This window comes from Pongo pygmaeus, chromosome 18, assembly GCF_028885625.2.
Source record: "Pongo pygmaeus isolate AG05252 chromosome 18, NHGRI_mPonPyg2-v2.0_pri, whole genome shotgun sequence".
Lineage (NCBI taxonomy): Eukaryota > Metazoa > Chordata > Mammalia > Primates > Hominidae > Pongo > Pongo pygmaeus.
This window is the reverse complement of record NC_072391.2, coordinates 41,773,419-41,845,507: the sequence shown is the minus strand read 5'-3', so window position 1 is coordinate 41,845,507 and position 72,089 is coordinate 41,773,419.

Sequence of the window (72,089 nt, the reverse complement as noted above, 5' to 3'; positions counted from 1 at the left end):
GATTTGGGGTATATTCTGGAAAAGGAAATATCCTCACTTGAAAACTAGATAGAAGAATTCCCAGAAACTTCCTTGTGATGTCTGCTTTCAACTCACAGTGTTGAACTTTCCTTTTCACAGAGCAGTTTGGAAACACTCTTTTTGTAGAATCTGCAAGTGGTTATTCGGGCAGCTTTGAGGACCATGCTGGAAATGGAAATACCTTCACATAAAAACTAGACAGAAGCGTTCTCAGAAATATCTCTGTGATGTGTGCATTAAACTCACAGAGTTGATCCTTCCTATTGATAGAGCATTTTCGTCACACTGTTTTAGTAGAATCTGCAAGTGGATAATTGGGGAGATCAGAGGCCTATGCTGGAAAACCAAATATCTTCACGTAGAAATTAGACGGAAGCATTATCAGAAACTTCTCTGTGATGTGTGCATTAAACTCACAGAGCGGAACATTCCTTTCGATGGAGCAGTTTTGAAACACTCTTTTCGTAGAATCTGCAAGTGGTTATTTAGAGCGCTTTGAGGCCTATGCTGGAAATGGAAATATCTTCACATAAAAATTAGACAGAAGCATTCTCAGAAATTCCTTTGTGATGTGTGCATTCAAGTCACAGGGATGAACCTTCCTTTTCACAGGGCACATTTGAAAAACTGTTTTTGTGGCAACTACAAGTGGATATTTGGAGTGATGGCGGCCTCTGGTGGAAAAGCAAATATCATCAAATGAAAACTACACATAGGCATTCTCAGAAACTTCTTTGTGTGTGTGCATTCCACTCACAGAGTTGAACAGTCCTTTCGGTGGAGGAATTTTGAAGCACTGTTTCTGTAGAATCTGCAAGTGGTTATTCGGATAGATTTGAGCCCCATGCTGGAAAAGGACATATCTTCACATAAAAACTGGACAGAAGCATTCTCAGAAAGTTCTCTAGAATGTGTGCATTCAACTCACAGAGTTGAACCTGCCTTTGCATACAGCATTTTTGTAACACTCTTTTAGTATAATCTGCTAGTGGGTATTTGGGGCGCTTTGTGGCCTAGGCTGGAAAATGAATTATCTTCACATGAAAATTAGATGGAAGCATTATCAGAATCTTCTCTGTGACGTGCGCATTCAATTCACAGGGTTGAACCTTCCTTTTGAGAGAGCAGTTTTCAAACACTCATTCTGTGGAATCTGCATTTGGGAATTAGGAGCGCATTGAGGCCTATACTGGAAAAGGAAATATGCTCACATAGAAACTAGACGGAAGCATTCTCAGAAACTTCTTTGTGATGTGTGCATTCAACTCACAGGGTTCGACCTTCCTTTTGATACAACAGTTTTGAAACACTCTTTTTGTAGAATCTGCAAGTGGTTATTTGGAGCGCTTTGAGGCCTATGAGTAAAAGGAAATATCTTCACAGAAAACTAGACAGAAGCATTCTCAGAAACTTCTTTGTGATGAGTGCATTCCACTCACAGAGTTGAACATTCAATTTCACCGAGCAGCTCTGAAACACTCTTTTTGTAGAATCTGCAAGTGGTTACTTAGAGCGCTTTGAGACCTATGCTGGAAAGTGAAATATCTTCACATAAAAACTAGACAGAAGCATAACCAGAAACTTCTGTGTGAAGTGTGCATTCAGTTCACAGAGCTGAATCTTTCTTTCGATAGAGAAGTTTTGAGACACTCTTTCTGTAGAATCTGCAAGTGAATATTTGGGGCGCTATGTGTCCTAGGCTGGAAAAGAAAGTATCTTCACATAGAAACTAGACAGAAGGATTCTCAAAAACTTCTCTGTAATGTGTGCATTCAACTCACAGAGTTGAAACTTCCTTTTGATTTGGCAGTTTTAAAACAATCTTTTTGTAGAATCTGCTAGTGGATATTTGGAGTATTTTCAGGCAAATGCAGGAAAGGATAAAATCTTCACTTGAAACTAGACAGAGGCATTCTCAGAAACTTCTTTCTGATGTGTGCATTGAACATCCAGAGTTGAACCTTCCTCTTCATAGAGCAGTTATATAATACTCTTTTAGTATAATCTGCAAGTGGATATGCGGAGACCTTTGAGGACTACGCTGGAAAAGGGAACATCTTCACATAGAAAGTAGACGGAAGCATTCTCAGAACCTTCTCTGTGATGTGTGCATTCAACTCACAGGGATGAACCTTGCTTTAGATAGAGCAGTAGTGAAACACACTTTTTGTGGATTCTACCATTGGTTATTTGGAGAGCTTTGAGGCCTGTACTGGAAAAGGAAATATCTTCAGATAAAAACTAGGCAGAAGCATTCTCAGAAACTTCGTTGTGATGTTAGGATTCAACCCACAGTGTTGAAACTTCTTCTTGATTACGCAGTTTTAAATCACTGTCTTTGCTGAATATCCAAGTGGATATTTGGAGCGATTAGGGGCATATTCTGGAAAAGGAAATATCCTCACTTAAAAACTAGATAGAAGTATTCCCAGAAACTTCCTTGTGATGTCTGCGTTCAACTCACAGAATTGAACCTTCCTTTTCACAGAGCAGTTTGGAAACACTCTTTTTGTAGAATATACAAGTGGTTATTCGGAGAGTTTCGGGGCCCATGCTGGAAATGGAAATATCTTCACATAAAAACTAGACAGAAGCGTCCTCAGAAATTTCTCTGTGATGTGTGCATTGAACTCACAGAGTTGATCTTTCCTATTGATAGAGCATATTCGTAACACTGTTTTAGTAGAATCTCCAAGTGGATAATTGGGGAGATTTGAGGCCTACGCTGGAAAACCAAATATCTTCACGTAGAAACTAGACGGAAGCATTATCAGAAACTTCTCTGTGATGTGTGCATTAAACTCACAGAGTGGAACATTCCTTTCGATGGAGCAGTTTTGAAACACTCTTTTCGTAGAATCTGCAAGTGGTTATTTAGAGCGCTTTGAGGCCTATGCTGGAAATGGAAATATCTTCACATAAAAAGTAGACAGAAGCATTCTCAAAAATTCCTTTGTGATGTGTGCATTCAACTCACAGAGATGAACCTTCCTTTTCAGAGGGCACTTTTGAAACACTGTTTTCGTGGGAACGACAAGTGGATATTCGGAGTGATGGCGGCCACTGGTGGAAAAGCAAATATCATCAAATGAAAACTACACATAGGCATTCTCAGAAACTTCTTTGTGTGTGTGCATTCCACTCACAGAGTTGAACAGTCCTTTCGATAGAGCAGTTTTGAAGCACTCTTTCTGTAGAATCTACAAGTGGTTATGCCGATAGCTTTGAGCCCCACGCTGGAAAAGGAAATATTTTCACATAAAAACTGGGCAGAAGCATTCTCAGAAAGTTCTCTGTGATGTGTGCATTCAAGTCGCAGAGTTGAACCTGCCTTTTCATACAGCACTTTTGTAACACTCTTTTAGTATAATCTGCAAGTGGGTATTTGGGGCGCTTTGTAGCCTAGGCTGGAAAACGAAATATCTTCACATGAAAATTAGATGGAAGCATTATCAGAATCTTCCCTGTGATGTGCGCATTCAATTCACAGGGTTGAACCTTCCTTTTGATACAGCCGGTTTCAAACACTCATTCTGTGGAATCTGCATTTGGGAATTTGGAGCGCTTTGAGGCCTATACTGGAAAAGGAAATATGCTCACATAGAAACTAGACGGAAGCATTCGCAGAAACTTCTTTGTGATGTGTGCATTCAACTCACAGGGTTCGACCTTCCTTTTGATACAACAGTTTTGAAACACTCTTTTTGTAGAATCTGCAAGTGTTTATTTGGAGCGCTTTGAGGCCTATGAGTAAAAGGAAATATCTTCACAGAAAACTAGACAGAAGCATTCTCAGAAACTTCTTTGTGATGAGTGCATTCCACTCACAGAGTTGAACATTCCCTTTCACCGAGCCGTTCTGAAACACTCTTTTTGTAGAATCTGCAAGTGGTTACTTAGAGCGCGTTGAGACCTAGGCTGGAAAGTGAAATATCTTCACATAAAAACTAGACAGAAGCATTCCCAGAAACTTCTGTGTGAAGTGTGCATTCAGTTCACAGAGCTGAATCTTTCTTTTGATAGAGAAGTTTTGAGACACTCTTTCTGTAGAGTCTGCAAGTGAATATTTGGAGCGCTATTTGTCCTAGGCTGGAAAAGAAAGTACCTACACATAGAAACTAGACAGAAGCATTCCCACAAACTTCTGTGTGAAGTATGCATTCAGTTCACAGAGCTGAATCTTTCTGTTGATAGAGAAGTTTTGAGACACTCTTTCTGTAGAATCTGCAAGTGAATATTTGGAGCGCTATGTGTCCTAGGCTGGAAAAGAAAGAATCTTCACATAGAAACTAGACAGAAGCATTCTCAAAAACTTCTCTGTAATGTGTGCATTCAACTCACAGAGTTGAAACTTCCTTTTGATTTGGCAGTTTTAAAACAATCTTTTTGTAGAATCTGCTTGTGGATATTTGGAGTATTTTGAGGCATATGCAGGAAATGGAAATATCTTCACTTGAAAACTAGACAGAGGCATTCTCAGAAACTTCTTTCTGATGTGTGCATGGAACATCCAGAGTTGAACCTTCCTCTTCATAGAGCAGTTATATAATACTCTTTTAGTGTAATCTGCAAGTGGATATGTGGAGACCTTTGAGGACTACGCTGGAAAAGGAAATATCTTCACATAGAAAGTAGACGGAAGCATTCTCAGAACCTTCTCTGTGATGTGTGCATTCAACTCACAGGGTTGAACCTTCCTTTAGATAGAGCAGTTGTGAAACACACTTTTTGTGGATTCTGCCATTGGTTATTTGGAGAGCTTTGCGGCCTGTACTGGAAAAGGAAATATCTTCAGATAAAAACTGGACAGAAGCATTCTCAGAAACTGCGTTGTGATGTTTGCATTCAACCCACAGAGTTGAACCTTCTTCTTGATAGCGCAGTTTTAAATCACTGTGTTTGTTGAATCTCCGAGTGCATATTTGGAGCGATTTGGGGCATATTCTGGAAAAGGAAATATCCTCACTTGAAAACTAGATAGAAGAATTCCCAGAAACTTCCTTGTGATGTCTGCTTTCAACTCACAGAGTCGAACCTTCCTTTTCACAGAGCAGTTTGGAAACACTCTTTTTGTAGAATCTGCAAGTGGTTATTCGGAGAGCTTCGAGGCCCATGCTGGAAATGGAAATATCTTCACATAAAAACTAGACAGAGGCGTCCTCAGAAATTTCTCTGTGATGTGTGCATTGAACTCACAGAGTTGATCCTTCCTATTGATAGAGCATTTTCGTAACACTGTTTTAGTAGAATCTGCAAGTGGATAATTGGGGAGATTTGAGGCCTATGCTGGAAAACGAAATATCTTCACGTAGAAACTAGACGGAAGCATTATCAGAAACTTCTCTGTGATGTGTGCATTAAACTCACAGAGTGGAACATTCCTTTCGATGGAGCAGTTTTGAAACACTCTTTTCGTAGAATCTGCAAGTGGTTATTTAGAGCGCTTTGAGGGCTATGTTTTAAATGGAAATATCTTCACATAAAAAGTAGACAGAAGCATTCTCAGAAATTCGTTTGTGATGTGTGCATTCAACTCACAGACATGAACCTTCCTTTTCACAGGGCACTTTTGAAACAGTGTTTTCGTGGGAACTACAAGTGGATATTTGGAGTGATGGCGGCCTCTGGTGGAAAAGCAAATATCACCAAATGAAAACTACACATAGGCATTCTCAGAAATTTCTTTGTGTGTGTGCATTCCACTCACATAGTTGAACAGTCCTTTCGGTAGAGGAGTTTTGAAGCACTCTTTCTGTAGAATCTGCAAGTGGTTATTCGGATAGCTTTGAGCCCCATGCTGGAAAAGGAAATATTTTCACATAAAAACTGGACAGAAGCATTCTCAGAAAGTTCTCTAGAATGTGTGCATTCAACTCACAGAGTTGAACCTGCCTTTTCATACAGCACTTTTGTTACACTCTTTTAGTGTAATCTGCAAGTGGGTATTTGGGGCGCTTTGTGGCCTAGGCTGGAAAATGTAATATCTTCACATGAAAATTGGATGGAAGCATTATCAGAATCTTCTCTGTGATGTGCGCATTCAATTCGCAAGGTTGAACCTTACTTTTGATAGAGCAGTTTTCATACACTCATTCTGTGGAATCTGCATTTGGGAATTTGGAGCGTATTGAGGCCTATACTGGAAAAGGAAATATGCTCACATAGAAACTAGACGGAAGCATTCTCAGAAACTTCTTTGTGATGTGTGCATTCAACTCACAGGGTTCGACCTTCCTTTTGATACAACAGTTTTGAAACACTCTTTTTGTAGAATCTGCAAGTGGTTATTTGGAGCGCTATGAGGCCTATGAGTAAAAGGAAATATCTTCACAGAAAACTAGACAGAAGCATTCTCAGAAACTTCTTTGTGATGAGTGCATTCCACTCACAGAGTTGAACATTCCCTTTCACCGATCCGTTCTGAAACACTCTTTTTGTAGAATCTGCAAGTGGTTACTTAGAGCGCTTTGAGACCTATTCTGGAATGTGAAATATCTTCACATAAAAACTAGACAGAAGCATTCCCAGAAACTTCTGTGTGAAGTGTGCATTCAGTTCACAGACCTGAATCTTTCTTTTGATAGAGAAGTTTTGAGACCCTCTTTCTGTAGAATCTGCAAGTGAATATTTGGAGCGCTATGTGTCCTAGGCTTGAAAAGAAAGTATCTTCACATAGAAACTAGACAGAAGCATTCTCAAAAACTTCTCTCTAATGTGTGCATTCAACTCACAGGGTGGAAACTTCCTTTTGATTTGGCAGTTTTAAAACAATCTTTTTGTAGAATCTGCTAGTGAATATTTGGAGTATTTTGAGGCATATGCAGGAAATGGAAATATCTTCACTTGAAAACTAGACAGAGGCATTCTCAGAAACTTCTTTCTGATGTGTGCATTGAACATCCAGAGTTGAACCTTCCTCTTCATAGAGCTGTTATATAATACTCCTTTAGTATAATCTGCAAGTGGATATGTGGAGACCTTTGAGGACTACGCTGGAAAAGGAAATATCTTCACATAGAAAGTAGACGGAAGCATTCTCAGAACCTTCTCTGTGATGTGTGCATTCAACTCACAGGGTTGAACCTTCCTTTAGATAGAGCAGTTGTGAAACACACTTTTTGTGGATTCTGCCATTGGTTATTTGGAGAGCTTTGAGGCCTGTACTGGAAAAGGAAATATCTTCAGATAAAAACTAGACAGAAGCATTCTCAGAAACTGCGTTGTGATGTTTGCATTCAACCCACAGAGTTGAACATTCTTCTTGATAGCGCAGTTTTAAATCACTGTCTTTGTTGAATCTCCAAGTGGATATTTGGAGCGATTTGGGGCATATTCTGGAAAAGGAAATATCCTCACTTGAAAACTAGATAGAAGAATTCCCAGAAACTTCCTTGTGATGTCTGCTTTCAACTCACAGAGTCGAACGTTCCTTTTCACAGAGCAGTTTGGAAACACTCTTTTTGTAGAATCTGCAAGTGGTTATTCGGAGAGCTTCGAGGCCCATGCTGGAAATGGAAATATCTTCACATAAAAACGAGACAGAGGCGTCCTCAGAAATTTCTCTGTGATGTGTGCATTGAACTCACAGAGTTGATCCTTCCTATTGATAGAGCACTTTCGTAACACTGTTTTAGTTCAATCTGCAAGTGGATAATTGGGGAGATTTGAGGCCTATGCTGGAAAACGAAATATCTTCACGTAGAAACTAGACGGAAGCATTATCAGAAACTTCTCTGTGATGTGTGCATTAAACTCACAGAGTGGAACACTCCTTTCGATGGAGCAGTATTGAAACACTCTTCTCGTACGATCTGCAAGTGGTTATTTAGAGCCCTTTGAGGCCTATGCTGGAAACGGAAATATCTTCACATAAAAAGTAGACAGAAGCATTCTCAGAAATTCCTTTGTGATGTGTGCATTCAACTCACAGAGATGAACCTTCCTTTTCGCAGGGTACTTTTGAAACACTGTTTTTGTGGGAACTACAAGTGGATATTTGGAGTGATGGCGGCCACTGATGGAAAAACAAATATCATCAAATGAAAACAACACATAGGCATTTTCAGAAACTTCTTTGTGTGTGTGCATTCCACTCACAGAGTTGAACAGTCCTTTCGGTAGAGGAGTTTTGAAGCACTCTTTCTGTCGAATCTGCAAGTGGTTATTCAGATAGCTTTGAGCCCCATGCTGGAAATGGAAATATCTTCACATAAAAACTGGAGAGAAGCATTCTCAGAAAGTTCTCAGAATGTGTGCATTCAACTCACAGAGTTGAACTTGCCTTTGCATACAGCATTATTGTACCACACTTTTAGAATAATCTGCAAGTGGGTATTTGGGGCGCTTTGTGGCCTAGGCTGGAAAATGAAATATCTTCACATGAAAATTAGACGGAAGCATTATCAGAATCTTCTCTGTGATGTGCGCATTCAATTCACAGGGTTGAACCTTCCTTTTGATACAGCCGGTTTCAAGCACTCATTCTGTGGAATCTGCATTTGGGAATTTGGAGCGCTTTGAGGCCTATACTGGAAAAGGAAATATGCTCACATAGAAACTAGACGGAAGCATTCTCAGAAACTTCTTTGTGATGTGTGCATTCAACTCACAGTGTTCGACCTTCCTTTTGATACAACAGTTTTGAAACACGCTTTTTGTAGAATCTGCAAGTGGTTATTTGGAGCGCTTTGAGGCCTGCGAGTAAAAGGAAATATCTTCACAGAAAACTAGACAGAAGCATTCTCAGAAACTTCTTTGTGATGAGTGCATTCCACTCACAGAGTTGAACATTCCCTTTCACCGAGCAGTTCTGAAACACTCTTTTTGTAGAATCTGCAAGTGGTTACTTAGAGCGCTTTGAGACCTATGCTGGAAAGTGAAATATCTTCACATAAAAACTAGACAGAAGCATTCCCAGAAACTTCTGTGTGAAGTGTGCATTCAGTTCACAGAGCTGAATCTTTCTTTTGATAGAGAAGTTTTGAGACACTCTTTCTGTAGAATCTGCAAGTGAATATTTGGAGCCCTATGTGTCCTATGCTGGAAAAGAAAGAATCTTCACATAGAAACTAGACAGAAGCATTCTCAAAAACTTCTCTGCAATGTGTGCATTCAACTTACAGAGTTGAAACTTCCTTTTGATTTGGCAGTTTTAAAACAATCTTTTTGTAGAATTTGCTTGTGGATATTTGGAGTATTTTGAGGCATATGCAGGAAATGGAAATATCTTCTCTTGAAAACTAGACAGAGGCATTCTCAGAAACTTCTTTCTGATGTGTGCATTGAACATCCAGAGTTGAACCTTCCTCTTCATAGAGCCATTATATAATATTCTTTTAGTATAATCTGCAAGTGGATATGTGGAGAACTTTGAGGACTATGCTGGAAAAGGAAATATCTTCACATAGAAAGTAGACGGAAGCATTCTCAGAACCTTCTCTGTGATGTGTGCATTCAACTCACAGGGTTGAACCTTCCTTTAGATAGAGCAGTTGTGAAACACACTTTTTGTGGATTCTGCCATTGGTTATTTGGAGAGCTTTGAGGCCCGTACTGGAAAAGGAAATATCTTCAGATAAAAACTAGACAGAAGCGTTCTCAGAAACTTCGTTGTGATGTTTGCATTCAACCCACAGAGTTGAACCTTCTTCTTGATAGCGCAGTTTTAAATCACTGTCTTTGTTGAATCTCCGAGTGGATATTTGGAGCGATTTGGGGCATATTCTGGAAAAGGAAATATCCTCACTTGAAAACTAGATAGAAGAATTCCAAGAAACTTCCTTGTGATGTCTGCTTTCAACTCACAGAGTCGAACCTTCCTTTTCACAGAGCAGTTTGGAAACACTCTTTTTGTAGAATCTGCAAGTGGTTATTCGGAGAGCTTCGAGGCCCATGCTGGAAATGGAAATATCTTCAGATAAAAACGAGACAGAGGCGTCCTCAGAAATTTCTCTGTGATGTGTGCATTGAACTCACAGAGTTGATCCTTCCTATTGATAGAGCACTTTCGTAACACTGTTTTAGTTCAATCTGCAAGTGGATAATTGGGGAGATTTGAGGCCTATGCTGGAAAACCAAATATCTTCACGTAGAAACTAGACGGAAGCATTATCAGAAACTTCTCTGTGATGTGTGCATTAAACTCACAGAGTGGAACATTCCTTTCGATGGAGCAGTTTTGAAACACTCTTTTCGTAGAATCTGCAAGTGGTTATTTAGAGCGCTTTGAGGCCTATGCTGGAAATGGAAATATCTTCACATAAAAAGTAGACAGAAGCATTCTCAAAAATTCCTTTGTGATGTGTGCATTCAACTCACAGAGATGAACCTTCCTTTTCAGAGGGCACTTTTGAAACACTGTTTTCGTGGGAACGACAAGTGGATATTCGGAGTGATGGCGGCCACTGGTGGAAAAGCAAATATCATCAAATGAAAACTACACATAGGCATTCTCAGAAACTTCTTTGTGTGTGTGCATTCCACTCACAGAGTTGAACAGTCCTTTCGATAGAGCAGTTTTGAAGCACTCTTTCTGTAGAATCTACAAGTGGTTATGCCGATAGCTTTGAGCCCCATGCTGGAAAAGGAAATATTTTCACATAAAAACTGGGCAGAAGCATTCTCAGAAAGTTCTCTGTGATGTGTGCATTCAAGTCGCAGAGTTGAACCTGCCTTTTCATACAGCACTTTTGTAACACTCTTTTAGTATAATCTGCAAGTGGGTATTTGGGGCGCTTTGTAGCCTAGGCTGGAAAACGAAATATCTTCACATGAAAATTAGATGGAAGCATTATCAGAATCTTCCCTGTGATGTGCGCATTCAATTCACAGGGTTGAACCTTCCTTTTGATACAGCCGGTTTCAAACACTCATTCTGTTGGATCTGCATTTGGGAATTTGGAGCGCTTTGAGGCCTATACTGGAAAAGGAAATATGCTCACATAGAAACTAGACGGAAGCATTCGCAGAAACTTCTTTGTGATGTGTGCATTCAACTCACAGGGTTCGACCTTCCTTTTGATACAACAGTTTTGAAACACTCTTTTTGTAGAATCTGCAAGTGTTTATTTGGAGCGCTTTGAGGCCTATGAGTAAAAGGAAATATCTTCACAGAAAACTAGACAGAAGCATTCTCAGAAACTTCTTTGTGATGAGTGCATTCCACTCACAGAGTTGAACATTCCCTTTCACCGAGCCGTTCTGAAACACTCTTTTTGTAGAATCTGCAAGTGGTTACTTAGAGCGCGTTGAGACCTAGGCTGGAAAGTGAAATATCTTCACATAAAAACTAGACAGAAGCATTCCCAGAAACTTCTGTGTGAAGTGTGCATTCAGTTCACAGAGCTGAATCTTTCTTTTGATAGAGAAGTTTTGAGACTCTCTTTCTGTAGAATCTGCAAGTGAATATTTGGAGCGCTATTTGTCCTAGGCTGGAAAAGAAAGTACCTACACATAGAAACTAGACAGAAGCATTCCCACAAACTTCTGTGTGAAGTATGCATTCAGTTCACAGAGCTGAATCTTTCTGTTGATAGAGAAGTTTTGAGACACTGTTTCTGTAGAATCTGCAAGTGAATATTTGGAGCGCTATGTGTCCTAGGCTGGAAAAGAAAGAATCTTCACATAGAAACTAGACAGAAGCATTCTCAAAAACTTCTCTGTAATGTGTGCATTCAACTCACAGAGTTGAAACTTCCTTTTGATTTGGCAGTTTTAAAACAATCTTTTTGTAGAATCTGCTTGTGGATATTTGGAGTATTTTGAGGCATATGCAGGAAATGGAAATATCTTCACTTGAAAACTAGACAGAGGCATTCTCAGAAACTTCTTTCTGATGTGTGCATGGAACATCCAGAGTTGAACCTTCCTCTTCATAGAGCAGTTACATAATACTCTTTTAGTGTAATCTGCAAGTGGATATGTGGAGACCTTTGAGGACTACGCTGGAAAAGGAAATATCTTCACATAGAAAGTAGACGGAAGCATTCTCAGAACCTTCTCTGTGATGTGTGCATTCAACTCACAGGGTTGAACCTTCCTTTAGATAGGGCAGTTGTGAAACACACTTTTTGTGGATTCTGCCATTGGTTATTTGGAGAGCTTTGCGGCCTGTACTGGAAAAGGAAATATCTTCAGATAAAAACTGGACAGAAGCATTCTCAGAAACTGCGTTGTGATGTTTGCATTCAACCCACAGAGTTGAACCTTCTTCTTGATAGCGCAGTTTTAAATCACTGTGTTTGTTGAATCTCCGAGTGCATATTTGGAGCGATTTGGGGCATATTCTGGAAAAGGAAATATCCTCACTTGAAAACTAGATAGAAGAATTCCCAGAAACTTCCTTGTGATGTCTGCTTTCAACTCACAGAGTCGAACCTTCCTTTTCACAGAGCAGTTTGGAAACACTCTTTTTGTAGAATCTGCAAGTGGTTATTCGGAGAGCTTCGAGGCCCATGCTGGAAATGGAAATATCTTCACATAAAAACTAGACAGAGGCGTCCTCAGAAATTTCTCTGTGATGTGTGCATTGAACTCACAGAGTTGATCCTTCCTATTGATAGAGCATTTTCGTAACACTGTTTTAGTAGAATCTGCAAGTGGATAATTGGGGAGATTTGAGGCCTATGCTGGAAAACGAAATATCTTCACGTAGAAACTAGACGGAAGCATTATCAGAAACTTCTCTGTGATGTGTGCATTAAACTCACAGAGTGGAACATTCCTTTCGATGGAGCAGTTTTGAAACACTCTTTTCGTAGAATCTGCAAGTGGTTATTTAGAGCGCTTTGAGGCCTATGCTGGAAATGGAAATATCTTCACATAAAAAGTAGACAGAAGCATTCTCAGAAATTCGTTTGTGATGTGTGCATTCAACTCACAGACATGAACCTTCCTTTTCACAGGGCACTTTTGAAACAGTGTTTTCGTGGGAACTACAAGTGGATATTTGGAGTGATGGTGGCCTCTGGTGGAAAAGCAAATATCACCAAATGAAAACTACACATAGGCATTCTCAGAAATTTCTTTGTGTGTGTGCATTCCACTCACATAGTTGAACAGTCCTTTCGGTAGAGGAGTTTTGAAGCACTCTTTCTGTAGAATCTGCAAGTGGTTATTCAGATAGCTTTGAGCCCCATGCTGGAAAAGGAAATATCTTCACATAAAAACTGGACAGAAGCATTCTCAGAAAGTTCTCTGGAATGTGTGCATTCAACTCACAGAGTTGAACCTGCCTTTGCATACAGCATTTTTGTAACACTCTTTTAGTATAATCTGCAAGTGGGTATTTGGGGCGCTTTGTGGCCTAGGCTGGAAAATGAAATATCTTCACATGAAAATTAGACGGAAGCATTATCAGAATCTCCTCTGTGATGTGCGCGTTGAATTAACAGGGTTGAACCTTCCTTTTGATACAGCCGGTTTCAAACACTCATTCTGTGGAATCTGCATTTGGGAATTTGGAGCGCTTTGAGGCCTATACTGGAAAAGGAAATATGCTCACATAGAAACTAGACGGAAGCATTCTCAGTAACCTCTTTGTGATGTGTGCATTCAACTCACAGGGTTCGACCTTCCTTTTGATACAACAGTTTTGAAACACTCTTTTTGTAGAATCTGCAAGTGGTTATTTGGAGCGCTTTGAGGCCTATGAGTAAAAGGAAATATCTTCACAGAAAACTAGACAGAAGCATTCTCAGAAACTTCTTTGTGATGTGTGCATTCCACTCACAGAGTTGAACATTCCCTTTCACGGAGCAGTTCTGAAAGACTCTTTTTGTAGAATCTGCAAGTGGTTACTTAGAGCGCTTTGAGACCTATGCTGGAAAGTGAAATATCTTCACATAAAAACTAGACAGAAGCATTCCCAGAAACTTCTGTGTGAAGTGTGCATTCAGTTCACAGAGCTGAATCTTTCTTTTGATAGAGAAGTTTTGAGACACTCTTTCTGTAGAATCTGCAAGTGAATATTTGGAGCGCTATGTGTCCTAGGCTGGAAAAGAAAGTATCTTCACATAGAAACTAGACAGAAGCATTCTCAAAAATTTCTCTGTAATGTGTGCATTCAACTCACAGAGTGGAAACTTCCTTTTGATTTGGCAGTTTTAAAACAATCTTTTTGTAGAATCTGCTAGTGGATATTTGGAGTATTTTGAGGCATATGCAGGAAATGGAAATATCTTCACTTGAAAACTAGACAGAGGCATTCTCAGAAACTTCTTTCTGATGTGTGCATTGAACATCCAGAGTTGAACCTTCCTCTTCATAGAGCAGTTATATAATACTCCTTTAGTATAATCTGCAAGTGGATATGTGGAGAACTTTGAGGACTACGCTGGAAAAGGAAATATCTTCACATAGAAAGTAGACGGAAGCATTCTCATAACCTTCTCTGTGATGTGTGCATTCAACTCACAGGGTTGAACCTTCCTTTAGATAGAGCAGTTGTGAAACACACTTTTTGTGGATTCTGCCATTGGTTATTTGGAGAGCTTTGAGGCCTGTACTGGAAAAGGAAATATCTTCAGATAAAAACTAGACAGAAGCATTCTCAGAAACTTCGTTGTGATGTTTGCATTCAACCCACAGAGTTGAATCTTCTTCTTGATAGCGCAGTTTTAAATCACTGTCTTTGTTGAATCTCCAAGTGGATATTTGGAGCGATTTGGGGCATATTCTGGAAAAGGAAATATCCTCACTTGAAAACTAGATAGAAGAATTCCCAGAAACTTCCTTGTGATGTCTGCTTTCAACTCGCAGAGTCGAACCTTCCTTTTCACAGAGCAGTTTGGAAACACTCTTTTTGTAGAATCTGTAAGTGGTTATTCAGAGAGCTTCGAGGCCCATGCTGGAAATGGAAATATCTTCACATAAAAACTAGACAGAGGCGTCCTCAGAAATTTCTCTGTGATGTGTGCATTGAACTCACAGAGTTGATCCTTCCTATTGATAGAGCATCTTCGTAACACTGTTTTAGTAGAATCTGCAAGTGGATAATTGGGGAGATTTGAGGCCTATGCTGGAAAACGAAATATCTTCACGTAGAAACTAGACGGAAGCATTATCAGAAACTTCTCTGTGATGTGTGCATTAAACACACAGAGTGGAACATTCCTTTGGATGGAGCAGTTTTGAAACACTCTTTTCGTAGAATCTGCAAGTGGTTATTTAGAGCGCTTTGACGCCTATGCTGGAAATGAAATATCTTCACATAAAAAGTAGACAGAAGCATTCTCAGAAATTCCTTTGTGATGTGTGCATTCAACTCACAGACATGAACCTGCCTTTTCACAGGGCACTTTTGAAACACTGTTTTTGTGGGAACTACAAGTGGATATTTGGAGTGATGGCGGCCTCTGGTGGAAAAGCAAATATCATCAAATGAAAACTACACATAGGCATTCTCAGAAACTTCTTTGTGTGTGTGCATTCCACTCACAGAGTTGAACAGCCCTTTCGGTAGAGGAGTTTCGAAGCACTCTTTCTGTAGAATCTGCAAGTGGTTATTCAGATAGCTTTGAGCCCCATGCTGGAAAAGGAGATATCTTCACATAAAAACTGGACAGAAGCATTCTCAGAAAGTTCTCTGGAATGTGTGCATTCAACTCACAGAGTTGAACCTGCCTTTGCATACAGCATTTAACTCACAGAGTTGAACCTGCCTTTGCATACAGCATTTTTGTAACACTCTTTTAGTATGATCTGCAAGTGGGTATTTGGGGTGCTTTGTGGCCTAGGCTGGAAAATGAAATATCTTCACATGAAAATTAGACGGAAGCATTATCAGCATCTTCCCTGTGATGTGCGCGTTGAATTCACAGGGTTGAACCTTCCTTTTGATACAGCCGGTTTCAAACACTCATTCTGTGGAATCTGCATTTGGGAATTTGGAGCGCTTTGAGGCCTATACTGGAAAAGGAAATATGCTCACATAGAAACTAGACGGAAGTATTCTCAGAAACTTCTTGGTGATGTGTGCATTCAACTCACAGGGTTCGACCTTCCTTTTGATACAACAGCTTTGAAACACTCTTTTTGTAGAATCTGCAAGTGGTTATTTGGAGCGCTTTGAGGCCTATGAGTAAAAGGAAATATCTTCACAGAAAACTAGACAGAAGCATTCTCAGAAACTTCTTTGTGATGAGTGCATTCCACTCACAGAGTTGAACATTCCCTTTCACCGAGCAGTTCTGAAACACTCTTTTTGTAGAATCTGCAAGTGGTTACTTAGAGCGCTTTGAGACCTGTGCTGGAAAGTGAAATATCTTCACATAAAAACTAGACAGAAGCATTCCCAGAAACTTCTGTGTGAAGTGTGCATTCAGTTCACAGAGCTGAATCTTTCTTTTGATAGAGAAGTTTTGAGACACTCTTTCTGTAGAATCTGCAAGTGAATATTTGGAGCGCAATGTGTCCTAGGCTGGAAAAGAAAGAATCTTCACATAGAAACTAGACAGAAGCATTCTCAAAAACTTCTCTGTCATGTGTGCATTCAACTCACAGAGGTGAAACTTCCTTTTCATTTGGCAGTTTTGAAACAATCTTTTTGTAGAATCTGCTTGTGGATATTTGGAGTATTTTGCGGCATATGCAGGAAATGGATATATCTTCACTTGAAAACTAGACAGACGCATTCTCAGAAACTTCTTTCTGATGTGTGCATGGAACATCCAGAGTTGAACCTTCCTCTTCATAGAGCAGCTATATAATACTCTTTTAGTATAATCTGCAAGTGGATATGTGGAGACCTTTGAGGACTACGCTGGAAAAGGAAATATCTTCACATAGAAAGTAGACGGAAGCATTCTCAGAACCTTCTCTGTGATGTGTGCATTCAACTCACAGGGTTGAACCTTCCTTTAGATAGAGCAGTTGTGAAACACACTTTTTGTGGGTTCTGCCATTGGTTATTTGGAGAGCTTTGAGGCCTGTACTGGAAAAGGAAATATCTTCAGATAAAAACTAGACAGATGCATTCTCAGAAACTGCGTTGCGATGTTTGCATTCAACCCACAGAGTTGAACCTTCTTCTTGATAGCGCAGTTTTAAATCACTGTCTTTGTTGAATCTCCAAGTGGATATTTGGAGCGATTTGGTGCATATTCTGGAAAAGGAAATATCCTCACTTGAAAACTAGATAGAAGAATTCCCAGAAACTTCCTTGTGATATCTGCTTTCAAATCACAGAGTCGAACCTTCCTTTTCACAGAGCAGTTTGGAAACACTCTTTTTGTAGAATCTTCAAGTGGTTATTCAGAGAGCTTCGAGGCCCATGCTGGAAATGGAAATATCTTCACATAAAAACTAGACAGAGGCGTCCTCAGAAATTTCTCTGTGATGTGTGCATTGAACTCACAGAGTTGATCCTTCCTATTGATAGAGCATTTTCGTAACACTGTTTTAGTAGAATCTGCAAGTGGATAATTGGGGAGATTTGAGGCCTGTGTTGGAAAACGAAATATCTTCACGTAGAAACTAGACGGAAGCATTATCAGAAACTTCTCTGTGGTGTGTGCATTAAACACACAGAGTGGAACATTCCTTTCGATGGAGCAGTTTTGAAACACTCTTTTCATAGAATCTGCAAGTGGTTATTTAGAGCGCTTTGAGGCCTATGCTGGAAATGGAAATATCTTCACATAAAAAGTAGACAGAAGCATTCTCAGAAATTCCTTTGTGATGTGCGCATTCAACTCACAGACATGAACCTGCCTTTTCACAGGGCACTTTTGAAACACTGTTTTTGTGGGAACTACAAGTGGATATTTGGAGTGATGGCGGCCTCTGGTGGAAAAGCAAATATCATCAAATGAAAACTACACATAGGCATTCTGAGAAACTTCTTTGTGTGTGTGCATTCCACTCACAGAGTTGAACAGTCCTTTCGGTAGAGGAGTTTCGAAGCACTCTTTCTGTAGAATCTGCAAGTGGTTATTCAGATAGCTTTGAGCCCCATGCTGGAAAAGGAGATATCTTCACATAAAAACTGGACAGAAGCATTCTCAGAAAGTTCTCTGGAATGTGTGCATTCAACTCACAGAGTTGAACCTGCCTTTGCATACAGGATTTTTGTAACACTCTTTTAGTATAATCTGCAAGTGGGTATTTGGGGCGCTTTGTCTCCTGGGCTGGAAAATGAAATATCTTCACATGAAAATTAGACGGAAGCATTATCAGAATCTTCCCTGTGATGTGCGCGTTGAATTCACAGGGTTGAACCTTCCTTTTGATACAGCCGGTTTCAAACACTCATTCTGTGGAATCTGCATTTGGGAATTTGGAGCGATTTGAGGCCTATACTGGAAAAGGAAATATGCTCACATAGAAACTAGACGGAAGCATTCTCAGAAACTTCTTGGTGATGTGTGCATTCAACTCACAGGGTTCCACGTTCCTTTTGATACAATAGTTTTGAAACACTCTTTTTGTAGAATCTGCAAGTGGTTATTTGGAGCGCTTTGAGGCCTATGAGTAAAAGGAAATATCTTCACAGAAAACTAGACAGAAGCATTCTCAGAAACTTCTTTGTGATGAGTGCATTCCACTCACAGAGTTGAACATTACCTTTCACCGATCCGTTCTGAAACACTCTTTTTGTAGAATCTGCAAGTGGTTACTTAGAGCGCATTGAGACCTATGCTGGAATGTGAAATAACTTCACATAAAAACTAGACAGAAGCATTCCCAGAAACTTCTGTGTGAAGTGTGCATCAGTTCACAGAGCTGAATCTTTCTTTTGATAGAGAAGTTTTGAGACACTCTTTCTGTAGAATCTGCAAGTGAATATTTGGAGCGCTATGTGTCCTAGGCTGGAAAAGAAAGTATCTTCACATAGAAACTAGACAGAAGCATTCTCAAAAACTTCGCTGTAATGTGTGCATTCAACTCACAGAGTGGAAACTTCCTTTTGATTTGGCAGTTTTAAAACAAGTTTTTTGTAGAATCTGCTTGTGGATATTTGGAGTATTTTGAGGCATATGCAGGAAATGGAAATATCTTCACTTGAAAACTAGACAGAGGCATTCTCAGAAACTTCTTTCTGATGTGTGCATTGAACATCCAGAGTTGAACCTTCCTCTTCATAGAGCAGTTATATAATACTCTTTTAGTATAATCTGCAAGTGGATATGTGGAGACCTTTGAGGACTACGCTGGAAAAGGAAATATCTTCACATAGAAAGTAGACGGAAGCATTCTCAGAACCTTCTCCGTGATGTGTGCATTCAACTCACAGGGTTGAACCTTCCTTTAGATAGAGCAGTTGTGAAACACACTTTTTGTGGGTTCTGCCATTGGTTATTTGGAGAGCTTTGATGCCTGTACTGGAAAAGGAAATATCTTCAGATAAAAACTAGACAGATGCATTCTCAGAAACTGCGTTGCGATGTTTGCATTCAACCCACAGAGTTGAACCTTCTTCTTGATAGCGCAGTTTTAAATCACTGTCTTTGTTGAATCTCCAAGTGGATATTTGGAGCGATTTGGTGCTTATTCTGGAAAAGGAAATATCCTCACTTGAAATCTAGATAGAAGAATTCCCAGAAACTTCCTTGTGATGTCTGCTTTCAACTCACAGAGTCGAACCTTCCTTTTCACAGAGCAGTTTGGAAACACTCTTTTTGTAGAATCTGCAAGTGGTTATTCAGAGAGCTTCGAGGCCCATTCTGGAAATGGAAATATCTTCACATAAAAACTAGACAGAGGCGTCCTCAGAAATTTCTCTGTGATGTGTGCATTGAACTCACAGAGTTGATCCTTCCTATTGATAGAGCATTTTCGTAACACTGTTTTAGTAGAATCTGCAAGTGGATAATTGGGGAGATATGAGGCCTGTGTTGGAAAACGAAATATCTTCACGTAGAAACTAGACGGAAGCATTATCAGAAACATCTCTGTGATGTGTGCATTAAACACACAGAGTGGAACATTCCTTTCGATGGAGCAGTTTTGAAACACTCTTTTCGTAGAATCTGCAAGTGGTTATTTAGAGCGCTTTGAGGCCTATGCTGGAAATGGAAATATCTTCACATAAAAAGTAGACAGAAGCATTCTCAGAAATTCCTTTGTGATGTGCGCATTCAACTCACAGACATGAACCTGCCTTTTCACAGGGCACTTTTGAAACACTGTTTTTGTGGGAACTACAAGTGGATATTTGGAGTGATGGCGGCCTCTTGTGGAAAAGCAAATATCATCAAATGAAAACTACACATAGGCATTCTAAGAAACTTCTTTGTGTGTGTGCATTCCACTCACAGAGTTGAACAGTCCTTTCGGTAGAGGAGTTTCGAAGCACTCTTTCTGTAGAATCTGCAAGTGGTTATTCAGATAGCTTTGAGCCCCATGCTGGAAAAGGAGATATCTTCACATAAAAACTGGACAGAAGCATTCTCAAAAAGTTCTCTGGAATGTGTGCATTCAACTCACAGAGTTGAACCTGCCTTTGCATACAGCATTTTTGTAACACTCTTTTAGTATAATCTGCAAGTGGGTATTTGGGGCGCTTTGTGGCCTAGGCTGGAAAATGAAATATCTTCACATGAAAATTAGACGGAAGCATTATCAGAATCTCCTGTGTGATGTGCGCGTTGAATTCACAGGTTTGAACCTTCCTTTTGATACAGCCGGTTTGAAACACTCATTCTGTGGAATCTGCATTTGGGAATTTGGAGCGCTTTGAGGCCTATACTGGAAAAGGAAATATGCTCACATAGAAACTAGACGGAAGCATTCTCAGAAACTTCTTTGTGATGTGTGCATTCAACTCACAGGGTTCGACCTTCCTTTTGATACAACAGTTTTGAAACACTCTTTTTGTAGAATCTGCAAGTGGTTATTTGGAGCGCTTTGAGGCCTATGAGTAAAAGGAAATATCTTCACAGAAAACTAGACAGAAGCATTCTCAGAAACTTCTTTGTGATGAGTGCATTCCACTCACAGAGTTGAACATTCCCTTTCACCGAACCGTTCTGAAACAATCTTTTTGTAGAATCTGCAAGTGGTTACTTGGAGCGCATTGAGACCTATGCTGGAATGTGAAATATCTTCACATAAAAACTAGACAGAAGCATTTCCAGAAACTTCTGTGTGAATTGTGCATTCAGTTCACAAATCTGAATCTTTCTTTTGATAGAGGAGTTTTGAGACACTCTTTCTGTAGAATCTGCAAGTGAATATTTGGAGCGCAATGTGTCCTAGGCTGGAAAAGAAAGTATCTTCACATAGAAACTAGACAGAAGCATTCTCAAAAATTTCTCTGTAATGTGTGCATTCAACTCACAGGGTGTAAACTTAATTTTGATTTGGCAGTTTTAAAACAATCTTTTTGTAGAATCTGCTAGTGGATATTTGGAGTATTTTGAGGCATATGCAGGAAATGGAAATATCTTCACTTGAAAATTAGACAGAGGCATTCTCAGAAACTTCTTTCTGATGTGTGCATTGAACATCCAGAGTTGAACCTTCCTCTTCATAGCGCAGTTATATAATACACCTTTAGTATAATCTGCAAGTGGATATGCGGAGAACTTTGAGGCCTATGCTGGAAAACGAAATATCTTCACATAGAAACTAGACGGAAGCATTATCAGAAACTTCTCTGTGATGTGTGCATTAAACTCACAGAGTTGAACATTGCTTTTGATGGAGCAGTTTTGAAACACTCTTTTCGTAGAATCTGCAAGTGGTTATTTAGAGCGCTTTGAGGCCTACGCTGCAAATGGAAATATCTTCACATAAAAACTAGACAGAAGCATTCTCAGAAATTCCTTTGTGATGTGTGCATTCAACTCACAGAGATGAAGCTTCCTTTTCACAGGGCGCTTTTGAAACACTGTGGTTGTGGAAACTACAAGTGGATATTTGGAGTGATTGCGGCCTCTGGTGGAAAAGCATATATCATCAAATGAAAATTACACATAGGCATTCTCAGAAACTTCTTTGTGTGTGTGCATTCAACTCACAGAGTTGAAGAGTCCTTTTGGTAGAGCAGTTTTGAAGCACTCTTTTTGTAGAATCTGCGAGTGGTTATTCGGAGAGCTTTGAGGCCCATGCTGGAAAAGGAAATATCTTCACATAAAAACTGGACAGAAGCATTCTCAGAAAAGTCTCTGTGATGTGTGCATTCAACTCACAGAGTTGAGCCTGCCTTTTCATACAGCATTTTTGTAACACTCTTTCAGTATAATCTGCAAGTGGATATTTGGGGCGCTTTGAGGCCTACGCTGGAAAACGAAATATCTTCACATAAAAATTAGACGGAAGCATTATCAGAAACTTCTCTGTGATGTGCGCATTCCACTCACAGGGTTGAACGTGCCTTTTGATACAGCCGTTTTCAAACGCTCGTTTTGTGGCATCTGCATTTCGGAATTTGGAGTGCTTTGAGGCCTATACTGGAAAAGGAAATATCCTCACATAGAAACTAGACAGAAGCATTCTCAGAAACTTCTTTGTGATGTGTGCATTCAACTCACAGAGTTCGACCTTCCTTTTGCTACAACAGTTTTGAAACACTCTTTTTGTAGAATCTGCAAGTGGTTATTTGGAGCGCTTCGAGGCCTATGAGTAAAAGGAAATATCTTCAGAGAAAACTAGCCAGAAGCATTCTCAGAAACTTCTGTGTGATGAGTACATTCCACTCACAGAGTTGAACGTTCCCTTTCACCGAGCAGTTCTGAAACACTCTTTTTGTAGAATCTGCAAGTGGCTACTTAGAGCGCTTTGAGACCTATGCTGGAAAGTGAAATATCTTCACATAAAAACTAGACAGAAGCATTCCCAGAAACTTCTCTGTGAAGTGTGCATTCAATCCACAGAGCTGAATCTTTCTTTTGATAGAGAAGTTTTGAGACACTCTTTCTGTAGAATCTGCAAGTGAATATCTGGAGCGCTTTGAGTCCTAGGCTGGAAAAGAAAGTATCTTCACATAGAAACTAGACAGAAGCATTCTCAAAGACTTCTCTGTGATGTGTGCATTCAACTCAGAGAGTTGAAACATCCTTTTGATTTGGCAGTTTTAAAACAATCATTTTGTAGAATCTGCTAGTGGATATTTGCAGTATTTTGAGGCATATGCAGGAAAAGGTAATATCTTCACTTGAAAACTAGACAGAGGCATTCTCAGAAACTTCTTTCTGATGTGTGCCTTGAACTTCCGGAGTTGAACCTTCCTCTTCATAGAGCAGTTATATAATAGTCTTTAAGTATAATCTGCAAGTGGATATGTGGAGAACTTTGAGGACTGTGCTGGAAAAGGAAATGTCTTCCCATAGAAAGGAGACGGAAGCATTCTCAGAAGCTTCTCTGTGATGTCGGCATTCAACTCACAGAGTTGAACCTTCCTTTTGATAGAGCAGTTTTCAAACACACTTTGTGGATTCTGCAATTGGTTATTTGGAGAGTTTTGAGGCCTGTACTGGAAAAGGAAATATCTTCAGGTAAAAACTAGACAGAAGCATTCTCAGAAACTTCGTTGTGATGTTTGCATTCAACTCACGGAGTTGAACCCTCTTTTTGATTGCGCAGTTTTAAATCACTGTCTTTGTTGAATCTCCAAGTGGATATTTGGAGCGATTTGGGGCATATTCTGGAAAAGGAAATATCCTCACTTGAAAACTAGATAGAAGAAGTCCCAGAAACTCCTTTGTGACGTCTGCTTTCGACTCACAGAGTTGAACCTTCCTTTTCACAGAGCAGTTTGGAAACACTCTTTTTGTAGAATCTGCGAGTGTTTATTCGGAGAGCTTCGAGGCCCATGCAGGAAATGGAAATACCTTCACATAAAAACTAGACAGAAGCGTTCTCAGAAATTTCTCTGTAATGTGTGCATTGAACTCACAGAGTTGATGCTTCCTATTGATAGAGCATTTTTGTAACACTGTTTTAGTAGAATCTGCAAGTGGATTCTTGGGGAGATTTGAGGCCTATGCTGGAAAACGAAATATCTTCACATAGAAACTAGACGGAAGCATTATCAGAAACTTCTCTGTGATGTGTGCATTAAACTCACAGAGTTGAACATTGCTTTTGATGGAGCAGTTTTGAAACACTCTTTTCGTAGAATCTGCAAGTGGTTATTTAGAGCGCTTTGAGGCCTACGCTGCAAATGGAAATATCTTCACATAAAAACTAGACAGAAGCATTCTCAGAAATTCCTTTGTGATGTGTGCATTCAACTCACAGAGATGAAGCTTCCTTTTCACAGGGCGCTTTTGAAACACTGTGGTTGTGGAAACTACAAGTGGATATTTGGAGTGATTGCGGCCTCTGGTGGAAAAGCAAATATCATCAAATGAAAATTACACATAGGCATTCTCAGAAACTTCTTTGTGTGTGTGCATTCAACTCACAGAGTTGAAGAGTCCTTTTGGTAGAGCAGTTTTGAAGCACTCTTTTTGTAGAATCTGCGAGTGGTTATTCGGAGAGCTTTGAGGCCCATGCTGGAAAAGGAAATATCTTCACATAAAAACTGGACAGAAGCATTCTCAGAAAAGTCTCTGTGATGTGTGCATTCAACTCACAGAGTTGAGCCTGCCTTTTCATACAGCATTTTTGTAACACTCTTTCAGTATAATCTGCAAGTGGATATTTGGGGCGCTTTGAGGCCTACGCTGGAAATCGAAATACCTTCACATAAAAATTAGACGGAAGCATTATCAGAAACTTCTCTGTGATGTGCGCATTCCACTCACAGGGTTGAACGTGCCTTTTGATACAGCCGTTTTCAAACGCTCGTTTTGTGGCATCTGCATTTCGGAATTTGGAGTGCTTTGAGGCCTATACTGGAAAAGGAAATATCCTCACATAGAAACTAGACAGAAGCATTCTCAGAAACTTCTTTGTGATGTGTGCATTCAACTCACAGAGTTCGACCTTCCTTTTGCTACAACAGTTTTGAAACACTCTTTTTGTAGAATCTGCAAGTGGTTATTTGGAGCGCTTCGAGGCCTATGAGTAAAAGGAAATATCTTCAGAGAAAACTAGCCAGAAGCATTCTCAGAAACTTCTGTGTGATGAGTACATTCCACTCACAGAGTTGAACGTTCCCTTTCACCGAGCAGTTCTGAAACACTCTTTTTGTAGAATCTGCAAGTGGCTACTTAGAGCGCTTTGAGACCTATGCTGGAAAGTGAAATATCTTCACATAAAAACTAGACAGAAGCATTCCCAGAAACTTCTCTGTGAAGTGTGCATTCAATCCACAGAGCTGAATCTTTCTTTTGATAGAGAAGTTTTGAGACACTCTTTCTGTAGAATCTGCAAGTGAATATCTGGAGCGCTTTGAGTCCTAGGCTGGAAAAGAAAGTATCTTCACATAGAAACTAGACAGAAGCATTCTCAAAGACTTCTCTGTGATGTGTGCATTCAACTCAGAGAGTTGAAACATCCTTTTGATTTGGCAGTTTTAAAACAATCATTTTGTAGAATCTGCTAGTGGATATTTGCAGTATTTTGAGGCATATGCAGGAAAAGGTAATATCTTCACTTGAAAACTAGACAGAGGCATTCTCAGAAACTTCTTTCTGATGTGTGCCTTGAACTTCCGGAGTTGAACCTTCCTCTTCATAGAGCAGTTATATAATAGTCTTTAAGTATAATCTGCAAGTGGATATGTGGAGAACTTTGAGGACTGTGCTGGAAAAGGAAATGTCTTCCCATAGAAAGGAGACGGAAGCATTCTCAGAAGCTTCTCTGTGATGTCGGCATTCAACTCACAGAGTTGAACCTTCCTTTTGATAGAGCAGTTTTCAAACACACTTTGTGGATTCTGCAATTGGTTATTTGGAGAGTTTTGAGGCCTGTACTGGAAAAGGAAATATCTTCAGGTAAAAACTAGACAGAAGCATTCTCAGAAACTTCGTTGTGATGTTTGCATTCAACTCACGGAGTTGAACCCTCTTTTTGATTGCGCAGTTTTAAATCACTGTCTTTGTTGAATCTCCAAGTGGATATTTGGAGCGATTTGGGGCATATTCTGGAAAAGGAAATATCCTCACTTGAAAACTAGATAGAAGAAGTCCCAGAAACTCCTTTGTGACGTCTGCTTTCGACTCACAGAGTTGAACCTTCCTTTTCACAGAGCAGTTTGGAAACACTCTTTTTGTAGAATCTGCGAGTGTTTATTCGGAGAGCTTCGAGGCCCATGCAGGAAATGGAAATACCTTCACATAAAAACTAGACAGAAGCGTTCTCAGAAATTTCTCTGTAATGTGTGCATTGAACTCACAGAGTTGATCCTTCCTATTGATAGAGCATTTTTGTAACACTGTTTTAGTAGAATCTGCAAGTGGATTCTTGGGGAGATTTGAGGCCTATGCTGGAAAACGAAATATCTTCACATAGAAACTAGACGGAAGCATTATCAGAAACTTCTCTGTGATGTGTGCATTAAACTCACAGAGTTGAACATTGCTTTTGATGGAGCAGTTTTGAAACACTCTTTTCGTAGAATCTGCAAGTGGTTATTTAGAGCGCTTTGAGGCCTACGCTGCAAATGGAAATATCTTCACATAAAAACTAGACAGAAGCATTCTCAGAAATTCCTTTGTGATGTGTGCATTCAACTCACAGAGATGAAGCTTCCTTTTCACAGGGCGCTTTTGAAACACTGTGGTTGTGGAAACTACAAGTGGATATTTGGAGTGATTGCGGCCTCTGGTGGAAAAGCAAATATCATCAAATGAAAATTACACATAGGCATTCTCAGAAACTTCTTTGTGTGTGTGCATTCAACTCACAGAGTTGAAGAGTCCTTTTGGTAGAGCAGTTTTGAAGCACTCTTTTTGTAGAATCTGCGAGTGGTTATTCGGAGAGCTTTGAGGCCCATGCTGGAAAAGGAAATATCTTCACATAAAAACTGGACAGAAGCATTCTCAGAAAAGTCTCTGTGATGTGTGCATTCAACTCACAGAGTTGAGCCTGCCTTTTCATACAGCATTTTTGTAACACTCTTTCAGTATAATCTGCAAGTGGATATTTGGGGCGCTTTGAGGCCTACGCTGGAAATCGAAATACCTTCACATAAAAATTAGACGGAAGCATTATCAGAAACTTCTCTGTGATGTGCGCATTCCACTCACAGGGTTGAACGTGCCTTTTGATACAGCCGTTTTCAAACGCTCGTTTTGTGGCATCTGCATTTCGGAATTTGGAGTGCTTTGAGGCCTATACTGGAAAAGGAAATATCCTCACATAGAAACTAGACAGAAGCATTCTCAGAAACTTCTTTGTGATGTGTGCATTCAACTCACAGAGTTCGACCTTCCTTTTGCTACAACAGTTTTGAAACACTCTTTTTGTAGAATCTGCAAGTGGTTATTTGGAGCGCTTCGAGGCCTATGAGTAAAAGGAAATATCTTCAGAGAAAACAAGCCAGAAGCATTCTCAGAAACTTCTGTGTGATGAGTACATTCCACTCACAGAGTTGAACGTTCCCTTTCACCGAGCAGTTCTGAAACACTCTTTTTGTAGAATCTGCAAGTGGCTACTTAGAGCGCTTTGAGACCTATGCTGGAAAGTGAAATATCTTCACATAAAAACTAGACAGAAGCATTCCCAGAAACTTCTCTGTGAAGTGTGCATTCAATCCACAGAGCTGAATCTTTCTTTTGATAGAGAAGTTTTGAGACACTCTTTCTGTAGAATCTGCAAGTGAATATCTGGAGCGCTTTGAGTCCTAGGCTGGAAAAGAAAGTATCTTCACATAGAAACTAGACAGAAGCATTCTCAAAGACTTCTCTGTGATGTGTGCATTCAACTCAGAGAGTTGAAACATCCTTTTGATTTGGCAGTTTTAAAACAATCATTTTGTAGAATCTGCTAGTGGATATTTGCAGTATTTTGAGGCATATGCAGGAAAAGGTAATATCTTCACTTGAAAACTAGACAGAGGCATTCTCAGAAACTTCTTTCTGATGTGTGCCTTGAACTTCCGGAGTTGAACCTTCCTCTTCATAGAGCAGTTATATAATAGTCTTTAAGTATAATCTGCAAGTGGATATGTGGAGAACTTTGAGGACTATGCTGGAAAAGGAAATGTCTTCCCATAGAAAGGAGACGGAAGCATTCTCAGAAGCTTCTCTGTGATGTCGGCATTCAACTCACAGAGTTGAACTTTCCTTTTGATAGAGCAGTTTTCAAACACACTTTGTGGATTCTGCAATTGGTTATTTGGAGAGTTTTGAGGCCTGTACTGGAAAAGGAAATATCTTCAGGTAAAAACTAGACAGAAGCATTCTCAGAAACTTCGTCGTGATGTTTGCATTCAACTCACGGAGTTGAACCCTCTTTTTGATTGCGCAGTTTTAAATCACTGTCTTTGTTGAATCTCCAAGTGGATATTTGGAGCGATTTGGGGCATATTCTGGAAAAGGAAATATCCTCACTTGAAAACTAGATAGAAGAAGTCCCAGAAACTCCTTTGTGACGTCTGCTTTCGACTCACAGAGTTGAACCTTCCTTTTCACAGAGCAGTTTGGAAACACTCTTTTTGTAGAATCTGCGAGTGGTTATTCGGAGAGCTTCGAGGCCCATGCTGGAAATGGAAATACCTTCACATAAAAACTAGACAGAAGCGTTCTCAGAAATTTCTCTGGGATGTGTGCATTGAACTCACAGAGTTGATCCTTCCTATTGATAGAGCATTTTTGTAACACTGTTTTAGTAGAATCTGCAAGTGGATTCTTGGGGAGATTTGAGGCCTATGCTGGAAAACGAAATATCTTCACATAGAAACTAGACGGAAGCATTATCAGAAAATTCTCTGTGATGTGTGCATTAAACTCACAGAGTTGAACATTGCTTTTGATGGAGCAGTTTTGAAACACTCTTTTCGTAGAATCTGCAAGTGGTTATTTAGAGCGCTTTGAGGCCTACGCTGGAAATGGAAATATCTTCACATAAAAACTAGACAGAAGCATTCCCAAAAACTTCTGTGTGAAGTGTGCATTCAACTCACAGAGCTGAATCTTTCTTTTGATAGAAAAGTTTTGAGACACTCTTTCTGTAGAATCTGCAAGTGAATACTTGGAGCGCTATGTGTCCTAGGCTGGAAAAGAAAGTATCTTCACATAGAAACTAGACAGAAGCATTCTCAAAAACTTCTCTGTAATATGTGCTTTCAACTCATAGAGTTGAAATTTCCTTTTGATTGGCAGTTTTAGAACAATCTTTTGTAGAATCTGCTAGTGGATATTTGGAGTATTTTGAGGCATATGCAGGAAATGGTAATATCTTCACTTGAAAACTAGACAGAGGCATTCTCAGAAACTTCTTTCTGATGTGGGCATTGAATATCGAGAGTTGAACCTTCCTCTTCATAGAGCAGTTCTATAATACTCTTTTAGTATAATCTGCAAGTGGATATGTGGAGAACTTGGAGGACTACGCTGGAAAAGGAAATATCTTCACATAGAAAGTAGACGGAAGCATTCTCAGAACCTTCTCTGTGATGTGTGCATTCAACTCACAGGGTTGAACCTTCCTTTAGATAGAGCAGTTGCGAAACACACTTTTTGTGGATTCTGCAATTGGTTATTTGGAGAGCTTTGAGGCCTGTACTGGAAAAGGAAATATCTTCAGATAAAAACTAGACAGAAGCATTCTGATAAACTTCGTTATGATGTTTGCATTCAACCCACAGAGTTGAACCTTCTTCTTGATAGCGCAGTTTTAAATCACTGTCTTTGTTGAATCTCCAAGTGGATACTTGGAGAGATTTGAGGCATATTCTGGAAAAGGAAATATCCTCACTTAAAAACTAGATAGAAGAATTCCCATAAACTTCCTTGTGATGTCTGCTTTCAACTCACAGAGTTGAACCTTCCTTTGCACAGAGCAGTTTGGAAACCCTCTTTTTGTAGAATCTGCAAGTGGTGATTCGGAGAGCTTCGAGGCCCATGCTGGAAATGGAAATATCTCCACATAAAAACTAGACAGAAGCGTCCTCAGAAATTTCTCTGTGATGTGTGCATTGAACTCACAGAGTTGCTCCTTCTTATTGATAGGGCATTTTCGTAACACTGTTTTAGTAGAATCTGCAAGTGGATAATTGGGGAGATTTGAGGCCTATGCTGGAAAACGAAATATCTTCACGTAGAAACTAGACGGAAGCATTATCAGAAACTTCTCTGTGATGTGTGCGTTAAACTCACAGAGTGGAACATTCCTTTCGATGGAGCAGTTTTGAAACACTCTTTTCGCAGAATCTGCAAGTGGTTATTTAGAGCGCTTTGAGGCCTATGCTGGAAATGGAAATATCTTCACATAAAAAGTAGACAGAAGCATTCTCAGACATTCCTTTGTGATGTGTGCATTCAACTCACGGAGATGAACCTTCCTTTTCACAGGGCACTTTTGAAACACTGTTTTTGTGGGAACGACAAGTGGATATTTGGAGTGATGGCGGCCTCTGGTGGAAAAGCAAATATCATCAAATGAAAACTGCACATAGGCATTCTCAGAAACTTCTTTGTGTGTGTGCATTCAACTCACAGAGTTGAACAGTCCTTTCGGTAGAGCAGTTTTGAAGCACTCTTTCTGTAGGATCTGCAAGTGGTTATTCGGAGAGCTTTGAGCCCCATGCTGGAAAAGGAAATATCTTCATATAAAACCTGGACAGAAGCATTCTGTGAAAGTTCTCTGTGATGTGTGCATTCAACTCACAGAGTTGAAGCTGCCTTTTCATACAGCATTTTTGTAACACTCTTTTAGTATAATCTGCAAGTGGGTATTTGGGGCGCTTTGTGGCCTAGGCTGGAAAACGAAATATCTTCACATGAAAATTAGACGGAAGCATTATCAGAATCTTCCGTGTGATGTGCTCATTCAATTCACAGGGTTGAACCTTCCTTTTGATACAGCAGGTTTTAAACACTCATTCTGTGGAATCTGCATTTGGGAATTTGGAGCGCTTTGAGGCCTATACCGGAAAAGGAAATATGCTCACATAGAAACTAGACGGAAGCATTATCAGAAACTTCTCTGTGATGTGCGCATTCAACTCACAGGGTTGAACGTGCCTTTTGATACAGCTGTTTTCAAACGCTCGTTTTGTGGAATCTCCATTTCGGAATTTGGAGTGCTTTGAGGCCTATACTGGAAAAGGAAATATCCTCACATAGAAACTAGACAGAAGCATTCTCAGAAACTTCTTTTTGATGTGTGCATTCAACTCACAGGGTTCGACCTTCCTTTTGCTACAACAGTTTTGAAACACTCTTTTTGTAGAATCTGCAAGTGGTTATTTGGAGCGCTTCGAGGCCTATGAGTAAAAGGAAATATCTTCAGAGAAAACTAGCCAGAAGCATTCTCAGAAACTTCTGTGTGATGAGTACATTCCACTCACAGAGTTGAACGTTCCCTTTCACCGAGCAGTTCTGAAACACTCTTTTTGTAGAATCTGCAAGTGGCTACTTAGAGCGCTTTGAGACCTATGCTGGAAAGTGAAATATCTTCACATAAAAACTAGACAGAAGCATTCCCAGAAACGTCTCTGTGAAGTGTGCATTCAATTCACAGAGCTGAATCTTTCTTTTGATAGAGAAGCTTTGAGACACTCTTTCTGTAGAATCTGCAAGTGAATATCTGGAGCGCTTTGAGTCCTAGGCTGGAAAAGAAAGTATCTTCACATAGAAACTAGACAGAAGCATTCTCAAAGACTTCTCTGTGATGTGTGCATTCAACTCACAGAGTTGAAACATCCTTTTGATTTGGCAGTTTTAAAACAATCATTTTGTAGAATCTGCTAGTGGATATTTGCAGTATTTTGAGGCATATGCAGGAAAAGGTAATATCTTCACTTGAAAACTAGACAGAGGCATTCTCAGAAACTTCTTTCTGATGTGTGCCTTGAACTTCCGGAGTTGAACCTTCCTCTTCATAGAGCAGTTATATAATAGTCTTTAAGTATAATCTGCAAGTGGATATGTGGAGAACTTTGAGGACTATGCTGGAAAAGGAAATGTCTTCCCATAGAAAGGAGACGGAAGCATTCTCAGAAGCTTCTCTGTGATGTCGGCATTCAACTCACAGAGTTGAACCTTCCTTTTGATAGAGCAGTTTTCAAACACACTTTGTGGATTCTGCAATTGGTTATTTGGAGAGTTTTGAGGCCTGTACTGGAAAAGGAAATATCTTCAGGTAAAAACTAGACAGAAGCATTCTCAGAAACTTCGTCGTGATGTTTGCATTCAACTCACGGAGTTGAACCCTCTTTTTGATTGCGCAGTTTCAAATCACTGTCTTTGTTGAATCTCCAAGTGGATATTTGGAGCGATTTGGGGCATATTCTGGAAAAGGAAATATCCTCACTTGAAAACTAGATAGAAGAAGTCCCAGAAACGCCTTTGTGACGTCTGCTTTCAACTCACAGAGTTGAACCTTCCTTTTCACAGAGCAGTTTGGAAACACTCTTTTTGTAGAATCTGCGAGTGGTTATTCGGAGAGCTTCGAGGCCCATGCTGGAAATGGAAATACCTTCACATAAAAACTAGACGGAAGCGTTCTCAGAAATTTCTCTGGGATGTGTGCATTGAACTCACAGAGTTGATCCTTCCTATTGATAGAGCATTTTTGTAACACTGTTTTAGTAGAATCTGCAAGTGGATTCTTGGGGAGATTTGAGGCCTATGCTGGAAAACGAAATATCTTCACATAGAAACTAGACGGAAGCATTATCAGAAACTTCTCTGTGATGTGTGCATTAAACTCACAGAGTTGAACATTGCTTTTGATGGAGCAGTTTTGAAACACTCTTTTCGTAGAATCTGCAAGTGGTTATTTAGAGCGCTTTGAGGCCTACGCTGCAAATGGAAATATCTTCACATAAAAACTAGACAGAAGCATTCTCAGAAATTCCTTTGTGATGTGTGCATTCAACTCACAGAGATGAAGCTTCCTTTTCACAGGGCACTTTTGAAACACTGTGTTTGTGGGAACTACAAGTGGATATTTGGAGTGATTGCGGCCTCTGGTGGAAAAGCAAATATCATCAAATGAAAACTACACATAGGCATTCTCAGAAACTTCTTTGTGTGTGTGCATTCAACTCACAGAGTTGAAGAGTCCTTTTGGTAGAGCAGTTTTGAAGCACTCTTTTTGTAGAATCTGCGAGTGGTTATTCGGAGAGCTTTGAGGCCCATGCTGGAAAAGGAAATAACTTCACATAAAAACTGGACAGAAGCATTCTCAGAAAATTCTCTGTGATGTGTGCATTCAACTCACAGAGTTGAGCCTGCCTTTTCATACAGCATTTTTGTAACACTCTTTCAGTATAATCTGCAAGTGGATATTTGGGGCGCTTTGAGGCCTATGCTGGGAAACGAAATATCTTCACATAAAAATTAGACGGAAGCATTATCAGAAACTTCTCTGTGATGTGCGCATTCAACTCACAGGGTTGAACGTGCCTTTCGATACAGCCGTTTTCAAACGCTCGTTTTGTGGCATCTGCATTTCGGAATTTGGAGTGCTTTGAGGCCTATACTGGAAAAGGAAATATCCTCACATAGAAACTAGACAGAAGCATTCTCAGAAACTTCTTTGTGATGTGTGCATTCATCTCACAGGGTTCGACCTTCCTTTTGCTACAACAGTTTTGAAACACTCTTTTTGTAGAATCTGCAAGTGGTTATTTGGAGTGCTTCGAGGCCTATGAGTAAAAGGAAATATCTTCAGAGAAAACTAGCCAGAAGCATTCTCAGAAACTTCTGTGTGATGAGTACATTCCACTCACAGAGTTGAACGTTCCCTTTCACCGAGCAGTTCTGAAACACTCTTTTTGTAGAATCTGCAAGTGGCTACTTAGAGCGCTTTGAGACCTATGCTGGAAAGTGAAATATCTTCACATAAAAACTAGACAGAAGCATTCCCAGAAACTTCTCTGTGAAGTGTGCATTCAATTCACAGAGCTGAATCTTTCTTTTGATAGAGAAGTTTTGAGACACTCTTTCTGTAGAATCTGCAAGTGAATATCTGGAGCGCTTTGAGTCCTAGGCTGGAAAAGAAAGTATCTTCACATAGAAACTAGACAGAAGCATTCTCAAAGACTTCTCTGTGATGTGTGCATTCAACTCACAGAGTTGAAACATCCTTTTGATTTGGCAGTTTTAAAACAATCATTTTGTAGAATCTGCTAGTGGATATTTGCAGTATTTTGAGGCATATGCAAGAAAAGGTAATATCTTCACTTGAAAACTAGACAGAGGCATTCTCAGAAACTTCTTTCTGATGTGTGCCTTGAACTTCCGGAGTTGAACCTTCCTCTTCATAGAGCAGTTATATAATAGTCTTTAAGTATAATCTGCAAGTGGATATGTGGAGAACTTTGAGGACTATGCTGGAAAAGGAAATGTCTTCCCATAGAAAGGAGACGGAAGCATTCTCAGAAGCTTCTCTGTGATGTCGGCATTCAACTCACAGAGTTGAACCTTCCTTTTGATAGAGCAGTTTTCAAACACACTTTGTGGATTCTGCGATTGGTTATTTGGAGAGTTTTGAGGCCTGTGCTGGAAAAGGAAATATCTTCAGGTAAAAACTAGACAGAAGCATTCTCAGAAATTTCGTCGTGATGTTTGCATTCAACTCACGGAGTTGAACCCTCTTTTTGATTGCGCAGTTTTAAATCACTGTCTTTGTTGAATCTCCAAGTGGATTTTTGGAGCGATTTGGGGCATATTCTGGAAAAGGAAATATCCTCCCTTGAAAACTAGATAGAAGAAGTCCCAGAAACTCCTTTGTGACGTCTGCTTTCAACTCACAGAGTTGAACCTTCCTTTTCACAGAGCAGTTTGGAAACACTCTTTTTGTAGAATCTGCGAGTGGTTATTCGGAGAGCTTCGAGGCCCATGCTGGAAATGGAAATACCTTCACATAAAAACTAGACGGAAGCGTTCTCAGAAATTTCTCTGGGATGTGTGCATTGAACTCACAGAGTTGATCCTTCCTATTGATAGAGCATTTTTGTAACACTGTTTTAGTAGAGTCTGCAAGTGGATTATTGGGGAGATTTGAGGCCTATGCTGGAAAACGAAATATCTTCACATAGAAACTAGACGGAAGCATTATCAGAAACTTCTCTGTGATGTGTGCATTAAACTCACAGAGTTGAACATTGCTTTTGATGGAGCAGTTTTGAAACACTCTTTTCGTAGAATCTGCAAGTGGTTATTTAGAGCGCTTTGAGGCCTACGCTGGAAATGGAAATATCTTCACATAAAAACTAGACAGAAGCATTCCCAAAAACTACTGTGTGAAGTGTGCATTCATTTCACAGAACTGAATCTTTCTTTTGATAGAAATGTTTTGAGACACTCTTTCTGTAGAATCTTCAAGTGAATACTTGGAGCGCTACGTGTCCTAGGCTGGAAAAGAAAGTATCTTCACATAGAAACTAGACAGAAGCATTCTCAAAAACTTCTCTGTAATATGTGCTTTCAACTCATAGAGTTGAAATTTCCTTTTGATTGGCAGATTTAGAACAATCTTTTGTAGAATCTGCTAGTGGATATTTGGAGTATTTTGAGGCATATGCAGGAAATGGTGATATCTTCACTTGAAAACTAGACAGAGGCATTCTCAGAAACTTCTTTCTGATGTGGGCATTGAACATCCAGAGTTGAACCTTCCTCTTCATAGAGCAGTTCTATAATACTCTTTTAGTATAATCTGCAAGTGGATATGTGGAGAATTGCAGGACTACGCTGGAAAAGGAAATATCTTCACATAGAAAGTAGACGGAAGCATTCTCAGAACCTTCTCTGTGATGTGTGCATTCAACTCACAGGGTTGAACCTTCCTTTAGATAGAGCAGTTGTGAAACACACTTTTTGTGGATTCTGCAATTGGTTATTTGGAGAGCTTTGAGGCCTGTACTGGAAAAGGAAATATCTTCAGATAAAAACTAGACAGAAGCATTCTGATAAACTTCGTTATGATGTTTGCATTCAACCCACAGAGTTGAACCTTCTTCTTCATAGCGCAGTTTTAAATCACTGTCTTTGTTCAATCTCCATGTGGATTCTTGGAGAGATTTGAGGCATATTCTGGAAAAGGAAATATCCTCACTTAAAAACTAGATAGAAGAATTCCCATAAACTTCCTTGTGATGTCTGCTTTCAACTCACAGAGTTGAACCTTCCTTTGCACAGAGCAGTTTGGAAACACTCTTTTTGTGGAATCTGCAAGTGGTGATTCGGAGAGCTTCGAGGCCCATGCTGGAAATGGAAATATCTTCACCTAAAAACTAGACAGAAGCATCCTCAGAAATTTCTCTGTGATGTGTGCATTGAACTCACAGAGTTGCTCCTTCTTATTGATAGAGCATTTTCGTAACACTGTTTTAGTAGAATCTGCAAGTGGATAATTGGGGAGATTTGAGGCCTATGCTGGAAAAGGAAATATCTTCACGTAGAAACTAGACGGAAGCATTATCAGAAACTTCTCCGTGATGTGTGCGTTAAACTCACAGAGTGGAACATTCCTTTCGATGGAGCAGTTTTGAAACACTCTTTTCCAAGAATCTGCAAGTGGTTATTTAGAGCGCTTGGAGGCCTATGCTGGAAATGGAAATATCTTCACATAAAAAGTAGACAGAAGCATTCTCAGACATTCCTTTGTGATGTGTGCATTCAGCTCACGGAGATGAACCTTCCTTTTCACAGGGCACTTTTGGAACACTGTTTTTGTGGGAACGACAAGTGGATATTTGGAGTGATGGCGGCCTCTGGTGGAAAAGCAAATATCATCAAATGAAAACTGCACATAGGCATTCTCAGAAACTTCTTTGTGTGTGTGCATTCAACTCACAAAGTTGAACAGTCCTTTCGGTAGAGCAGTTTTGAAACACTCTTTCTGTAGGATCTGCAAGTGGTTATTCGGAGAGCTTTGAGCCCCATGCTGGAAAAGGAAATATCTTCATATAAAACCTGGACAGAAGCATTCTGTGAAAGTTCTCTGTGATGTGTGCATTCAACTCACAGAGTTGAAGCTGCCTTTTCATACAGCATTTTTGTAACACTCTTTTAGTATAATCTGCAAGTGGGTATTTGGGGCGCTTTGTGGCCTAGGCTGGAAAACGAAATATCTTCACATGAAAATTAGACGGAAGCATTATCAGAATCTTCCGTGTGATGTGCTCATTCAATTCACAGGGTTGAACATTCCTTTTGATACAGCAGGTTTTAAACACTCCTTCTGTGGTATCTGCCTTAGGGAATTTGGAGCGCTTTGAGGCCTATACCGGAAAAGGAAATATGCTCACATAGAAACTAGACGGAAGCATTATCAGAAACTACTCTGTAATGTGCGCTTTCAAATCACAGGGTTGAACGTGCCTTTTGATACAGCAGTTTTCAAACGCTCGTTTTGTGGAATCTCCATTTCGGAATTTGGAGTGCTTTGAGGCCTATACTGGAAAAGGAAATATCCTCACATAGAAACTAGACAGAAGCATTCTCAGAAACTTCTTTGTGATGTGTGCATTCAACTCACAGGGTTCGACCTTCCTTTTGCTACAACAGTTTTGAAACACTCTTTTTGTAGAATCTGCAAGTGGTTATTTGGAGCGCTTCGAGGCCTATGAGTAAAAGGAAATATCTTCAGAGAAAACTAGCCAGAAGCATTCTCAGAAACTTCTGTGTGATGAGTTCATTCCACTCACAGAGTTGAACGTTCCCTTTCACCGAGCAGTTCTGAAACACTCTTTTTGTAGAATCTGCAAGTGGCTACTTAGAGCGCTTTGAGACCTATGCTGGAAAGTGAAATATCTTCACATAAAAACTAGACAGAAGCATTCCCAGAAACTTCTCTGTGAAGTGTGCATTCAATTCACAGAGCTGAATCTTTCTTTTGATAGAGAAGTTTTGAGACACTCTTTCTGTAGAATCTGCAAGTGAATATCTGGAGCGCTTTGAGTCCTAGGCTGGAAAAGAAAGTATCTTCACATAGAAACTAGACAGAAGCATTCTCAAAGACTTCTCTGTGATGTGTGCATTCAACTCAGAGAGTTGAAACATCCTTTTGATTTGGCAGTTTTAAAACAATCATTTTGTAGAATCTGCTAGTGGATATTTGCAGTATTTTGAGGCATATGCAGGAAAAGGTAATATCTTCACTTGAAAACTAGACAGAGGCATTCTCAGAAACTTCTTTCTGATGTGTGCCTTGAACTTCCGGAGTTGAACCTTCCTCTTCATAGAGCAGTTATATAATAGTCTTTAAGTATAATCTGCAAGTGGATATGTGGAGAATTTTGAGGACTATGCTGGAAAAGGAAATGTCTTCCCATAGAAAGGAGACGGAAGCATTCTCAGAAGCTTCTCTGTGATGTCGGCATTCAACTCACAGAGTTGAACCTTCCTTTTGATAGAGCAGTTTTCAAACACACTTTGTGGATTCTGCAATTGGTTATTTGGAGAGTTTTGAGGCCTGTACTGGAAAAGGAAATATCTTCAGGTAAAAACTAGACAGAAGCATTCTCAGAAACTTCGTCGTGATTTTTGCATTCAACTCACGGAGTTGAACCCTCTTTTTGATTGCGCAGTTTTAAATCACTGTCTTTGTTGAATCTCCAAGTGGATATTTGGAGCGATTTGGGGCATATTCTGGAAAAGGAAATATCCTCACTTGAAAACTAGATAGAAGAAGTCCCAGAAACTCCTTTGTGACGTCTGCTTTCAACTCACAGAGTTGAACCTTCCTTTTCACAGAGCAGTTTGGAAACACTCTTTTTGTAGAATCTTCCAGTGGTTATTCGGAGAGCTTCGAGGCCCATGCTGGAAATGGAAATACCTTCACATAAAAACTAGACGGAAGCGTTCTCAGAAATTTCTCTGGGATGTGTGCATTGAACTCACAGAGTTGATCCTTCCTATTGATAGAGCATTTTTGTAACACTGTTTTAGTAGAATCTGCAAGTGGATTATTGGGGAGATTTGAGGCCTATGCTGGAAAACGAAATATCTTCACATAAAAACTAGACGGAAGCATTATCAGAAACTTCTCTGTGATGTGTGCATTAAACTCACAGAGTTGAACATTGCTTTTGATGGAGCAGTTTTGAAACACTCTTTTCGTAGAATCTGCAAGTGGTTATTTAGAGCGCTTTGAGGCCTACGCTGGAAATGGAAATATCTTCACATAAAAACTAGAGAGAAGCATTCTCAGAAATTCCTTTGTGATGTGTGCATTCAACTCACAGAGATGAAGCTTCCTTTTAACAGGGCACTTTTGAAACACTGTTTTTGTGGGAACTACAAGTGGATATTTGGAGGGATTGCGGCCTCTGGTGGAAAAGCAAATATCATCAAATGAAAACTACACATAGGCATTCTCAGAAACTTCTTTGTGGGTGTGCATTCAACTCACAGAGTTGAAGAGTCCTTTTGGTAGAGCAGTTTTGAAGCACTCTTTTTGTAGAATCTGCGAGTGGTTATTCGGAGAGCTTTGAGGCCCATGCTGGAAAAGGGAATATCTTCACATAAAAACTGGACAGAAGCATTCTCAGAAAATTCTCTGTGATGTGTGCATTCAACTCACAGAGTTGATCCTGCCTTTTCATACAGCATTTTTGTAACACTCTTTCAGTGTAATCTGCAAGTGGATATTTGGGGCGCTTTGAGGCCTATGCTGGAAAACGAAATATATTCACATAAAAATTAGACGGAAGCATTGTCAGAAACTTCTCTGTGATGTGCGCATTCAACTCACAGGGTTGAACGTGCCTTTTGATACAGCAGTTTTCAAACGCTCGTTTTGTGGAATCTCCATTTCGGAATTTGGAGTGCTTTGAGGCCTATACTGGAAAAGGAAATATCCTCACATAGAAACTAGACAGAAGCATTCTCAGAAACTTCTTTGTGATGTGTGCATTCAACTCACAGGGTTCGACCTTCCTTTTGCTACAACAGTTTTGAAACACTCTTTTTGTAGAATCTGCAAGTGGTTATTTGGAGCGCTTCGAGGCCTATGAGTAAAAGGAAATATCTTCAGAGAAAACTAGCCAGAAGCATTCTCAGAAACTTCTGTGTGATGAGTTCATTCCACTCACAGAGTTGAACGTTCCCTTTCACCGAGCAGTTCTGAAACACTCTTTTTGTAGAATCTGCAAGTGGCTACTTAGAGCGCTTTGAGACCTATGCTGGAAAGTGAAATATCTTCACATAAAAACTAGACAGAAGCATTCCCAGAAACTTCTCTGTGAAGTGTGCATTCAATTCACAGAGCTGAATCTTTCTTTTGATAGAGAAGTTTTGAGACACTCTTTCTGTAGAATCTGCAAGTGAATATCTGGAGCGCTTTGAGTCCTAGGCTGGAAAAGAAAGTATCTTCACATAGAAACTAGACAGAAGCATTCTCAAAGACTTCTCTGTGATGTGTGCATTCAACTCAGAGAGTTGAAACATCCTTTTGATTTGGCAGTTTTAAAACAATCATTTTGTAGAATCTGCTAGTGGATATTTGCAGTATTTTGAGGCATATGCAGGAAAAGGTAATATCTTCACTTGAAAACTAGACAGAGGCATTCTCAGAAACTTCTTTCTGATGTGTGCCTTGAACTTCCGGAGTTGAACCTTCCCCTTCATAGAGCAGTTATATAATAGTCTTTAAGTATAATCTGCAAGTGGATATGTGGAGAATTTTGAGGACTATGCTGGAAAAGGAAATGTCTTCCCATAGAAAGGAGACGGAAGCATTCTCAGAAGCTTCTCTGTGATGTCGGCATTCAACTCACAGAGTTGAACCTTCCTTTTGATAGAGCAGTTTTCAAACACACTTTGTGGATTCTGCAATTGGTTATTTGGAGAGTTTTGAGGCCTGTACTGGAAAAGGAAATATCTTCAGGTAAAAACTAGACAGAAGCATTCTCAGAAACTTCGTCGTGATTTTTGCATTCAACTCACGGAGTTGAACCCTCTTTTTGATTGCGCAGTTTTAAATCACTGTCTTTGTTGAATCTCCAAGTGGATATTTGGAGCGATTTGGGGCATATTCTGGAAAAGGAAATATCCTCACTTGAAAACTAGATAGAAGAAGTCCCAGAAACTCCTTTGTGACGTCTGCTTTCAACTCACAGAGTTGAACCTTCCTTTTCACAGAGCAGTTTGGAAACACTCTTTTTGTAGAATCTTCCAGTGGTTATTCGGAGAGCTTCGAGGCCCATGCTGGAAATGGAAATACCTTCACATAAAAACTAGACGGAAGCGTTCTCAGAAATTTCTCTGGGATGTGTGCATTGAACTCACAGAGTTGATCCTTCCTATTGATAGAGCATTTTTGTAACACTGTTTTAGTAGAATCTGCAAGTGGATTATTGGGGAGATTTGAGGCCTATGCTGGAAAACGAAATATCTTCACATAAAAACTAGACGGAAGCATTATCAGAAACTTCTCTGTGATGTGTGCATTAAACTCACAGAGTTGAACATTGCTTTTGATGGAGCAGTTTTGAAACACTCTTTTCGTAGAATCTGCAAGTGGTTATTTAGAGCGCTTTGAGGCCTACGCTGGAAATGGAAATATCTTCACATAAAAACTAGAGAGAAGCATTCTCAGAAATTCCTTTGTGATGTGTGCATTCAACTCACAGAGATGAAGCTTCCTTTTAACAGGGCACTTTTGAAACACTGTTTTTGTGGGAACTACAAGTGGATATTTGGAGGGATTGCGGCCTCTGGTGGAAAAGCAAATATCATCAAATGAAAACTACACATAGGCATTCTCAGAAACTTCTTTGTGGGTGTGCATTCAACTCACAGAGTTGAAGAGTCCTTTTGGTAGAGCAGTTTTGAAGCACTCTTTTTGTAGAATCTGCGAGTGGTTATTCGGAGAGCTTTGAGGCCCATGCTGGAAAAGGGAATATCTTCACATAAAAACTGGACAGAAGCATTCTCAGAAAATTCTCTGTGATGTGTGCATTCAACTCACAGAGTTGATCCTGCCTTTTCATACAGCATTTTTGTAACACTCTTTCAGTGTAATCTGCAAGTGGATATTTGGGGCGCTTTGAGGCCTATGCTGGAAAACGAAATATATTCACATAAAAATTAGACGGAAGCATTGTCAGAAACTTCTCTGTGATGTGCGCATTCAACTCACAGGGTTGAACGTGCCTTTTGATACAGCAGTTTTCAAACGCTCGTTTTGTGGAATCTCCATTTCGGAATTTGGAGTGCTTTGAGGCCTATACTGGAAAAGGAAATATCCTCACATAGAAACTAGACAGAAGCATTCTCAGAAACTTCTTTGTGATGTGTGCATTCAACTCACAGGGTTCGACCTTCCTTTTGCTACAACAGTTTTGAAACACTCTTTTTGTAGAATCTGCAAGTGGTTATTTGGAGCGCTTCGAGGCCTATGAGTAAAAGGAAATATCTTCAGAGAAAACTAGCCAGAAGCATTCTCAGAAACTTCTGTGTGATGAGTTCATTCCACTCACAGAGTTGAACGTTCCCTTTCACCGAGCAGTTCTGAAACACTCTTTTTGTAGAATCTGCAAGTGGCTACTTAGAGCGCTTTGAGACCTATGCTGGAAAGTGAAATATCTTCACATAAAAACTAGACAGAAGCATTCCCAGAAACTTCTCTGTGAAGTGTGCATTCAATTCACAGAGCTGAATCTTTCTTTTGATAGAGAAGTTTTGAGACACTCTTTCTGTAGAATCTGCAAGTGAATATCTGGAGCGCTTTGAGTCCTAGGCTGGAAAAGAAAGTATCTTCACATAGAAACTAGACAGAAGCATTCTCAAAGACTTCTCTGTGATGTGTGCATTCAACTCAGAGAGTTGAAACATCCTTTTGATTTGGCAGTTTTAAAACAATCATTTTGTAGAATCTGCTAGTGGATATTTGCAGTATTTTGAGGCATATGCAGGAAAAGGTAATATCTTCACTTGAAAACTAGACAGAGGCATTCTCAGAAACTTCTTTCTGATGTGTGCCTTGAACTTCCGGAGTTGAACCTTCCTCTTCATAGAGCAGTTATATAATAGTCTTTAAGTATAATCTGCAAGTGGATATGTGGAGAACTTTGAGGACTATGCTGGAAAAGGAAATGTCTTCCCATAGAAAGGAGACGGAAGCATTCTCAGAAGCTTCTCTGTGATGTCGGCATTCAACTCACAGAGTTGAACCTTCCTTTTGATAGAGCAGTTTTCAAACACACTTTGTGGATTCTGCGATTGGTTATTTGGAGAGTTTTGAGGCCTGTGCTGGAAAAGGAAATATCTTCAGGTAAAAACTAGACAGAAGCATTCTCAGAAATTTCGTCGTGATGTTTGCATTCAACTCACGGAGTTGAACCCTCTTTTTGATTGCGCAGTTTTAAATCACTGTCTTTGTTGAATCTCCAAGTGGATTTTTGGAGTGATTTGGGGCATATTCTGGAAAAGGAAATATCCTCCCTTGAAAACTAGATAGAAGAAGTCCCAGAAACTCCTTTGTGACGTCTGCTTTCAACTCACAGAGTTGAACCTTCCTTTTCACAGAGCAGTTTGGAAACACTCTTTTTGTAGAATCTGCGAGTGGTTATTCGGAGAGCTTCGAGGCCCATGCTGGAAATGGAAATACCTTCACGTAAAAACTAGACGGAAGCGTTCTCAGAAATTTCTCTGGGATGTGTGCATTGAACTCACAGAGTTGATCCTTCCTATTGATAGAGCATTTTTGTAACACTGTTTTAGTAGAATCTGCAAGTGGATTATTGGGGAGATTTGAGGCCTATGCTGGAAAATGAAATATCTTCACATAGAAACTAGACGGAAGCATTATCAGAAACTTCTCTGTGATGTGTGCATTAAACTCACAGAGTTGAACATTGCTTTTGATGGAGCAGTTTTGAAACACTCTTTTCGTAGAATCTGAAAGTGGTTATTTAGAGCGCTTTGAGGCCTACGCTGGAAATGGAAATATCTTCACATAAAAACTAGACAGAAGCATTCCCAAAAACTACTGTGTGAAGTGTGCATTCATTTCACAGAGCTGAATCTTTCTTTTGATAGAAATGTTTTGAGACACTCTTTCTGTAGAATCTTCAAGTGAATACTTGGAGCGCTACGTGTCCTAGGCTGGAAAAGAAAGTATCTTCACATAGAAACTAGACAGAAGCATTCTCAAAAACTTCTCTGTAATATGTGCTTTCAACTCATAGAGTTGAAATTTCCTTTTGATTGGCAGATTTAGAACAATCTTTTGTAGAATCTGCTAGTGGATATTTGGAGTATTTTGAGGCATATGCAGGAAATGGTGATATCTTCACTTGAAAACTAGACAGAGGCATTCTCAGAAACTTCTTTCTGATGTGGGCATTGAACATCCAGAGTTGAACCTTCCTCTTCATAGAGCAGTTCTATAATACTCTTTTAGTATAATCTGCAAGTGGATATGTGGAGAATTGGAGGACTACGCTGGAAAAGGAAATATCTTCACATAGAAAGTAGACGGAAGCATTCTCAGAACCTTCTCTGTGATGTGTGCATTCAACTCACAGGGTTGAACCTTCCTTTAGATAGAGCAGTTGTGAAACACACTTTTTGTGGATTCTGCAATTGGTTATTTGGAGAGCTTTGAGGCCTGTACTGGAAAAGGAAATATCTTCAGATAAAAACTAGACAGAAGCATTCTGATAAACTTCGTTATTATGTTTGCATTCAACCCACAGAGTTGAACCTTCTTCTTCATAGCGCAGTTTTAAATCACTGTCTTTGTTGAATCTCCAAGTGGATTCTTGGAGAGATTTGAGGCATATTCTGGAAAAGGAAATATCCTCACTTAAAAACTAGATAGAAGAATTCCCATAAACTTCCTTGTGATGTCTGCTTTCAACTCACAGAGTTGAACCTTCCTTTGCACAGAGCAGTTTGGAAACACTCTTTTTGTGGAATCTGCAAGTGGTGATTCGGAGAGCTTCGAGACCCATGCTGGAAATGGAAATATCTTCACCTAAAAACTAGACAGAAGCGTCCTCAGAAATTTCTCTGTGATGTGTGCATTGAACTCACAGAGTTGCTCCTTCTTATTGATAGAGCATTTTCGTAACACTGTTTTAGCAGAATCTGCAAGTGGATAATTGGGGAGATTTGAGGCCTATGCTGGAAAAGGAAATATCTTCACGTAGAAACTAGACGGAAGCATTATCAGAATCTTCTCCGTGATGTGTGCGTTAAACTCACAGAGTGGAACATTCCTTTCGATGGAGCAGTTTTGAAACACTCTTTTCCAAGAATCTGCAAGTGGTTATTTAGAGCGCTTGGAGGCCTATGCTGGAAATGGAAATATCTTCACATAAAAAGTAGACAGAAGCATTCTCAGACATTCCTTTGTGATGTGTGCATTCAGCTCACGGAGATGAACCTTCCTTTTCACAGGGCACTTTTGGAACACTGTTTTTGTGGGAACGACAAGTGGATATTTGGAGTGATGGCGGCCTCTGGTGGAAAAGCAAATATCATCAAATGAAAACTGCACATAGGCATTCTCAGAAACTTCTTTGTGTGTGTGCATTCAACTCACAAAGTTGAACAGTCCTTTCGGTAGAGCAGTTTTGAAACACTCTTTCTGTAGGATCTGCAAGTGGTTATTCGGAGAGCTTTGAGCCCCATGCTGGAAAAGGAAATATCTTCATATAAAACCTGGACAGAAGCATTCTGTGAAAGTTCTCTGTGATGTGTGCATTCAACTCACAGAGTTGAAGCTGCCTTTTCATACAGCATTTTTGTAACACTCTTTTAGTATAATCTGCAAGTGGGTATTTGGGGCGCTTTGTGGCCTAGGCTGGAAAACGAAATATCTTCACATGAAAATTAGACGGAAGCATTATCAGAATCTTCCGTGTGATGTGCTCATTCAATTCACAGGGTTGAACATTCCTTTTGATACAGCAGGTTTTAAACACTCATTCTGTGGTATCTGCATTAGGGAATTTGGAGCGCTTTGAGGCCTATACCGGAAAAGGAAATATGCTCACATAGAAACTAGACGGAAGCATTATCAGAAACTTCTCTGTGATGTGCGCTTTCAAATCACAGGGTTGAACGTGCCTTTTGATACAGCAGTTTTCAAACGCTCGTTTTGTGGAATCTCCATTTCGGAATTTGGAGTGCTTTGAGGCCTATACTGGAAAAGGAAATATCCTCACATAGAAACTAGACAGAAGCATTCTCAGAAACTTCTTTGTGATGTGTGCATTCAACTCACAGGGTTCGACCTTCCTTTTGCTACAACAGTTTTGAAACACTCTTTTTGTAGAATCTGCAAGTGGTTATTTGGAGCGCTTCGAGGCCTATGAGTAAAAGGAAATATCTTCAGAGAAAACTAGCCAGAAGCATTCTCAGAAACTTCTGTGTGATGAGTTCATTCCACTCACAGAGTTGAACGTTCCCTTTCACCGAGCAGTTCTGAAACACTCTTTTTGTAGAATCTGCAAGTGGCTACTTAGAGCGCTTTGAGACCTATGCTGGAAAGTGAAATATCTTCACATAAAAACTAGACAGAAGCATTCCCAGAAACTTCTCTGTGAAGTGTGCATTCAATTCACAGAGCTGAATCTTTCTTTTGATAGAGAAGTTTTGAGACACTCTTTCTGTAGAATCTGCAAGTGAATATCTGGAGCGCTTTGAGTCCTAGGCTGGAAAAGAAAGTATCTTCACATAGAAACTAGACAGAAGCATTCTCAAAGACTTCTCTGTGATGTGTGCATTCAACTCACAGAGTTGAAACATCCTTTTGATTTGGCAGTTTTAAAACAATCATTTTGTAGAATCTGCTAGTGGATATTTGCAGTATTTTGAGGCATATGCAGGAAAAGGTAATATCTTCACTTGAAAACTAGACAGAGGCATTCTCAGAAACTTCTTTCTGATGTGTGCCTTGAACTTCCGGAGTTGAACCTTCCTCTTCATAGAGCAGTTATATAATAGTCTTTAAGTATAATCTGCAAGTGGATATGTGGAGAATTTTGAGGACTATGCTGGAAAAGGAAATGTCTTCCCATAGAAAGGAGACGGAAGCATTCTCAGAAGCTTCTCTGTGATGTCGGCATTCAACTCACAGAGTTGAACCTTCCTTTTGATAGAGCAGTTTTCAAACACACTTTGTGGATTCTGCAATTGGTTATTTGGAGAGTTTTGAGGCCTGTACTGGAAAAGGAAATATCTTCAGGTAAAAACTAGACAGAAGCATTCTCAGAAACTTCGTCGTGATGTTTGCATTCAACTCACGGAGTTGAACCCTCTTTTTGATTGCGCAGTTTTAAATCACTGTCTTTGTTGAATCTCCAAGTGGATATTTGGAGCGATTTGGGGCATATTCTGGAAAAGGAAATATCCTCACTTGAAAACTAGATAGAAGAAGTCCCAGAAACTGCTTTGTGACGTCTGCTTTCAACTCACAGAGTTGAACCTTCCTTTTCACAGAGCAGTTTGGAAACACTCTTTTTGTAGAATCTTCCAGTGGTTATTCGGAGAGCTTCGAGGCCCATGCTGGAAATGGAAATACCTTCACATAAAAACTAGACGGAAGCGTTCTCAGAAATTTCTCTGGGATGTGTGCATTGAACTCACAGAGTTGATCCTTCCTATTGATAGAGCATTTTTGTAACACTGTTTTAGTAGAATCTGCAAGTGGATTCTTGGGGAGATTTGAGGCCTATGCTGGAAAACGAAATATCTTCACATAAAAACTAGACGGAAGCATTATCAGAAACTTCTCTGTGATGTGTGCATTAAACTCACAGAGTTGAACATTGCTTTTGATGGAGCAGTTTTGAAACACTCTTTTCGTAGAATCTGCAAGTGGTTATTTAGAGCGCTTTGAGGCCTACGCTGGAAATGGAAATATCTTCACATAAAAACTAGAGAGAAGCATTCTCAGAAATTCCTTTGTGATGTGTGCATTCAACTCACAGAGATGAAGCTTCCTTTTAACAGGGCACTTTTGAAACACTGTTTTTGTGGGAACTACAAGTGGATATTTGGAGGGATTGCGGCCTCTGGTGGAAAAGCAAATATCATCAAATGAAAACTACACATAGGCATTCTCAGAAACTTCTTTGTGGGTGTGCATTCAACTCACAGAGTTGAAGATTCCTTTTGGTAGAGCAGTTTTGAAGCACTCTTTTTGTAGAATCTGCGAGTGGTTATTCGGAGAGCTTTGAGGCCCATGCTGGAAAAGGGAATATCTTCACATAAAAACTGGACAGAAGCATTCTCAGAAAAGTCTCTGTGATGTGTGCATTCAACTCACAGAGTTGAACCTGCCTTTTCATACAGCATTTTTGTAACACTCTTTCAGTGTAATCTGCAAGTGGATATTTGGGGCGCTTTGAGGCCTATGCTGGAAAACGAAATATATTCACATAAAAATTAGACGGAAGCATTGTCAGAAACTTCTCTGTGATGTGCGCATTCAACTCACAGGGTTGAACGTGCCTTTTGATACAGCAGTTTTCAAACGCTCGTTTTGTGGAATCTCCATTTCGGAATTTGGAGTGCTTTGAGGCCTATACTGGAAAAGGAAATATCCTCACATAGAAACTAGACAGAAGCATTCTCAGAAACTTCTTTGTGATGTGTGCATTCAACTCACAGGGTTCGACCTTCCTTTTGCTACAACAGTTTTGAAACACTCTTTTTGTAGAATCTGCAAGTGGTTATTTGGAGCGCTTCGAGGCCTATGAGTAAAAGGAAATATCTTCAGAGAAAACTAGCCAGAAGCATTCTCAGAAACTTCTGTGTGATGAGTTCATTCCACTCACAGAGTTGAACGTTCCCTTTCACCGAGCAGTTCTGAAACACTCTTTTTGTAGAATCTGCAAGTGGCTACTTAGAGCGCTTTGAGACCTATGCTGGAAAGTGAAATATCTTCACATAAAAACTAGACAGAAGCATTCCCAGAAACTTCTCTGTGAAGTGTGCATTCAATTCACAGAGCTGAATCTTTCTTTTGATAGAGAAGTTTTGAGACACTCTTTCTGTAGAATCTGCAAGTGAATATCTGGAGCGCTTTGAGTCCTAGGCTAAAAAAGAAAGTATCTTCACATAGAAACTAGACAGAAGCATTCTCAAAGACTTCTCTGTGATGTGTGCATTCAACTCACAGAGTTGAAACATCCTTTTGATTTGGCAGTTTTAAAACAATCATTTTGTAGAATCTGCTAGTGGATATTTGCAGTATTTTGAGGCATATGCAGGAAAAGGTAATATCTTCACTTGAAAACTAGACAGAGGCATTCTCAGAAACTTCTTTCTGATGTGTGCCTTGAACTTCCGGAGTTGAACCTTCCTCTTCATAGAGCAGTTATATAATAGTCTTTAAGTATAATCTGCAAGTGGATATGTGGAGAATTTTGAGGACTATGCTGGAAAAGGAAATGTCTTCCCATAGAAAGGAGACGGAAGCATTCTCAGAAGCTTCTCTGTGATGTCGGCATTCAACTCACAGAGTTGAACCTTCCTTTTGATAGAGCAGTTTTCAAACACACTTTGTGGATTCTGCAATTGGTTATTTGGAGAGTTTTGAGGCCTGTACTGGAAAAGGAAATATCTTCAGGTAAAAACTAGACAGAAGCATTCTCAGAAACTTCTTCGTGATGTTTGCATTCAACTCACGGAGTTGAACCCTCTTTTTGATTGCGCAGTTTTAAATCACTGTCTTTGTTGAATCTCCAAGTGGATATTTGGAGCGATTTGGGGCATATTCTGGAAAAGGAAATATCCTCACTTGAAAACTAGATAGAAGAAGTCCCAGAAACTCCTTTGTGACGTCTGCTTTCAACTCACAGAGTTGAACCTTCCTTTTCACAGAGCAGTTTGGAAACACTCTTTTTGTAGAATCTTCCAGTGGTTATTCGGAGAGCTTCGAGGCCCATGCTGGAAATGGAAATACCTTCACATAAAAACTAGACGGAAGCGTTCTCAGAAATTTCTCTGGGATGTGTGCATTGAACTCACAGAGTTGATCCTTCCTATTGATAGAGCATTTTTGTAACACTGTTTTAGTAGAATCTGCAAGTGGATTCTTGGGGAGATTTGAGGCCTATGCTGGAAAACGAAATATCTTCACATAAAAACTAGACGGAAGCATTATCAGAAACTTCTCTGTGATGTGTGCATTAAACTCACAGAGTTGAAAATTGCTTTTGATGGAGCAGTTTTGAAACACTCTTTTCGTAGAATCTGCAAGTGGTTATTTAGAGCGCTTTGAGGCCTACGCTGGAAATGGAAATATCTTCACATAAAAACTAGAGAGAAGCATTCTCAGAAATTCCTTTGTGATGTGTGCATTCAACTCACAGAGATGAAGCTTCCTTTTAACAGGGCACTTTTGAAACACTGTTTTTGTGGGAACTACAAGTGGATATTTGGAGGGATTGCGGCCTCTGGTGGAAAAGCAAATATCATCAAATGAAAACTACACATAGGCATTCTCAGAAACTTCTTTGTGGGTGTGCATTCAACTCACAGAGTTGAAGATTCCTTTTGGTAGAGCAGTTTTGAAGCACTCTTTTTGTAGAATCTGCGAGTGGTTATTCGGAGAGCTTTGAGGCCCATGCTGGAAAAGGGAATATCTTCACATAAAAACTGGACAGAAGCATTCTCAGAAAAGTCTCTGTGATGTGTGCATTCAACTCACAGAGTTGAACCTGCCTTTTCATACAGCATTTTTGTAACACTCTTTCAGTGTAATCTGCAAGTGGATATTTGGGGCGCTTTGAGGCCTATGCTGGAAAACGAAATATATTCACATAAAAATTAGACGGAAGCATTGTCAGAAACTTCTCTGTGATGTGCGCATTCAACTCACAGGGTTGAACGTGCCTTTTGATACAGCAGTTTTCAAACGCTCGTTTTGTGGAATCTCCATTTCGGAATTTGGAGTGCTTTGAGGCCTATACTGGAAAAGGAAATATCCTCACATAGAAACTAGACAGAAGCATTCTCAGAAACTTCTTTGTGATGTGTGCATTCAACTCACAGGGTTCGACCTTCCTTTTGCTACAACAGTTTTGAAACACTCTTTTTGTAGAATCTGCAAGTGGTTATTTGGAGCGCTTCGAGGCCTATGAGTAAAAGGAAATATCTTCAGAGAAAACTAGCCAGAAGCATTCTCAGAAACTTCTGTGTGATGAGTTCATTCCACTCACAGAGTTGAACGTTCCCTTTCACCGAGCAGTTCTGAAACACTCTTTTTGTAGAATCTGCAAGTGGCTACTTAGAGCGCTTTGAGACCTATGCTGGAAAGTGAAATATCTTCACATAAAAACTAGACAGAAGCATTCCCAGAAACTTCTCTGTGAAGTGTGCATTCAATTCACAGAGCTGAATCTTTCTTTTGATAGAGAAGTTTTGAGACACTCTTTCTGTAGAATCTGCAAGTGAATATCTGGAGCGCTTTGAGTCCTAGGCTGGAAAAGAAAGTATCTTCACATAGAAACTAGACAGAAGCATTCTCAAAGACTTCTCTGTGATGTGTGCATTCAACTCAGAGAGTTGAAACATCCTTTTGATTTGGCAGTTTTAAAACAATCATTTTGTAGAATCTGCTAGTGGATATTTGCAGTATTTTGAGGCATATGCAGGAAAAGGTAATATCTTCACTTGAAAACTAGACAGAGGCATTCTCAGAAACTTCTTTCTGATGTGTGCCTTGAACTTCCGGAGTTGAACCTTCCTCTTCATAGAGCAGTTATATAATAGTCTTTAAGTATAATCTGCAAGTGGATATGTGGAGAACTTTGAGGACTATGCTGGAAAAGGAAATGTCTTCCCATAGAAAGGAGACGGAAGCATTCTCAGAAGCTTCTCTGTGATGTCGGCATTCAACTCACAGAGTTGAACCTTCCTTTTGATAGAGCAGTTTTCAAACACACTTTGTGGATTCTGCGATTGGTTATTTGGAGAGTTTTGAGGCCTGTGCTGGAAAAGGAAATATCTTCAGGTAAAAACTAGACAGAAGCATTCTCAGAAATTTCGTCGTGATGTTTGCATTCAACTCACGGAGTTGAACCCTCTTTTTGATTGCGCAGTTTTAAATCACTGTCTTTGTTGAATCTCCAAGTGGATTTTTGGAGCGATTTGGGGCATATTCTGGAAAAGGAAATATCCTCCCTTGAAAACTAGATAGAAGAAGTCCCAGAAACTCCTTTGTGACGTCTGCTTTCAACTCACAGAGTTGAACCTTCCTTTTCACAGAGCAGTTTGGAAACACTCTTTTTGTAGAATCTGCGAGTGGTTATTCGGAGAGCTTCGAGGCCCATGCTGGAAATGGAAATACCTTCACGTAAAAACTAGACGGAAGCGTTCTCAGAAATTTCTCTGGGATGTGTGCATTGAACTCACAGAGTTGATCCTTCCTATTGATAGAGCATTTTTGTAACACTGTTTTAGTAGAATCTGCAAGTGGATTATTGGGGAGATTTGAGGCCTATGCTGGAAAACGAAATATCTTCACATAAAAACTAGACGGAAGCATTATCAGAAACTTCTCTGTGATGTGTGCATTAAACTCACAGAGTTGAACATTGCTTTTGATGGAGCAGTTTTGAAACACTCTTTTCGTAGAATCTGCAAGTGGTTATTTAGAGCGCTTTGAGGCCTACGCTGGAAATGGAAATATCTTCACATAAAAACTAGAGAGAAGCATTCTCAGAAATTCCTTTGTGATGTGTGCATTCAACTCACAGAGATGAAGCTTCCTTTTAACAGGGCACTTTTGAAACACTGTTTTTGTGGGAACTACAAGTGGATATTTGGAGGGATTGCGGCCTCTGGTGGAAAAGCAAATATCATCAAATGAAAACTACACATAGGCATTCTCAGAAACTTCTTTGTGTGTGTGCATTCAACTCACAGAGTTGAAGAGTCCTTTTGGTAGAGCAGTTTTGAAGCACTCTTTTTGTAGAATCTGCGAGTGGTTATTCGGAGAGCTTTGAGGCCCATGCTGGATAAGGAAATACCTTCACATAAAAACTGGACAGAAGCATTCTCAGAAAAGTCTCTGTGATGTGTGCATTCAACTCACAGAGTTGAACCTGCCTTTTCATACAGCATTTTTGTAACACTCTTTCAGTATAATCTGCAAGTGGATATTTGGGGCGCTTTGAGGCCTATGCTGGAAAACGAAATATCTTCACATAAAAATTAGACGGAAGCATTATCAGAAACTTCTCTGCGATGTGCGCATTCAACTCACAGGGTTGAACGTGCCTTTTGATACAGCCGTTTTCAAACGCTCGTTTTGTGGAATCTGCATTTCGGAATTTGGAGTGATTTGAGGCCTATACTGGAAAAGGAAATATCCTCACATAGAAACTAGACAGAAGCATTCTCAGAAACTTCTTTGTGATGTGTGCATTCAACTCACAGGGTTCGACCTTCCTTTTGCTACAACAGTTTTGAAACACTCTTTTTGTAGAATCTGCAAGTGGTTATTTGGAGCGCTTCGAGGCCTATGAGTAAAAGGAAATATCTTCAGAGAAAACTAGCCAGAAGCATTCTCAGAAACTTCTGTGTGATGAGTACATTCCACTCACAGAGTTGAACGTTCCCTTTCACCGAGCAGTTCTGAAACACTCTTTTTGTAGAATCTGCAAGTGGCTACTTAGAGCGCTTTGAGACCTATGCTGGAAAGTGAAATATCTTCACATAAAAACTAGACAGAAGCATTCCCAGAAACTTCTCTGTGAAGTGTGCATTCAATTCACAGAGCTGAATCTTTCTTTTGATAGAGAAGTTTTGAGACACTCTTTCTGTAGAATCTGCAAGTGAATATCTGGAGCGCTTTGAGTCCTAGGCTGGAAAAGAAAGTATCTTCACATAGAAACTAGACAGAAGCATTCTCAAAGACTTCTCTGTGATGTGTGCATTCAACTCAGAGAGTTGAAACATCCTTTTGATTTGGCAGTTTTAAAACAATCATTTTGTAGAATCTGCTAGTGGATATTTGCAGTATTTTGAGGCATATGCAGGAAAAGGTAATATCTTCACTTGAAAACTAGACAGAGGCATTCTCAGAAACTTCTTTCTGATGTGTGCCTTGAACTTCCGGAGTTGAACCTTCCTCTTCATAGAGCAGTTATATAATAGTCTTTAAGTATAATCTGCAAGTGGATATGTGGAGAACTTTGAGGACTATGCTGGAAAAGGAAATGTCTTCCCATAGAAAGGAGACGGAAGCATTCTCAGAAGCTTCTCTGTGATGTCGGCATTCAACTCACAGAGTTGAACCTTCCTTTTGATAGAGCAGTTTTCAAACACACTTTGTGGATTCTGCGATTGGTTATTTGGAGAGTTTTGAGGCCTGTGCTGGAAAAGGAAATATCTTCAGGTAAAAACTAGACAGAAGCATTCTCAGAAATTTCGTCGTGATGTTTGCATTCAACTCACGGAGTTGAACCCTCTTTTTGATTGCGCAGTTTTAAATCACTGTCTTTGTTGAATCTCCAAGTGGATTTTTGGAGCGATTTGGGGCATATTCTGGAAAAGGAAATATCCTCCCTTGAAAACTAGATAGAAGAAGTCCCAGAAACTCCTTTGTGACGTCTGCTTTCAACTCACAGAGTTGAACCTTCCTTTTCACAGAGCAGTTTGGAAACACTCTTTTTGTAGAATCTGCGAGTGGTTATTCGGAGAGCTTCGAGGCCCATGCTGGAAATGGAAATACCTTCACGTAAAAACTAGACGGAAGCGTTCTCAGAAATTTCTCTGGGATGTGTGCATTGAACTCACAGAGTTGATCCTTCCTATTGATAGAGCATTTTTGTAACACTGTTTTAGTAGAATCTGCAAGTGGATTATTGGGGAGATTTGAGGCCTATGCTGGAAAACGAAATATCTTCACATAAAAACTAGACGGAAGCATTATCAGAAACTTCTCTGTGATGTGTGCATTAAACTCACAGAGTTGAACATTGCTTTTGATGGAGCAGTTTTGAAACACTCTTTTCGTAGAATCTGCAAGTGGTTATTTAGAGCGCTTTGAGGCCTACGCTGGAAATGGAAATATCTTCACATAAAAACTAGAGAGAAGCATTCTCAGAAATTCCTTTGTGATGTGTGCATTCAACTCACAGAGATGAAGCTTCCTTTTAACAGGGCACTTTTGAAACACTGTTTTTGTGGGAACTACAAGTGGATATTTGGAGGGATTGCGGCCTCTGGTGGAAAAGCAAATATCATCAAATGAAAACTACACATAGGCATTCTCAGAAACTTCTTTGTGTGTGTGCATTCAACTCACAGAGTTGAAGAGTCCTTTTGGTAGAGCAGTTTTGAAGCACTCTTTTTGTAGAATCTGCGAGTGGTTATTCGGAGAGCTTTGAGGCCCATGCTGGATAAGGAAATACCTTCACATAAAAACTGGACAGAAGCATTCTCAGAAAAGTCTCTGTGATGTGTGCATTCAACTCACAGAGTTGAACCTGCCTTTTCATACAGCATTTTTGTAACACTCTTTCAGTATAATCTGCAAGTGGATATTTGGGGCGCTTTGAGGCCTATGCTGGAAAACGAAATATCTTCACATAAAAATTAGACGGAAGCATTATCAGAAACTTCTCTGCGATGTGCGCATTCAACTCACAGGGTTGAACGTGCCTTTTGATACAGCCGTTTTCAAACGCTCGTTTTGTGGAATCTGCATTTCGGAATTTGGAGTGATTTGAGGCCTATACTGGAAAAGGAAATATCCTCACATAGAAACTAGACAGAAGCATTCTCAGAAACTTCTTTGTGATGTGTGCATTCAACTCACAGGGTTCGACCTTCCTTTTGCTACAACAGTTTTGAAACACTCTTTTTGTAGAATCTGCAAGTGGTTATTTGGAGCGCTTCGAGGCCTATGAGTAAAAGGAAATATCTTCAGAGAAAACTAGCCAGAAGCATTCTCAGAAACTTCTGTGTGATGAGTACATTCCACTCACAGAGTTGAACGTTCCCTTTCACCGAGCAGTTCTGAAACACTCTTTTTGTAGAATCTGCAAGTGGCTACTTAGAGCGCTTTGAGACCTATGCTGGAAAGTGAAATATCTTCACATAAAAACTAGACAGAAGCATTCCCAGAAACTTCTCTGTGAAGTGTGCATTCAATTCACAGAGCTGAATCTTTCTTTTGATAGAGAAGTTTTGAGACACTCTTTCTGTAGAATCTGCAAGTGAATATCTGGAGCGCTTTGAGTCCTAGGCTGGAAAAGAAAGTATCTTCACATAGAAACTAGACAGAAGCATTCTCAAAGACTTCTCTGTGATGTGTGCATTCAACTCAGAGAGTTGAAACATCCTTTTGATTTGGCAGTTTTAAAACAATCATTTTGTAGAATCTGCTAGTGGATATTTGCAGTATTTTGAGGCATATGCAGGAAAAGGTAATATCTTCACTTGAAAACTAGACAGAGGCATTCTCAGAAACTTCTTTCTGATGTGTGCCTTGAACTTCCGGAGTTGAACCTTCCTCTTCATAGAGCAGTTATATAATAGTCTTTAAGTATAATCTGCAAGTGGATATGTGGAGAACTTTGAGGACTATGCTGGAAAAGGAAATGTCTTCCCATAGAAAGGAGACGGAAGCATTCTCAGAAGCTTCTCTGTGATGTCGGCATTCAACTCACAGAGTTGAACCTTCCTTTTGATAGAGCAGTTTTCAAACAAACTTTGTGGATTCTGCGATTGGTTATTTGGAGAGTTTTGAGGCCTGTGCTGGAAAAGGAAATATCTTCAGGTAAAAACTAGACAGAAGCATTCTCAGAAACTTCGTCGTGATGTTTGCATTCAACTCACGGAGTTGAACCCTCTTTTTGATTGCGCAGTTTTAAATCACTGTCTTTGTTGAATCTCCAAGTGGATATTTGGAGCGATTTGGGGCATATTCTGGAAAAGGAAATATCCTCACTTGAAAACTAGATAGAAGAAGTCCCAGAAACTGCTTTGTGACGTCTGCTTTCAACTCACAGAGTTGAACCTTCCTTTTCACAGAGCAGTTTGGAAACACTCTTTTTGTAGAATCTGCGAGGGGTTATTCGGAGAGCTTCGAGGCCCATGCTGGAAATGGAAATACCTTCACATAAAAACTAGACGGAAGCGTTCTCAGAAATTTCTCTGGGATGTGTGCATTGAACTCACAGAGTTGATCCTTCCTATTGATAGAGCATTTTTGTAACACTGTTTTAGGAGAATCTGCAAGTGGATTCTTGGGGAGATTTGAGGCCTATGCTGGAAAACGAAATATCTTCACATAGAAACTAGACGGAAGCATTATCAGAAACTTCTCTGTGATGTGTGCATTAAACTCACAGAGTTGAACATTGCTTTTGATGGAGCAGTTTTGAAACACTCTTTTCGTAGAATCTGCAAGTGGTTATTTAGAGCGCTTTGAGGCCTACGCTGGAAATGGAAATATCTTCACATAAAAACTAGAGAGAAGCATTCTCAGAAATTCCTTTGTGATGTGTGCATTCAACTCACAGAGATGAAGCTTCCTTTTAACAGGGCACTTTTGAAACACTGTTTTTGTGGGAACTACAAGTGGATATTTGGAGGGATTGCGGCCTCTGGTGGAAAAGCAAATATCATCAAATGAAAACTACACATAGGCATTCTCAGAAACTTCTTTGTGTGTGTGCATTCAACTCACAGAGTTGAAGAGTCCTTTTGGTAGAGCAGTTTTGAAGCACTCTTTTTGTAGAATCTGCGAGTGGTTATTCGGAGAGCTTTGAGGCCCATGCTGGAAAAGGAAATATCTTCACATAAAAACTGGACAGAAGCATTCTCAGAAAAGTCTCTGTGATGTGTGCATTCAACTCACAGAGTTGAACCTGCCTTTTCATACAGCATTTTTGTAACACTCTTTCAGTATAATCTGCAAGTGGATATTTGGGGCGCTTTGAGGCCTATGCTAGAAAACGAAATATCTTCACATAAAAATTAGACGGAAGCATTGTCAGAAACTTCTCTGCGATGTGCGCATTCAACTCACAGGGTTGAACGTGCCTTTTGATACAGCAGTTTTCAAACGCTCGTTTTGTGGAATCTCCATTTCGGAATTTGGAGTGCTTTGAGGCCTATACTGGAAAAGGAAATATCCTCACATAGAAACTAGACAGAAGCATTCTCAGAAACTTCTTTGTGATGTGTGCATTCAACTCACAGGGTTCGACCTTCCTTTTGCTACAACAGTTTTGAAACACTCTTTTTGTAGAATCTGCAAGTGGTTATTTGGAGCGCTTCGAGGCCTATGAGTAAAAGGAAATATCTTCAGAGAAAACTAGCCAGAAGCATTCTCAGAAACTTCTGTGTGATGAGTACATTCCACTCACAGAGTTGAACGTTCCCTTTCACCGAGCAGTTCTGAAACACTCTTTTTGTAGAATCTGCAAGTGGCTACTTAGAGCGCTTTGAGACCTATGCTGGAAAGTGAAATATCTTCACATAAAAACTAGACAGAAGCATTCCCAGAAACTTCTCTGTGAAGTGTGCATTCAATTCACAGAGCTGAATCTTTCTTTTGATAGAGAAGTTTTGAGACACTCTTTCTGTAGAATCTGCAAGTGAATATCTGGAGCGCTTTGAGTCCTAGGCTGGAAAAGAAAGTATCTTCACATAGAAACTAGACAGAAGCATTCTCAAAGACTTCTCTGTGATGTGTGCATTCAACTCAGAGAGTTGAAACATCCTTTTGATTTGGCAGTTTTAAAACAATCATTTTGTAGAATCTGCTAGTGGATATTTGCAGTATTTTGAGGCATATGCAGGAAAAGGTAATATCTTCACTTGAAAACTAGACAGAGGCATTCTCAGAAACTTCTTTCTGATGTGTGCCTTGAACTTCCGGAGTTGAACCTTCCTCTTCATAGAGCAGTTATATAATAGTCTTTAAGTATAATCTGCAAGTGGATATGTGGAGAACTTTGAGGACTATGCTGGAAAAGGAAATGTCTTCCCATAGAAAGGAGACGGAAGCATTCTCAGAAGCTTCTCTGTGATGTCGGCATTCAACTCACAGAGTTGAACCTTCCTTTTGATAGAGCAGTTTTCAAACAAACTTTGTGGATTCTGCGATTGGTTATTTGGAGAGTTTTGAGGCCTGTGCTGGAAAAGGAAATATCTTCAGGTAAAAACTAGACAGAAGCATTCTCAGAAACTTCGTCGTGATGTTTGCATTCAACTCACGGAGTTGAACCCTCTTTTTGATTGCGCAGTTTTAAATCACTGTCTTTGTTGAATCTCCAAGTGGATATTTGGAGCGATTTGGGGCATATTCTGGAAAAGGAAATATCCTCACTTGAAAACTAGATAGAAGAAGTCCCAGAAACTGCTTTGTGACGTCTGCTTTCAACTCACAGAGTTGAACCTTCCTTTTCACAGAGCAGTTTGGAAACACTCTTTTTGTAGAATCTGCGAGGGGTTATTCGGAGAGCTTCGAGGCCCATGCTGGAAATGGAAATACCTTCACATAAAAACTAGACGGAAGCGTTCTCAGAAATTTCTCTGGGATGTGTGCATTGAACTCACAGAGTTGATCCTTCCTATTGATAGAGCATTTTTGTAACACTGTTTTAGGAGAATCTGCAAGTGGATTCTTGGGGAGATTTGAGGCCTATGCTGGAAAACGAAATATCTTCACATAGAAACTAGACGGAAGCATTATCAGAAACTTCTCTGTGATGTGTGCATTAAACTCACAGAGTTGAACATTGCTTTTGATGGAGCAGTTTTGAAACACTCTTTTCGTAGAATCTGCAAGTGGTTATTTAGAGCGCTTTGAGGCCTACGCTGGAAATGGAAATATCTTCACATAAAAACTAGAGAGAAGCATTCTCAGAAATTCCTTTGTGATGTGTGCATTCAACTCACAGAGATGAAGCTTCCTTTTAACAGGGCACTTTTGAAACACTGTTTTTGTGGGAACTACAAGTGGATATTTGGAGGGATTGCGGCCTCTGGTGGAAAAGCAAATATCATCAAATGAAAACTACACATAGGCATTCTCAGAAACTTCTTTGTGTGTGTGCATTCAACTCACAGAGTTGAAGAGTCCTTTTGGTAGAGCAGTTTTGAAGCACTCTTTTTGTAGAATCTGCGAGTGGTTATTCGGAGAGCTTTGAGGCCCATGCTGGAAAAGGAAATATCTTCACATAAAAACTGGACAGAAGCATTCTCAGAAAAGTCTCTGTGATGTGTGCATTCAACTCACAGAGTTGAACCTGCCTTTTCATACAGCATTTTTGTAACACTCTTTCAGTATAATCTGCAAGTGGATATTTGGGGCGCTTTGAGGCCTATGCTAGAAAACGAAATATCTTCACATAAAAATTAGACGGAAGCATTGTCAGAAACTTCTCTGCGATGTGCGCATTCAACTCACAGGGTTGAACGTGCCTTTTGATACAGCAGTTTTCAAACGCTCGTTTTGTGGAATCTCCATTTCGGAATTTGGAGTGCTTTGAGGCCTATACTGGAAAAGGAAATATCCTCACATAGAAACTAGACAGAAGCATTCTCAGAAACTTCTTTGTGATGTGTGCATTCAACTCACAGGGTTCGACCTTCCTTTTGCTACAACAGTTTTGAAACACTCTTTTTGTAGAATCTGCAAGTGGTTATTTGGAGCGCTTCGAGGCCTATGAGTAAAAGGAAATATCTTCAGAGAAAACTAGCCAGAAGCATTCTCAGAAACTTCTGTGTGATGAGTTCATTCCACTCACAGAGTTGAACGTTCCCTTTCACCGAGCAGTTCTGAAACACTCTTTTTGTAGAATCTGCAAGTGGCTACTTAGAGCGCTTTGAGACCTATGCTGGAAAGTGAAATATCTTCACATAAAAACTAGACAGAAGCATTCCCAGAAACTTCTCTGTGAAGTGTGCATTCAATTCACGGAGCTGAATCTTTCTTTTGATAGAGAAGTTTTGAGACACTCTTTCTGTAGAATCTGCAAGTGAATATCTGGAGCGCTTTGAGTCCTAGGCTGGAAAAGAAAGTATCTTCACATAGAAACTAGACAGAAGCATTCTCAAAGACTTCTCTGTGATGTGTGCATTCAACTCAGAGAGTTGAAACATCCTTTTGATTTGGCAGTTTTAAAACAATCATTTTGTAGAATCTGCTAGTGGATATTTGCAGTATTTTGAGGCATATGCAGGAAAAGGTAATATCTTCACTTGAAAACTAGACAGAGGCATTCTCAGAAACTTCTTTCTGATGTGTGCCTTGAACTTCCGGAGTTGAACCTTCCTCTTCATAGAGCAGTTATATAATAGTCTTTAAGTATAATCTGCAAGTGGATATGTGGAGAACTTTGAGGACTATGCTGGAAAAGGAAATGTCTTCCCATAGAAAGGAGACGGAAGCATTCTCAGAAGCTTCTCTGTGATGTCGGCATTCAACTCACAGAGTTGAACCTTCCTTTTGATAGAGCAGTTTTCAAACAAACTTTGTGGATTCTGCAATTGGTTATTTGGAGAGTTTTGAGGCCTGTGCTGGAAAAGGAAATATCTTCAGGTAAAAACTAGACAGAAGCATTCTCAGAAATTTCGTCGTGATGTTTGCATTCAACTCACGGAGTTGAACCCTCTTTTTGATTGCGCAGTTTTTAATCACTGTCTTTGTTGAATCTCCAAGTGGATATTTGGAGCGATTTGGGGCATATCCTGGAAAAGGAAATATCCTCACTTGAAAACTAGATAGAAGAAGTCCCAGAAACTCCTTTGTGACGTCTGCTTTCAACTCACAGAGTTGAACCTTCCTTTTCACAGAGCAGTTTGGAAACACTCTTTTTGTAGAATCTGCGAGGGGTTATTCGGAGAGCTTCGAGGCCCATGCTGGAAATGGAAATACCTTCACATAAAAACTAGACGGAAGCGTTCTCAGAAATTTCTCTGGGATGTGTGCATTGAACTCACAGAGTTGATCCTTCCTATTGATAGTGCATTTTTGTAACACTGTTTTAGTAGAATCTGCAAGTGGATTATTGGGGAGATTTGAGGCCTATGCTGGAAAACGAAATATCTTCACTTAGAAACTAGACGGAAGCATTATCAGAAACTTCTCTGTGATGTGTGCATTAAACTCACAGAGTTGAACATTGCTTTTGATGGAGCAGTTTTGAAACACTCTTTTCGTAGAATCTGCAAGTGGTTATTTAGAGCGCTTTGAGGCCTACGCTGGAAATGGAAATATCTTCACATAAAAACTAGACAGAAGCGTTCCCAAAAACTTCTGTGTGAAGTGTGCATTCAACTCACAGAGCTGAATATTTCTTTTGATAGAAAAGTTTTGAGACACTCTTTCTGTAGAATCTGCAAGTGAATACTTGGAGCGCTATGTGTCCTAGGCTGGAAAAGAAAGTATCTTCACATAGAAACTAGACAGAAGCATTCTCAAAAACTTCTCTGTAATATGTGCTTTCAACTCACAGAGTTGAAATTTCGTTTTGATTGGCAGTTTTAGAACAATCTTTTGTAGAATCTGCTAGTGGATATTTGGAGTATTTTGAGGCATATGCAGGAAATGGTAATATCTTCACTTGAAAACTAGACAGAGGCATTCTCAGAAACTTCTTTCTGATGTGGGCATTGAACATCCAGAGTTGAACCTTCCTCTTCATAGAGCAGTTCTATAATACACTTTTAGTATAATCTGCAAGTGGATATGTGGAGAACTTGGAGGACTACGCTGGAAAAGGAAATATCTTCACATAGAAAGTAGACGGAAGCATTCTCAGAACCTTCTCTGTGATGTGTGCATTCAACTCACAGGGTTGAACCTTCCTTTAGATAGAGCAGTTGTGAAACACACTTTTTGTGGATTCTGCAATTGGTTATTTGGAGAGCTTTGAGGCCTGTACTGGAAAAGGAAATATCTTCAGATAAAAACTAGACAGAAGCATTCTGATAAACTTCGTTATGATGTTTGCATTCAACCCACAGAGATGAACCTTCTTCTTGATAGCGCAGTTTTAAATCACTGTCTTTGTTGAATCTCCAAGTGGATACTTGGAGAGATTTGAGGCATATTCTGGAAAAGGAAATATCCTCACTTAAAAACTAGATAGAAGAATTCCCAGAAACTTCCTTGTGATGCCTGCTTTCAACTCACAGAGTTGAACCTTCCTTTGCACAGAGCAGTTTGGAAACACTCTTTTTGTAGAATCTGCAAGTGGTGATTCGGAGAGCTTCGAGGCCCATGCTGGAAATGGAAATATCTTCACATAAAAACTAGACAGAAGCGTCCTCAGAAATTTCTCGGTGATGTGTGCATTGAACTCACAGAGTTGCTCCTTCTTATTGATAGAGCATTTTCGTAACACTGTTTTAGTAGAATCTGCAAGTGGATAATTGGGGAGATTTGAGGCCTATGCTGGAAAACGAAATATCTTCACGTAGACACTAGACGGAAGCATTATCAGAAACTTCTCCGTGATGTGTGCGTTAAACTCACAGAGTGGAACATTCCTTTCGATGGAGCAGTTTTGAAACACTCTTTTCGTAGAATCTGCAAGTGGTTATTTAGAGCGCTTTGAGGCCTATGCTGGAAATGGAAATATCTTCACATAAAAAGTAGACAGAAGCATTCTCAGACATTCCTTTGTGATGTGTGCATTCAACTCACGGAGATGAACCTTCCTTTTCACAGGGCACTTTTGAAACACTGTTTTTGTGGGAACGACAAGTGGATATTTGGAGTGATGGCGGCCTCTGGTGGAAAAGCAAATATCATCAAATGAAAACTGCACATAGGCATTCTCAGAAACTTCTTTGTGTGTGTGCATTCAACTCACGGAGTTGAACAGTCCTTTCGGTACAGCAGTTTTGAAACACTCTTTCTTTAGGATCTGCAAGTGGTTATTCGGAGAGCTTTGAGCCCCATGCTGGAAAAGGAAATATCTTCATATAAAACCTGGACAGAAGCATTCTCTGAAAGTTCTCTGTGATGTGTGCATTCAACTCACAGAGTTGAAGCTGCCTTTTCATACAGCACTTTTGTAACACCCTTTTAGTATAATCTGCAAGTGGGTATTTGGGGCGCTTTGTGGCCTAGGCTGGAAAACGAAATATCTTCACATGAAAATTAGACGGAAGCATTATCAGAATCTTCCGTGTGATGTGCGCATTCAATTCACAGGGTTGAACCTTCCTTTTGATACAGCAGGTTTTAAACACTCATTCTGTGGTATCTGCATTTGGGAATTTGGAGCGCTTTGAGGCCTATACCGGAAAAGGAAATATGCTCACATAGAAACTAGACGGAAGCATTATCAGAAACTTCTCTGTGATGTGCGCTTTCAACTCACAGGGTTGAACGTGCCTTTTGATACAGCAGTTTTCAAACGCTCGTTTTGTGGAATCTCCATTTCGGAATTTGGAGTGCTTTGAGGCCTATACTGGAAAAGGAAATATCCTCACATAGAAACTAGACAGAAGCATTCTCAGAAACTTCTTTGTGATGTGTGCATTCAACTCACAGGGTTCGACCTTCCTTTTGCTACAACAGTTTTGAAACACTCTTTTTGTAGAATCTGCAAGTGGTTATTTGGAGCGCTTCGAGGCCTATGAGTAAAAGGAAATATCTTCAGGGAAAACTAGCCAGAAGCATTCTCAGAAACTTCTGTGTGATGAGTACATTCCACTCACAGAGTTGAACGTTCCCTTTCACCGAGCAGTTCTGAAACACTCTTTTTGAAGAATCTGCAAGTGGCTACTTAGAGCGCTTTGAGACCTATCCTGGAAAGTGAAATATCTTCACATAAAAACTAGACAGAAGCATTCCCAGAAACTTCTCTGTGAAGTGTGCATTCAATTCACAGAGCTGAATCTTTCTTTTGATAGAGAAGTTTTGAGACACTCTTTCTGTAGAATCTGTAAGTGAATATCTGGAGCGCTTTGAGTCCTAGGCTGGAAAAGAAATTATCTTCACATTGAAACTAGACAGAAGCATTCTCAAAGACTTCTCTGTGATGTGTGCATTCAACTCAGAGAGTTGAAACATCCTTTTTTATTTGGCAGTTTTAAAACAATCATTTTGTAGAATCTGCTAGTGGATATTTGCAGTATTTTGAGGCATATGCAGGAAAAGGTAATATCTTCACTTGAAAACTAGACAGAGGCATTCTCAGAAACTTCTTTCTGATGTGTGCCTTGAACTTCTGGAGTTGAACCTTCCTCTTCATAGAGCAGTTATATAATAGTCTTTAAGTATAATCTGCAAGTGGATATGTGGAGAACATTGAGGACTATGCTGGAAAAGGAAATGTCTTCCCATAGAAAGGAGACGGAAGCATTCTCAGAAGCTTCTCTGTGATGTCGGCATTCAACTCACAGAGTTGAAATTTCCTTTTGATTTGGCAGTTTTCAAACAATCTTTTTGTAGCATCTGCTAGTGGATATTTGGTGTATTTTGAGGCAAATGCAGGAAATGATAACATCTTCACTTGAAAACTAGACAGAGGCATTCTCAGAAACTTCTTTGTGATGTGTGCATTGAACATCCAGAGTTGAAACTTCCTCTTCATAGAGCAGTTATATAATATTCTTTTAGTATAATCTGCAAGTGGATATGTGGAAAACTTTGAGGGCTACGCTAGAAAAGGAAACATCTTCACATAGAAAGTAGACGGAAGCATTCTCAGAACCTTCTCTGTGATGTGTGCATTCAACTCACAGGGTTGAACCTTCCTTTAGATAGAGCAGTTGTGAAACACACGTTTTGTGGATTCTGCCATTGGTTATTTGGAGAGCTTTGAGGCCTGTACCGGAAAAGGAAATATCTTCAGATGAAAGCTAGACAGAAGCATTCTCAGAAACTTCGTTGTGATGTTTGCATTCAACCCACAGAGTTGAACCTTCTTCTTGATAGCGCAGTTTTAAATCACTGTCTTTGTTGAATCTCCAAGTGGAAATTTGGAGCGATTTGGGGCATATTCTGGAAAAGGAAATATCCTCACTTAAAAACTAGATAGAAGAATTCCCAGAAACTTCCTTGTGATGTCTGCTTTCAACTCACAGAGTTGAACCTTCCTTTGCACAGAGCAGTTTGGAAACACTCTTTTTGTAGAATCTGCAAGTGGTGATTCGGAGAGCTTCGAGGCCCATGCTGGAAATGGAAATATCTTCACATAAAAACTAGACAGAAGCGTCCTCAGAAATTTCTCTGTGATGTGTGCATTGAATTCACAGAGTTGCTCCTTCTTATTGATAGAGCATTTTCGTAACACTGTTTTAGTAGAATCTGCAAGTGGATAATTGGGGAGATTTGAGGCCTATGCTGGAAAACGAAATATCTTCACGTAGAAACTAGACGGAAGCATTATCAGAAACTTCTCCGTGATGTGTGCGTTAAACTCACAGAGTGGAATATTCCTTTCGATGGAGCAGTTTTGAAACACTCTTTTCGTAGAATCCGCAAGTGGTTATTTAGAGCGCTTTGAGGCCTATGCTGGAAATGGAAATATCTTCACATAAAAAGTAGAGAGAAGCATGCTCAGACATTCCTTTGTGATGTGTGCATTCAACTCACAGAGATGAACCTTCCTTTTCACAGGGCACTTTGAAACACTGTTTTTGTGGGAACGACAAGTGGATATTTGGAGTGATGGCGGCCTCTGGTGGAAAAGCAAATATCATCAAATGAAAACTACACATAGGCATTCTCAGAAACCTCTTTGTGTGTGTGCACTCAACTCACAGAGTTGAACAGTCCTTTCGGTAGAGCAGTTTTGAAGCACTCTTTCTGTAGAATCTGCAAGTGCTTATTCGGATAGCTTTGAGGCCCATGCTGAAAAAGGAAATATCTTCCCATAAAAACTGGAGAGAAGCATTCTCAGAAAGTTCTCTGTGATGTGTGCATTCAACTCACAGAGTTGAACCTGCCTTTGCATACAGCACTTTTGTAACACTCTTTTAGTATAATCTGCAAGTGGGTATTTGGGGCGCTTTGTGGCCTAGGCTGGAAAACGAAACATCTTCACATGAAAATTAGACAGAAGTATTATCAGAATCTTCCCTGTGATGTGCGCATTCAATTCACAGGGTTGAACCTTCCTTTTGATACAACCGGTGTCAAATACTCATTCTGTGGAAACTGCATTTGGGAATTTGGAGCGCTTTGAGGCCTATACTGGAAAAGGAAATATGCTCACATAGAAACTAGACGGAAGCATTCTCTGAAACTACTTTGTGATGTGTGCATTCAACTCACAGGGTTCGACCTTCCTATTGATACAACAGTTTTGAAACACTCTTTTTGTAGAATCTGCAAGTGGTTATTTGGAGCGCTTTGAGTCCTATGTGTAAAAGGAAATATCTTCAGAGAAAACTAGACAGAAGCATTCTCAGAAACTTCTTTGTGATGAGTGCATCCCACTCACAGAGTTGTACATTCACTTTCCCCGAGCCGTTCTGAAACACTCTTTTTGTAGAATCTGCCATTGGTTACTTAGAGGGCTTTGAGACCTATGCTGGAAAGTGAAATATCTTCACATAAAAACTAGACAGAAGCATTCCCAGAAACTTCTGTGTGAAGTGTGCATTCAGTTCACAGAGCTGAATGTTTCTTTTGATAGAGAAGTTTTGAGACACTCTTTCTGTAGAATCTGCAAGTGAATATTTGGACCCCTATGTGTCCTAGGCTGGGAAAGAAAGTATCTTCATATAGAAACTAGACAGAAGCATTCTGAAAAACTTCTCTGTAATGTGTGCATTCAACTCACAGAGTTGAAACTTCCTTTTGATTTGGCCGTTTTAAAACAATCTTTTTGTAGAATCTGCTAGTGGAAATTTGGAGTGTTTTGAGGCATATGCAGGAAATGGTAATATCTTCACTTGAAAACTAGACAGAGGCATTCACAGAAACTTCTTTCTGATGTGTGCATTGAACATCCAGAGTTGAACCTTCCTCTTCACAGAACAGTTATATAATACTCTTTTAGTATAATCTGCAAGTGGATATGTGGAGAACTTTGAGGACTACGCTGGAAAAGGAAATATCTTCACATAGAAAGTAGACGGAAGCATTCTCAGAACCTTCTCTGTGATGTGTGCATTCAACTCACAGGGTTGAACCTTCCTTTAGATAGAGCAGTTGTGAAACACACTTTTGGTGGATTCTGCAATTGGTTATTGAGAGATTTGAGGCCTGTACTGGAAAAGGAAATATCTTCAGATGAAAGCTAGACAGAAGCATTCTCAGAAACTTCGTTGTGATGTTTGCATTCAACCCACAGAGTTGAACCTTCTTCTGGATAGCGCAGTTTTAAATCACTGTCTTTGTTGAATCTCCAAGTGGATATTTGGAGCGAATTGGGGCATATTCTGGAAAAGGAAATATCCTCACTTAAAAACTAGATAGAAGAATTCCCAGAAACTTCCTTGTGATGTCTGCTTTCAACTCACAGAGTTGAACCTTCCTTTTCACAGAGCAGTTTGGAAAACCTCTTTTTGTAGAATCTGCAAGCGGATATTCGGAGAGCTTCGAGGCCCATGCTGGAAATTGAAATACCTTCACATAAAAACTAGACAGAAGCGTCCTCAGAAATTTCTCTGTGATGTGTGCATTGAACTCACAGAGTTGATCCTTCCTATTGATAGAGCATTTTCGTAACACTGTTTTAGTAGAATCTGCAAGTGGATAATTGGGGAGATTTGAGGCCTATGCTGGAAAACGAAATATCTTCACGTAGAAACTAGACGGAAGCATTATCAGAAACTTCTCTGTGATGTGTGCATTAAACTCACAGAGTGGAATATTCCTTTCGATGGAGCAGTTTTGAAACACTCTTTTCGTAGAATCCGCAAGAGGTTATTTAGAGCGCTTTGAGGCCTATGCTGGAAATGGAAATATCTTCACATAAAAAGTAGAGAGAAGCATTCTCAGACATTCCTTTGTGATGTGTGCATTCAACTCACAGAGAGGAACCTTCCTTTTCACAGGGCACTTGGAAACACTGTTTTTGTGGGAACGACAAGTGGATATTTGGAGTGATGGCGGCCTCTGGTGGAAAAGCAAATATCATCAAATGAAAACTACACATAGGCATTCTCAGAAACCTCTTTGTGTGTGTGCATTCAACTCACAGAGTTGAACAGTCCTTTCGGTAGAGCAGTTTTGAAGCACTCTTTCTGTAGAATCTGCAAGTGGTTATTCGGATAGCTTTGAGGCCCATGCTGGAAAAGGAAATATCTTCACATAAAAACTTGACAGAAGCATTCTCAGAAAGTTCTCTGCGATGTGTGCATTCAACTCACAGAGTTGAACCTGCCTTTTCATACAGCACTTTTGTAACACTCTTTTAGTATAATCTGCAAGTGGGTATTTGGGGCGCTTTGTGGCCTAGGCTGGAAAACGAAATATCTTCACATGAAAATTAGACGGAAGCATTATCAGAATCTTCCCTGTGATGTGCGCATTCAATTCACAGGGTTGAACCTTCCTTTTGATACATCCGGTGTCAAACACTCATTCTATGGAAACTGCATTTGGGAATTTGGAGTTCTTTGAGGCCTATACTGGAAAAGGAAATATGCTCACATAGAAACTAGACGGAAGCATTCTCAGAAACTTCTTTGTGATGTGTGCATTCAACTCACAGGGTTCGACCTTCCTTTTGATACAACAGTTTTGAAACACTCTTTTTGTAGAATCTGCAAGTGGTTATTTGGAGCACTTTGAGGCCTATGAGTAAAAGGAAACATCTTCACAGAAAACTAGACAGAAGCATTCTCAGAAACTTCTTTGTGATGAGTGCATTCCACTCACAGAGTTGAACATTCCCTTTCACGGAGCAGTTCTGAAACCCTCTTTTTGTAGAATCTGAAAGTGGTTACTTAGAGCGCTTTGAGACCTATGCTGGAAAGTGAAATATCTTCACATAAAAACTAGACAGAAGCATTCCCAGAAACTTCTGTGTGAAGTGTGCATTCAGTTCACAGAGCTGAATGTTTCTTTTGATAGAGAAGATTTGAGACACTCTTTCTGTAGAATCTGCAAGTGAATATTTGGACCCCTATGTGTCCTAGGCTGGGAAAGAAAGTATCTTCATATAGAAACTAGACAGAAGCATTCTCAAAAACTTCTCTGTAATGTGTTCATTCAACTCACAGAGTTGAAACTTCCTTTTGATTTGGCAGTTTTAAAACAATCTTTTTGTAGCATCTGCTAGTGGAAATTTGGAGTGTTTTGAGGCATATGCAGGAAATGGTAATATCTTCACTTGAAAACTAGACAGAGGCATTCACAGAAACTTCTTTCTGATGTGTGCATTGAACATCCAGAGTTGAACCTTCCTCTTCATAGAGCAGTTATATAATACTCTTTTAGTATAATCTGCAAGTGGATATGTGGAGAACTTTGAGGACTACGCTGGAAAAGGAAATATCTTCACATAGAAAGTAGACGGAAGCATTCTCAGAACCTTCTCTGTGATGTGTGCATTCAACTCACAGGGTTGAACCTTCCTTTAGATAGAGCAGTTGTGAAACACACTTTTTGTGGATTCTGCAATTGGTTATTTGGAGAGCTTTGAGGCCTGTACTGGAAAAGGAAATATCTTCAGATGAAAGCTAGACAGAAGCATTCTCAGAAACTTCGTTGTGAGGTTTGCATTCAACCCACAGAGTTGAACCTTCTTCTGGATAGCACAGTTTTAAATCACTGTCTTTGTTGAATCTCCAAGTGGATATTTGGAGCGATTTGGGGCATATTCAGGAAAAGGAAATATCCTCACTTAAAAACTAGATAGAAGAATTCCCAGAAACTTCCTTGTGATGTCTGCTTTCAACTCACAGAGTTGAACCTTCCATTTCACAGAGTAGTTTGGAAAACCTCTTTTTGTAGAATCTGCAAGTGGTTATTCGGAGAGCTTCGAGGCCCATGCTGGAAATTGAAATATCTTCACATAAAAACTAGACAGAAGCGTCCTCAGAAATTTCTCTGTGATGTGTGCATTGAAATCACGGAGTTGATCCTTCCTATTGATAGAGCATTTCCGTAACACTGTTTCAGTAGAATCTGCAAGTGGATAATTGGGGAGATTTGAGGCCTATGCTGGAAAACGAAATATCTTCACGTAGAAACTAGATGGAAGCATTATCAGAGACTTCTCTGTGATGTGTGCATTAAAATCACAGAGTGGAATATTCCTTTCGATGGAGCAGTTTTGAAACACTCTTTTCGTAGAATCCGCAAGTGGTTATTTAGAGCGCTTTGAGGCCTATGCTGGAAACGGAAATATCTTCACATAAAAAGTAGACAGAAGCATTCTCAGACATTCCTTTGTGGTGTGTGCATTCAACTCACAGAGAGGAACCTTCCTTTCAAAGGGCACTTTTGAAACACTGTTTTTGTGGGAACGACAAGTGGATATTTGGAGTGATGGCGGCCTCTGGTGGAAAAGCAAATATCATCAAATGAAAACTACACATAGGCATTCTCAGAAACTTCTTTGTGTGTGTGCATTCAACTCACAGAGTTGAACAGTCCTTTCCGTAGAACAGTTTTGAAGCACTCTTTCTGTAGAATCTGCAAGTGGTTATTCGGAGAGCTTTGAGGCCCATGCTGGAAAAGGAAATATCTTCACATAAAAACTGGACAGAAGCATTCTCAGAAAGTTCTCTGTGATGTGTGCATTCAACTCACAGAGTTGAACCTGCCTTTTCATACAGCACTTTTGTAACACTCTTTTAGTATAATCTGCAAGTGGGTATTTGGGGCGCTTTGTGGCCTAGGCTGGAAAACGAAATATCTTCACATGAAAACTAGACGGAAGCATTATCAGAATCTTCCCTGTGATGTGTGCATTCAATTCACAGGGTTGAACCTTCCTTATGATACTGCCGGTATCAAACACTCATTCTGTGGAATCTGCATTTGGGAATTTGGAGCGCTTTCAGGCCTATACTGGAAAAGGAAATATGCTCACATAGAAACTAGACGGAAGCATTCTCAGAAACTTCTTTGTGATGTGTGCATTCAACTCACAGGGTTCGCCCTTCGTTTTGATACAACAGTTTTGAAACACTCTTTTTGTAGGATCTGCAAGTGGTTATTTGGAGCGCTTTGAGGCCTATGAGTAAAAGGAAATATCTTCACCGAAAACTAGA